Raw genomic sequence first — 70,213 nt, 5'->3', positions numbered from 1 at the left:
TTGGTTTTGTTTCTCTATTCCTGTTGTTACATTGAACTCATTCGACACCCATTGCTGATCATGTAACAACAATTTTGTCTTGTACTTGTATTGTATCCCCCTTTGTTGCTTTTCTCTGTGTTTTCTTTGTATTATTACTCCCTATGAACCTATTGCATTTGTTTTTTCTTTAATTGTTATTTAATTTTATTAACATAAGGAGCATGCATGCACTCTTTTTTTGTTTGTATGATAGTTGTTACGTTAGTATTTTCCCTTTGGATTCGAACCCTGGACCTTTGTTCCTAGTCAACTATGTCACTTAATATGGGACGGAGGGACCTTTGACAACAATCACACTTAACTTATGCATAGCAATGAAATTTCAATAACTGCACATGACATGACAACAATCAGACATAAAACGATTAAAGAAATTTCTATTCAATTGTTGCTCTTTTGTTCCTAAAATCATGATTCAGACATGTTTACAAATATCTTGTAAGATTGAGTATGAATACTGTCAATGAGTGCTTTAAATTTGTAGATAAATATTTTCCTTAAGATATCAATTGTGATCTTAAAATTGACTGTTTCGGTATTTTTATTAATGTTTACAATGAGTTTTTCTTTCCCATTTCAAAGGAGGATATTATTCACATTCAAGGAAAATGGGGCGTGCAATCAAGGTTAACCCAGTTGATTCTCATATGAGTGAGAATTTGGAAAGTCCTTATTCTGACGATAAAAGAATAAGGTTAGAAAGGCGATGGAGGAGACGGGAGGCAATGAATAATAGTTTGAAGCACAATTGTTTCACTACTGCTACAAAGACAACTGCGAAGACTTGTGGAAATACTGCTGTTTTAATTGATAAAAATGATCATTTGATAGATGAAGATGCAGATGAAGATTGGCTAATAGGTTTGAGTGCATACACAGGTGACAATGGTGGTGAAATGGATGAAGATTCCAGATCCTTTTTGCCTACACATGATCCTGATATTCAAACTGACTGTGCTAGTAACCATAGTGACGGTTCAAATGGCAACAAGAATGACATTGATGAAGTGGATGCAGATTACGCATCCTTTTTAGCTACTTATAATCATGACATTGAAACTGATTTTGCTAGTAACCATAGTGGTGATTCAAATATCAACAAGGACAGTGATGAAGTGGATTCAGATTACGCATCCTATTTGGCTGCTTATAATCATTATATTGAAACTGATTGTGCTAGTAATCATAGTGGTGATTCAAATATCGACAAGGACAGTGATGAAATGGATGCAGATTACGCATCCTATTTGGCTGCTTATAATCATGATATTGAAACTGATTGTGCTAGTAATCATAGTGGTGATTCAAATATCGACAAGGACAGTGATGAAGTGGATGCAGATTACGCATCCTTTTTGCGTACACATGATCCTGATATTGAAACTGGTTGTGTTAGTAATCACAGTGAAGGTTCAAATGGCAACAACAACGACAGTGATGAAATGGAAGCAGATTATGCATCTTATTTGGCTGCTTATAATCTTGATATTGAAACTGATTGTGCTAGTAATCATAGTGGTGGTTCAGATATCAACAAGGACAATGATGGAATGGATGCAGATTACGGATCCTTTTTGCCTACAAATGATCCTGATATTGAAACTTATTGTGCTAGTAATCATAGCAGCGGTTCATTAGTTTCTGATGTGGAATTTAATAAAGATTATGAACAGTTCCTTAATTCTGTGACTATTGTTGATGGCGATAAGGAGTATTTTCGTGATAAGAATGCCACTAACACATCCAATGTGGAGGATGATAGTAATTCCTCTGATTCAGATCTAATTATTTTGGATTCTTTTCCAATTTGTGGAAACACCTCTTTCGTTTCTTCAAAGACATATGATTCATCAGTAAGTGTCTTCAACTTTGCATAGTATATCTCTGTATCAGTCATATTTTGTAAATGATCCTTAAAAATGCTTGCTATTCAGTTTTTTTTAAAAGAAAAAAATTCTTAACTTCTTCCATAACACGTCTTTATGCTATCTGTTTTTAGTGTTTTGGAGAAGAAACGAACCCCGAAGACAACAAGCAAATAGCTGCTTATGATCATTCTCTATTTAGGAGAACACTTATGGAATGTCTTGAAAGGCCTTATGACCAAGAAGAGTATGATGACCTTCTGCTCAAAGTATCTAAGCGAACGAAAAAAGAACGCCATCTAGAAACACGGCAGGGGGTGGTTAAATTATATCACTGTGATGGTCTCAGCAAATCATATCTTGATATGCACCCTGGTAGGTCCATATTTTCTCAAGTATTCTTCTGACTTGGATTTTCTTCTTTTGTTTATAAAAATGGTAGCTTAAAGTTTGATCCTAAATATGCAATCAAGATTCATTTCTCTCGATTCAATCCTAACAGCTAGTGTTACAAAACTCTCACTTGATGTGTTGGGTGGACCAACCAAAACTTCGTTAAATTATATATATGATTTAAGGGAAGAGAAGGTTATACACTGCATCTTTCTTGTCATAAAACCCTAAAACTATTCCTGTTGACATATATTTTCTCCATATTGTGATGGCTGTTTGTGTAAAATTTTAATGTGAGGGGGTTGAGTTGTGAATGTTATTTCCAAAACAATGTGTCAAGAGTAATTTAGAGCCTCAAATAAATGTAATTTGCTTATGAACTTGTGAGTTAATTTATTACTGAACTAATATATAACAGTAGAGGATTCTTTGATTTCTCTGTAATCAAGGTACATCATGATGCCTTTTAATCTTGGGCTCATTCTGTGACTGACTAGTACTGATTTCTAATCATCAGTATGTGGTTTAGATTTTGTTGAAAGAACATCATTTGAGTCTATATTCTAATTTGTGATTGTTCAAGTTTTTTGGTACTTTATACTTCTTTTGGATTTTCAACTTCTATTCTCACTAAGGCTCAACTCTTTCTATGCTCAATCTAATTTCTGGCATCTATCAAATATTTGTTTCATAATTATGCAGATCTAGTAAAAGCTATTGCTGAGTTCAAGGAACAGCATAGGGTTTTGTTTCTCTTGCGTGGATTCTTTTTCTGGTTGCAAGTAAGTGTCAATAAATTTTATGTTCACATAATTTCCTGTATGTATAATTGTGAAGTTTTATTTAGTGTAGTGTTCATAATTCAATTTTTGATGTCTTTGATTCCAACATGGGTGAATATGTGAGTTTCGTGTATGCATCTGCTAACTGCTGTGAATTGCTTGCGATTGAAGCTATCCTGATGTACTTTTTTCTGTCCATTTTTGCAGAAAGTGAGCCTCGTGGGAAGATTTCAGCCTTGGCGTGACGAAACATGTTTGGAGATATTGCGGAAAATGTAAAAATGGAATCTTTTATTTCTAGGATTTGGAAGCAATGGTTTTTGAATCTATACAGGCAGCAGTTTGTATGTACAGTTAAACTTATCACTGAACTATGACAATGTATGCAGTAGCTGAATTGCTGAAAGTTAAAGTTACTTCCTTGACAGCTCTTTCCAATTCCTTGATTATCATATCTTTTTTTCGTCTCTTTTAATATACCAGTAAGAGTTAGAGGAAAATGGTTTATTCGAGCTTAACAATTAGAGTAAAGGTCTAAACTGAACCTTGTGAAAACAGAATATGAAACTATATTTGGTCTCTGAAATATACCTCTAAAAATAATTTTGAGAACAACTAGTTTTATCCCGGTCCATGCATATTTTTTTAAACAACTAGTATGTTTAATGTTAATTCGTTAGTATTTGTTGAACTTGAAGTGGAAATTGAACCGAAAACCATCTTTATCACTCCACTTCTTAACTCTCGCACTCTAGCCATGAAACCAATGGTATATCTCCCCCGTTCTTACAATGGAACCTAGGCTGTGACTTGATTGCTGTAACTAATATTGACTGAATCGCAATCTCTGTCATGAAAGTTGAGATGAACTTCTACTTTCAGAAGCACAATTATTAAATACTATGCATTATGATCAAAAAATAAAAGTGATTCAAAGTAGAATAAAAGGCATATTTGTTATAGCTTTATTTTAAAAATGATTTTTCAAATGTTTCATTTTTTGTTATGGTTAGAACCTATGTTCATCTAGCCACCAAAATTCAATTTAGTCCCTAAACTTTCATTATCTCACCAATTTAGTCCCAAAACTTTTAAAATCAACTAAAAGGCCCCAAACTTTGAGAAATACATCAATTTGGTCCGTCAGTTGACTGATCTAAGGACCAAATTGATGGACGAGAGTATAGTCTATGGATCACATTTCTCATAGTTTAAGGACCTTTTAGTTGATTGTAATAGTTTAGGTACAAAATTTGTGATATAATGATAGTTTAAGGACTAAATTGACTTTTATTTCTCATACATGCTTAGAAATATACACCGATATAGGGATGAGTAATTTTTTTGATATAAAATATGAATAATATATTAATCTTTAAAAAATAAACATAATATATATTCAATTAAAATTGAATCGATTTTAAAATTTTGATTCAGTAATAGTAATTTTATAAAAGCTTGATGTTATTTTGGTATTTATTTTGTATACTTTTAAAACTGTCATGTTTACTATTTTTAGAATTAGATACACAGTATAAATAATAAATTGCGTTGCCCATTGTTAGTTGACTTGTTGCTAATGCTACCAATTGAATTATCTGACCGACTGGATATCGTGGCACATATATCAAGGGTACTGAGATCGTCATATTTGGATGTTTGTACTTCTGATTTTATTATGAGCCACACATAATTTAGGTTGAGTTTCATTCCACTTGTGACAAAATAATATATTTATCATGTTTATCAAGTTTTTTTTTTCCCATATTCATTTCATGTGTCACTCTTACTCTTGGTATAAATCCCCCTCCTCACATTTTCATAAATAAAAGCAAACATAGGCTAAAGGGCCAATCCCATTAATTTAATTCCTCAACTCTTCTTCAGCTTCCTTCATCTCTCCTCTTCATTTTGGTAAGCATAAGCTGCTTCTGTTTTTTACCTTAGTTTGCATAATAATTTAAGCTAGCTTGGTTGTTTCAACCTGAATTTCAATCTTATGCTTTCATTATGTAGTTAATATTCAGAGCAACTAACTTCTTCATGTAAACAGGATTCTCTCCTGTGGAATTTTAACTAGAGAGTCCAGTTGAAATCCTTGCCATAGAATTTATCAAAATGACTTTAACTGTATACCATAAAAAAAATAAATGAATGGTTGAGATTTCACTGCACAAATTTCACGACAGAAGACTCTAAATTAAGCCTAGTTGATCCGTTGTAACTATAGGTAAAAGGTTCATTTACCTTTACAATAACAAGTATTGGAAAATTTAACTGCGTAAAGCAGTAATTAATGAGTGGTTGAGATTTCACCGCAGAAAATTTTCACGACACGGGGATTTACTATAACTATAAGTAAAGGTTCTTTTGCATGTGGTTGCAGGAGTAGTGTAATATGGATTCTCTACCAACAGCAGAGATATGTGACACAAACGCAACACATTTAACAAATGGTGACTTGAGGATACTTCATCCAGTGTTCCAGATGTATGGCCAGTCTCGGGCATTCTCGGGGCCTGTTGTTACCGTAAAAGTGTTTGAAGACAATGTGTTGGTAAGAGAACTTCTTGAAACAAAAGGAGAAGGAAGAGTTTTGGTTATTGATGGAGGAGGAAGCATGAGGTGTGCTCTTGTTGGAGGGAATTTGGTGCAGTTGGCACAAAACATGGGGTGGTCTGGGATTGTTGTGAATGGTTGTATTAGAGATGTGGATGAGATTAATTTGTGTCAAGTTGGTGTTAGAGCTTTGGCTTCTCATCCACTTAAATCCAATAAAAACGGTACTGGTGAAAAACATGTTGCTGTTTATGTTGGAGGAACTTTTATTCGTGATGGAGAATGGCTCTATGCAGATAATGATGGTATCATTGTATCCAAGTTTGAGTTGTCCATTTGAAATAGTAGTAGACTGTACTTTAGAGGTGTAATGTTTTTTCAATTGGATTTCAGGTTTGAGCCATTGTTGTAATGTCATGTCATGCTAAGTATTTCAGAATTTCATTGCCTAACACAACATATGTTTAAAGTAAACAAGTGCCATTCGTATTACTTACTCCTAAAAAGGTTTACTCTTTGTAACACGCAAAATGGCATTGCATATTTCCCTAACCAAACAAAGCTTGCTCACAAACTCCGAGTGGTAATTTCCATTAGTCTACAGTAGGTGATCATATAAGAGGCTTTCTCGTCCAAAACGTCATCATGAAGTAATAGTAGCAAATATTGTTGCTCATCAACCGGCCTCCGGTTGGGAATCACATGTTGTTACATTTAACTAATCCAAGGGCATGGACTTGTTATATTTTTTTATACTTCAATTAAGATCGTTTGTGCTTGAAATTTCTAATGAAAAAGGTCTTGATACTCTCCCGTGATAGTCATCAAAGAGTCTTAGTTCAAAAAGTCACCATTAAAGCAGGTTGACATTAAGACAACTGAGAAGAATAATTATTTGCTGAAACAAGTTTGAACCAACAATCCTCTCAAAAAAAAAAAAAGTTTGAACGAACAATACATTGGGAAAGTATAGGAGTCGTAGTAAGTTCTTCATAGTTGAACCACTTGAGCAAAAAACAAATGGATTACTTGAACCACTTGAGCAAAAAACAAATGGATTACTAGAGTGAAATAGCAATGTGAAATTCACTTTAGCCATTCACCATGAGGTGCTCTTAACAGTTTTTTTTTTTTTTTTTTGCATGTCGTAAGTTTAACAATTTCTACCATTTACTATACAGAGCAGGCTGACATTACTATACAGTGAAGGCTGACAGTGAAATAGAAATACTTAGATTAAAATATTTGAACAGTGCGCTGATGGGCAAGAAAAAATACCAGGACAATGCAATGTTTTTGTCTTTTGATGGGCAAGTATTAAAGCAATAATAAATTCAACGTAGTTTTGTCACTAAGATATCCTTATTTCCTTAATGGCTAAAAGGGTTCGTGAAGGAAGGGAAAGGACCAGTTGCCAGAACAATGTAGAGCAGTGTGCAAAATAAACTATAATACAGTATATAAGAACTCAACATTTAAAATAGCAAAGTTCACCAGCCGTAACAAAATTAATTCACCCGTTGATCAAAGCACTCCCTAAATAAAAATTTGGGAGTCTAGGACTAAGGTGAATGAAACAAAGAAAACACATCTGCTGCCAATTCTCATGGCACATTCTCATAACTTGATTGAAATTATAAAGTGAACCCTTCAAACTAGCCGTGGATTCGTTAGTGCATAATGATCATTATATTAGTTCAAAAAAACACAACCAACAGGAGTTCAGAACAGAACAAGTGCATGTTTTGAAATCCATTTCAGAGATCTCCCAATCTGTTTGAGCCGGTGCTTAAGCTCTCTCTAACCACATATGCAAACATACTAATGGAATATTGTGATCATCATAACAGATGTGCACAAGTGTGTTCAGCAAGAGAATATCCATCATAATTTCATACAGTCAGTAATCAAACAGCCCAAATTGCTAGTAAAGTCCGTGAAGGAATTAAGATGTCCATATTCCTTACTGTTTGATTGAAGTATTTGCTTGGATAAACCTGGCCTGGTGTTTCAAAATAGTGTGTTGGTAGTAAAGGGATTCATGAAGGAAGATAATTGACCTATTGCCACAATAACGGAGACCAGTGTACACGACCAAAACTATAATCTATAAGTGAACTGAACATATAAAATAGCAAAGCTTAGCTGCCATTACATAATGCATTCAGTCACTGATTAAAGCACTCTCTCAACGAAGGCGCACTTTGCTCAGCCATAAGATATAAGTTTTAACAGGTTAGACTTCAAAAGATTGGGAGTCGATGGCTAAGGTGGCAAAGAACACATTCTATTGTTGATTGAATGATCCATAATACTCATCATAATAGTTCAAAGAACACAATCAACAAAAGCTCAACAACCAGGAGCTTGTTCTGAAATCCATTTCAAAGAACTTACAGCCTAATTTCTAAACCATCAAAATTTCGTAAGTCAATAATTAAACAGCACAGTTGCTAAAAATAACAACCATGTGACAACCTCAAAATTAAGATATTAAGATATCCTTAATCCTTCATGTTTCAAAACAGTGTACTTGGGAAAGGGGTTCATGAGGGAAGAGAAAGGACCTATTTCCACAATAATATAGGCCATTGTGCAGGACTAGCTATAATCTACTATTAACTGAATTTCCTGAACTGAATATATGAAATAGCAAAGTTTAGCTGCCATAGCAAAATGCATTCACCCGTTGATCAAACTAAGCTCCCAATTAGGGTATTTTCCTCGGACACTAGAAACTTCAATGAACATTCAAAAACTGATTTACCAGGATAGAATGAGTAAAACTTCAAAAGATTGGGAATGATGGATAAGATGGAAAACAAACATATATGTAACACTGTCTCCATTCTTCATTGTATTCCATATCACATTCTGACAACTTCATTGGAATACAATGAAATCCTTCAAACTAGTAGATTCATTGATAAATAACAATCATCATAATAGTCCAACGAACAGGAGCAACAAAAATTCAACAACCAAGTGCTAGTTTTGAAATCCATTTCATAGATCTCTCAATCTGTTTGGGCCCGTGCTTAAGCTATCTATAACCGCATGCACAAACATATTGGTATAACAATACTACAATCATCAAAACAACACAATGAATATATGTTCAGCAAGAGAATATATGGAATTTCTAAACCACAATAATTTCATAGTCATCAGCAATCAAACAACACAATGTTATAAATCCAACAACAATAAGACAGCCTCAATCCCTACAGAAATAAACAGATAGCATATCCAAAACATGTATCACATTAGACACAAAACTATACCTAAAAAAGAGAACCCTATTTGCTTGATTTCTTCTTGAGTTCCTGCAATGCCAATCTAGTCTGCTCCCTAACCACCTCAGCGCGATTCAAAAACACTTCCATCTCGGCAGCCTGCAACTTCTTCCACCTCTCCTCCAACTCAACCCTATCTGACTCCCCCATCAATTCCAAACCGCTTTTTGCAGCATCCTTATCCAGCACAGCTATACCCGCAGCCTCATCAAATTTAACCAGTTCGCTCAAAATGAAACTCTTACCAACACCACTTTCCACTTTTCCACTTTCATTCTTAGTAACTATAGCTAATTCCTTCCTAGCAGAACCACCATTTTTAACAGGAGCTTCCTTCTTAGCACTCTTTGTGATTTTCTCGTTAGATTTTCCGTTTTCTTCAGCTTCCTTAGAAGCAATTTTGCTCCAAACCTTGAAAAGATCAAATGCTCTCTTATCATGAGCTTTGGTAAAATTGTCACTGCTTTCAAACTTCTTCTTCAAACCACGAACCTTTCTCTTCAATTGCTGAGCATTGGCCTCAGCTTTCATCGATTTCTTCACGAAACCGTGAAATGCAGCTGCTTCCTTCAGCGGATCCTTTCCAGTCTTCGCCACAAAATCCCCAAGTCCTTTGAGAATCACAAGCTCGTCTTCTTCACTAAACAATCTCTGAAAGTTCTTCTTCGAGTCTTCACCAGTCAATTTCACATCCTCCTCCGCCTCATTCTCATCATCAGAACCACCACCACCGGTGGTTTTCTTCTTGGAACGTTTTGAATCGTTTCCAGTGTTACTTTCGGCGGCACGCTTAGTTCCGGACTTGGTCGGCACCGGAGTTGATTGGGCTTGGGCTTGGACTTGGGTTTGGGTTTTCATGGGCTTTGAAGCAAGTGGTTTAACTTTAGGGTTAGGAGGAGGAGTGGGTTCCGATTTCTGTTCCGGTTCAGAATCAGATTCGGTTCCAGATTCAGAACCGGATTCTGAGCCGGATTCAGATTCAGCGGGTTTAGGGGTAGAGATAGGAGTAGAAGGAGGAGGGTTTTTGGAAGCGGGTTTTGAATCTTTTGAAGGAGTTTGTTGAGTTTGATTATCATCTTCTTCTTCAGATGAAGAACCTTCTTCTTCTCCATCTCCTTCTTCTTCTGAGGATGAATCTTCATGTTCTTCGTTGACTACTTTGTCGGCTGGTTTTTGGGTTGAAGGTGGTTGATCCTCGTCGGAGGAAGAGGCGGTGGGTGGGTCGTCGACGAGAGCGAGGCGTTTCTTTGGCTTTGGCGCCATCGAGAATTTGGGATGTGATTAGGGTTTCAGGGGTTTTTGGAAGGATAGTGACTGTGGCTAGTGAATGAAGCGAAGAATCAGATTTCACACCATTTAAACAAGGGAAATGTTAACGAGTGCCCCCGGGCACTCTTTAAGCACTTTAAATAGCAAGTTTTTAATGAAAAGTTGTGTATTGAATGCATTGGAAATTGTAACAATTGACTTTTCAAAAGAATAATTACTAATTTTAGGATGCTTAAAGAGTGCCCCGGAGACACTCGTTAACAAGACCCTTTAAACAAGGGTAGAGAATTAAATTAAGACGAGTAAATAAGAAAATAAAAAATAAAAAACCCTTTCAAGTGGTTAAAAAGTTGATCAATTTGATTTGATACTTGTTAAAAAAAAGGTTGGATCTTTTTAACATAACATTACAAGCAAATACCTCCTTAAATTTAACTTCTATGTACAAAACGTCTCTTGAAATTGATAATAATCAAGTAAATCGGTGTTTGTGACAACCAATTTTTTGCACTTTTTTTTTAGTGTTTTGACAAAATGAAGGTGGCGGTTAATTCAAAGCGGTGATTCGCTTTGGAAGGAGTTTCTTAAGGGAAAATATGAAAATCATATCTCCAAAGTGGTTGATGGAAGGAATGTGGTGTAGTGTGTTATGTCCTTACTACGCAGGTGGTGGAAGGATATAATTACATTACTTAGAGATCGGATCTCAACTAGAAGCAACCTTGCCTTACGTAAGATAATTAATCCAAATGTTTCCTCGTTGTTGTGGTTTTTGTGGGGGAGTAGTGGAGACTTTGAATCACCTTTTCTTGCATTGTCTTGTGGCGGTTAATGTTTGGCAAAAGATCACATGATGGTTGAGATCAATTTTCTCATTCCTTTCTAATGAAATTGACTGTTTTTAAAAAAATAAAATAAAAATTGTTTGTCATAGGGGCCAATTTGTTTGATTATTATCAATTTCAAGAAGCATTTTGCATATGAGTGTTAAATTTTAAGGGTGGTATTTGCTCATGATGTTATCGCTAAAAAATCTAATTTTTTTAAAATAAAATAAAAAAAACAAATATCCCATATGATGTGGCAGTGTCACATAGACGATCAACAATCATGTCATGTTGACTAACAGATGAAACTGACGAATGAGGCTAATTGACTAACGTTTTACAATTTCGTGAGATTTTTTTGTCTTTTCTCTAATCTAAGGATGTATTTGCGAGAATTTAAAACTTCGAATGTTTTTTTGCCTGCTTACTTGAATTGAGACTAACATCTTACGCTTTTTTAGATAAAACAAATAGTTGTAACCAAAAAAAAAGATAAAACAAATAGTTCAAAAAAAAATTTCATTTACTTAAAAATTAAATAAGTGAAGGGTAAAATGAGGAAAAAAAATGTTACATCAAAACTTAGTATCATTTTATATATAAAAATTATAAATATTTGATAATTTTAATTATTTAGTTAAATAAAAAAGAATTATACTATAAATAAAATAGTTTATATAAAGGGTAAACTTAGAAAGGACAAAATCACAACAAAAGTTTATATTCCTTTAGATCTAGGGGTGTACAATATCGGCTTAGTTGGGTAGCACTTTGGTGACATTGGGATGCCAATGTCATGTGACATTGACCAACCATAATGTCGCAAGTGTGCAAAAGGACAAAAAATGCTTGTTAGTGAAAGAGAAGAAAGTGTTACCCAAGTTGGGTAGCACTTTGGTGACATTGGGGTGTCAATGTCATGTGACATTGGCCAACCACAATGTCACTAACAAGCATTTTCTTCTCTTTCACTAACAAGTATTTTTTGTCATTTTACACACTTGTGACAATGTGGTTGACCAATGTCACATGACATTGACACCTCAATGTCACCAAAGTGCTACCCCACTTAGTTAGATTTAAGTCAGGTACAATGCAACCTGGCTTAACACATCATTTATACACCCTTGAATAAATTAAGTAACATTATTTATAGAAGTAATATCCTTTTAAAAATATATTTATATAAGTAATCTAGTTTTGGTTTGGATTTGGTATGTGATTGCATTAAAATTTGAAGCGATAGACTTGCATTAAAATGATATGATTTTGTTGTAAGGCTAATCAGAGGTTGTTCAATAATTGTGGTAATAGTTTGATTTTTTATAAAATAAATAATTGTGCTAATAGTTTTGGTTGTTCAAACATTATTATTTTTTGTATATTTATTCAAGAATTAATGTATTTTTTCATTTCGGGGAAAAAATAAATATTGTAATTTTTTTTACCGTTTAAATATCGTCATATTTTTTTAGATGGATAAAAAACAACTTATATAAAGGAGTGGGAATAGGAGTGGCAGACTTTTTTCTTAAATAGGAGTGAGAATAGGCTAGGCCGAGCTAGGCTTTGCAAAGCCTGAGCCTGGCCTGCCAAACTTTTTGAAGGCCTAAGCCTGACCTGCGGCCTGTCATAAGCTTACTTTTTAGGTCTGAGTCTGACCTTCTGAAAGCCTGGTATGGCCTACAAGCCTGTTTAAAGGTCTATCTCATATCAACATCTTTAAATAAACAATACGATCTAAGTTTAAATAGACTAGCGAACTAATATATCAATTAGATTAAACTCTCTTTTGATAAACATGAGTTTTCAGGGAATTTGACTATATATTGTATCATATTTCAATTCTAGTTTATAATAATACATTTAAATAATACAAAAAATTAATGTATACTAATAAGCTTAAAATACTAAAAAAGTTAACAAATTTTTATTTTAATTCAAAGTACAAAATATAATATAATATAATAATAAATAATATTATTCATATTTACTTAAATAGGCCGGCCTAATAGGCCTAAGAGTCTTTTTGAATGGTATGTGGCCTGACCTTTTAAGGTAAATAGGCTTTTAAAAAAGCCTAAGCCTTCTCTATTTTAGAAAAAAGTCTGTCAGGACCTGGCCTGTTGTAGGCTAGGTCGTAGGCCCCTGTAGGCCGACCGGGCCTATTCACATCCCTAGGTGTGGTACATGTTTTCAAAGGAAATTTGTGAGCGTTTGATATGGTTTGGTGTGGAAAAACACTGGTATACATAGAGAAAAATAAAAGGATATAAAAAAACGTAATGATTGTTGATGGTGTCAAGGGAGATACGTGTTTTTTTTTCTCAATCTAAAGGGGGTGTGAGTGTCTTTTAACAAAATCTCACAAGAGATGAATGCAATTTGCTCCTAAATAAATCACACACAATTGATTTTATGTGATTCTCATGAATCGAACATGACTTCTAGAGTCATGTATTTCAATTACAAACAACACTCTGACCTACATGCACGAACCACCAATATATATTGTAAATAATACATATTTATCTCATTTTTCATGAGTCATGTGTTTCAATTACAAACAATACTGTGAACTACATGCACAAACCACCAATATATATTGTAAATAATACATATTTATCTCATTTTTCATGTATTATATATGATTATTCGAGTCGTGCATTTTTTTTAGATGATTTATGAGTTTTGAGATGTTATCTGAGTCATGCATGTTATGTGAGAAATGATTGTAAATTTTAACCTCGTTTACACTTATGAGCTACTTCTAACGTGCACAAACCACACAGGTCTTGCACGCTCAACAACCAATTTTTAACCATCTCATGTAAAATCATATCAGATATGATATATATTTACTACACTGGTTTGTTCTTACCCATTCCCACTTGGTTCCGCTTTTAACACTTATAGTCTTGTTCATCTTCTTCACACACACACGCGCAACTTTATAACCATTAAAGCGCATAATAAAATAAAAGATCCCAACACTTTAAAATTACAGTAAGAACATAAAACATAAACAAAAAGAAAAAGAAAATAAAGCTATCATACTTAAGTATTGTCATCATGGATTCGGAAATAAAATTTCATTTTTATTGTTAATTACTGTTTCATATCCCCAACTTCTAATTCCACAGGTTTCTCACAATATACGATTAATTTTTATTATAGACTGATGCAAAAGGTATAGAACCTCGAAAAAGGATATCAATCGTTACCCCTATTTGTGACGACATGCGTTTGCTTTGAGATTATGCGTCCGATTTGATTTTTGAGATTTAAGGAATACCTACCAATCCATACAATAAAAGTTGAAACGATATCCATCTACCCCGACAAATATAGGGTATGTCTGCAGGAAAAGCTTTACCACGGCCCCATGATGGGCACAAATGTTATGACTTGAAAATATTTTAGCATAAAACATCATATTGGCAAATATTCAATGTTGGCATGCGCTTTAAATTGTTGATCAAGATGTAGATATCCTTTAAATTAGAGACTTGTTGAACCAAGCGTTCCAGCTCCTATCTTCCTTAGGGGGAAACCACTTAAGTCCCATTGTTAGCTTCATCGATGTCAGCCAACACATTGGTAGCTTTAGGACTAAACCTGCAAATTTATTGGATAAAACATGTTATAATTGATAATCAATTATCATTTACTTTACATATCATTTGTCTTGTTACAAGCTTATAATTGACTTGACCAACTCAAATGGTTAATGACCCTAACAAATGAACTAACAACTTATACCTTGTGTTATTACCATTTAATAATATTTACTATTTGATTTATGGGTTAATTATGTTTCTAGTCCCTATAAAATAGCGACCTTGTAAGTTTAGTCCTTACTTAATTTTAATAGCATTTTTAGTCCCTAATTTTGTTTTTTTTGCCCTGAGTATTAGTCCCTACTCAATTCAAATTTGTTTACTTTATGCTTAAACTCTTAAATTTTTGAACAATTTTTTGCAGACATGTTTAGAACATTACTAAAAGTTCCTCCGCAAAAAATTATCGCAAAATTTGATTTCTACATCCAGATTTTATTACTTTTTATCTTTAACTTTTGTCGTTTTAAAAAATTCATATTTAATTCATTTCATGTCTGAAAATTCTAAATTTTAGTAAACGAACCTTTCATAATGTTCTAATCTTGTCTCAAAAAAATTGTTCAAAAATTTAAGAGTTTAAGGATAATTAATCAAACTTTGTTTTAGCAGGGACTAAAATTATAAGTAAATTTTTTTTTATAGGGACTAAAAATGCTATTAAAATTAAGTAAGGACTAAACTTACAAGGTCGCTATTTTATAGGGATTAGAAACATAATTAACCCTTGATTTATTGGTTGCCACAAGACTATGACATATTAAAATAGATTGTCTTTGGCTTGAAAATGTTAAGATTGATTAAATAAGTTTTTTATCCTTACAAATATATTCAATTTAGTTTTTAGTCCCCCAAAAATTTATTCAAACAATAGTCCTTCAAATATTTTACATATTTGGTCCCTATTTTTACGTCAACTCATTTACACCCTTCAAAGTTTGAATTATTTTTTTGCACTCAACTTTAATACATTATAAGAATATCTCTCAGAAAAGTTTATAATTTTTTAACAAAAGATGAATTAGAATGAATTTTTAAGCTTTTGGTGTTTAAAAATTTATATTTAATTCAACCAAAATTCTAAATTTTTTGGGAGAAATCTTATAACATTCTAAACATGCTTGTAAAAACTAATTCAAAAATTTAAAGGACGCACACATGAGTTGACTTAACAACAGAGACAAAAAATATTGATAGAAAATATTTAAAGGATCATTATTTGAAGAAATTTTGTAGAAAGACTAAACATATAATTTGATATATTTATAGAGATTAATAACTTATTTAATACTTCTAGAATATATCCAATGGGTTTAAACCTCAACTAAAGTGTCCCCTGTGAGCTTAACTCAATTGGTAAGGACAATACATAATATATGCAATGTCTAGGGTTCGAACCCCAGACACCACCAAAAAACAAACCTCAACTAAATTAGCCCTAATTATTTTCCACGTTAAACTAAAAATTTAATCGAGATGCATTGATATTATAAGGTTTTTGATACAATTATTAATCATAACTGTCTGATTATTAAAAATATTTAACTTAGATCATATATTCATCTTTTTTTTTTTGAGCAAATATTCATCTTTATCTTAAAAATCATACAAATGATATGTTATGATTTTTTTTAACATCTTCCCTGTGCAAATATCTTAAAAATCATACAAAAAATATGTTATGATTTCCATGTGTGAACATCTTCCCTATGCAACTGCAGAGACAAGTCTTTCGAGCTAGACCATAATAAGTGATGAAAGTTGGAAAAAAAATCCTTTTACTTTCTCATCGAAGTGCTCTTAGATAAATGATATGTTATGATTGTTAGTATAAAATATTTTACATAATATTAGAATTAAGGTCTCCGGGACACTCTTTAAGTATTCTAAAATAAGCAATTATTATTTTAACAAATCAAGGGTTAAATATGTTTTTGGTCCTTATAAATATGCCAACTTTTCGTTTTAGTCCCTCTAAAAATTTTCTTCAATTTTTAGTCCCTACAAAATTTTTCATCTTCATTTTTGGTCCCTACTTTAAATAGTAAACTCGTATGTAAAATTCATATTTTTGAATAAAATTTTGCAGAAAAATTCATATAATAATCTGTTTAAAAAAAAAAATTAGAATTTTTTAACAAAACATGAATTTAATATGAATTTTTATATTTTTTTCGGTTGAAAATTCATATTTAATTTGTGTTTTGTTGAAATTTTTTTTTTTTTTTTTACAATATTCTCACATTTCTGCATAATTTCATTAAAAAGTACAAAAAATAACTTAAAAATAGGGACCAAAAGTAGTGATTGAAAAATTTATAAGGACTAAAAGTTGAAGGAAATTTTTAGAGGGACTAAAATGAAAAGTTGATATATTTATAGGGACTAAAAACATATTTAACCCAAAAATCAAATATTTCGATTTTCAATGCATTGATTACACATATTTTTATAAATAATTACTGCTTATGATCCTTAAAGAGTGTCATAGAGGTACTCGTTAACATGCTCCTTAGAATTGTTACTTTTTGTCACTAAGTATATTCAAACATTTAAGTGTAAAAAAACGAGAAATGCAGAGTTTGAACCATACTCCTGCAAATAAAAGCCATGATTAGTTTAGTACTTCCCCCGTCCCATTTTAAATGACTTAATTTAAAAATGTGTACTAATGTTCATATATCATACTTTGACCAATTTTTCTACTAAAATATAAAGACAAAATATAACATATAAGATGTTGTTAGATTCGTCTTGAAGAATATTTTCAAAAATATTAAATTTTCATATTTTTTTAATAGATTATTAAAGATATTTAAGATCAAAATTGTGCATTAGTGACTATATCATATAATATGAGACAGATGGAGCACAATCTCTCTCTCTCTCTCTCTCTCTCTCTATATATATATATATATATATATATATATATATATATCTCTAGTTTATGCTTAATCAAGATGTTCTATTTTCTTTTAAAAAACGAGATAATAATCATTTTGTTATCTGAATGTGCAATAACTAACCACAATAGTCCCTGAAAATATCAAAATTTTATAATAATCGCTGATCGTAAACTTCATTAATCAAAATAGTCATTGACATTAAAATAGTCGTCCCTCAATACCAACATCAACTCTTTTCATGTATGAATTGATATGACAAGTACTATAAAAACTGATATGATATTATGTAAGTATATCGAGAGATTAATATAACAATATCAACAAAATATTTTAATGTAAAAGACCATTTTGACTAATATATTGCACAATGAAAAACTAATTTGACCAACATATTAAGAGACTAGTACGAGTACGACTACTCATTACACATTCAGGATCAAATGACTTTTTCCCTATTAAAAAACAAATGCTAATGTCGGTCAATGGTTTCTCAATGTCAAACAAGACCGTTAACTTCAAAATCATAATTTGAAAAAAAAATCATGGCCCAACAAACCGGTTCAATCGGTCCAACAATAAAGCTAGAAGAAAACCGAGAGAGAGAGAGAGAGAGAGAGAGAGGAGAGCGCATTTGCTTTGTTTTTGAAAAAAACGCTCTCAAATTTCAAATTTCATTTCAACGTTCGTTCCTTCTTCTTCCCAACACAACACAACACAACACTCCAAACCCTAACATTTTCCCAAACGCGATTTCCCATAATCGATTCCTAACATAATCCATTCTACGAAGCACTTCATGTCTTCCCGGAATCAGAATCGGGCACCAAGCCCCTCCAACGTACGAATCCCCTTCATTCTCTCTCTTTCACATTCTTTTGTATTTTCTAGATTTTACTCAAGTAGGTTTCAATTCAACACTATTAGTTCTCGTTTTGCATTAATAGTGAAATTAGTGTTAAATTAGTGTGGAATTAGTGTTCAATTTGTTAAATGTTTAGATGCAGAAAAAAGGGGGTGGTGCTGAAGAAAATAAGCGTAGAAGGATTGGTGGTGAAAGAATGGTCGTACAAGGTAGAGGTAGGGCTCCATTAGGTTCCCTCAACAACAAATCAGACGCTAATGATGGTGCCGGTGCCGGTGCAACCGAGGGATCTGAGCCGAGCATCATTGAATTCACCAAAGAGGAAGTAGAAGCTTTATTGACTGAGAAGATGAAAAAGGGGAATCCCCTTGATACTAAGGTATCTTTCTCTCATTTTTACTGTCTCCCTGAGTTTTGGTGTTTGTAAAGCTTATATGGGGTTGATTTTTGATTTGCAGAAAAAAATGGAGCAGATGGTGGATCTTATCAAGCGACTTAAAAACTGTGTTAGATGGTTTAAGGTAGTTGAAGAAGGGTATATTAAAGAAAAAGAAAAGCTTCAGACAGATCTAGAATCTGCCGAGAAAAAATGCGTTGATACTGGTGAGCCTTTACTTATTTGTGTTTTGGGCATTGATGGTTTTAAGCATTGTTGTATGGCATTTGGTAGTAACAGTGAAGAAGGTAGTATAAGTAGATTACTTATGATTGGAATGTTTGAAGCATATCAAGTGATTTTACTGATTTTTATAGTTGCAAAAGGCTTCAATATATGACCAAATGAACGGAATGCTTGATTTTACTATTCGAACCTATGCATACAACGGTTAAAAATACTACTTTCGACTCAAATATAATCAGGGAATGGGTTTTTTCATACTTTAAAGAAATTGTTCTTTCTATCCAAAATACTTAGTAAATAGTTTTATCATCTTTCATTATTCCATCACTTAAACTTTAGGATAATTGATAGTCTTTGGTTTTTTAGGTTTATTATAATATGGCTTAATTTGATCCATCTAGCCAACCTAGTGGGAGAAGGCTTGTTTGTTGTTGTTAGTCTTCGGTTTTAAGTCAAGAACATTTACTCAATATTTTAACATGATCTATATTTGTGTTTTCCCAGAGAATGAGATGAACATGAAGATAGCAGAATTGAATGAGGCTATATCGAATTTGAGGATGACGATTTCCTCTTTAGAAGAGAAGATTGCAAAGGAAGAATCAGATAAATTGGTATGGTTATTTGCCACAACAATGTTGTGATTGGATATTTCTGGTGATGCTTTCTTTTGCTTTACGGCCTCATTTATCGTGTTTCTGGCTACTAGGAAGTGATGGAATGTTATAGGAAAGAAAAAGAAGCCAGAAATGAAGCTGAGCAGATGCAAGTTTCTCTTTCAACTGAACTTGAGAGAGTTTGCAATGAGAAATCAGCTGCTGTGCGGCAGGTAATGCTATGTTGTTATAGTTACTGTTTAATTATACAAGTCCACAATGTTGGTTTTTGATACCAGTAGGTTGCCTCAATTATTTTCCCCCCTTCCTTTCGTAATTGTTGATTTTTGCAGGCCACTGAAAATGAAAATTTGTACAATAGATCAAAAGAGTATAATATCAGTTTGCAGCAGTACAATAGTAGCCTTCAGGCAAATCTTGACGCAGCCAGTGCGGCCCAAAAACGACTGGAAACAGAGAAATCAAGTATTGTTGAGAACCTTAGCAATGTCAGAGGCCACAACAAGGCATTGCAAGAGCAGTTGGCATCTCATAAAGTAAGTTATTTAATGTTGGTTAGTGCTATCGAGTCTTATCATATATGATGTGTATTGTCAATATATGGTTTTAGTTCTTAATTTTTCCTGTCGATACTCAAAATGTTTAAAATTACGTGAAGTTCCTGTTGTGGACAAGTTGGAATTTTTTTTCTTCTTTGAATGATTTCTTGGAAATGAAATCGAAAATGAGTACATTGGATAATAATATGGACTTGAATGAAGAGCAGTGAAATGAAAATATTATGAACTTAAAAACCTTGTGCATTTTGCTGATATTTATATTTATTTTGACTTGCTGCTTGATGTATCTTAACAATGTTTTTCTCATTGGATCCATTGCTTTCTTATTATCTTAGGCTTCACAAGAAGAGGCTACAAAGGCAAAAGACATGTTAGCTAATGAACTCAAATGCCTCCGAGATGAACTAAAACAAATTAGAGACGACCGTGATCGCCAATTGGGACAAGTACAAGCTTTAACTGGAGAGGTAGCAAAATACAAAGAGTATACAGGGAAATCAAGTGAACAATTGGGTACATTGACAGCTAAAACAAATGCTCTCGAGGTATGTTTATTGTTTCTCAACCATTTTACTGATTAAGTATTATGCACTCCCGTGTTCATTATATTTCTGACTTTACTTGTAGGAGGTATGTACTTCACAAAGGCAACAAATAGATATGTTGCAGCAGCAGTTGAATGCCGAAAAGGAGAAGTTAAAGGTACAAACTTGTACTGATGTCTGCATGCGTGTGTGCTTTGCTTTTCCTATATTATCAGTTTCTTTGGAAAATCTACTTTCTTATATTAAAATTTGGATGGATTTTGATCATCTTGCTCATAAAATAGAATATGATTTTGGAGATTTTTTTTTTCAAGTTTAACTATTGGACCTTATTACCAATTGTGGTTGTTCTTTGCTTGTTAATGTTTTTCTTCAACTCTTGAATAATATATATCCAGCTATTCATCAATAAGATAAATCCAAATATTTTTAACAGGGGGGATGATTAATATGAATGGTATTAGTTGAATTTTGCTTGAAGCAGTCAACACATATGTGACAATTACAACTAAAAATAACTTTATTTTTTTGTTAGATGGCCGATTTGTCCTTTTCGGAAACACAAACGGTGTTTGAAGACCAGAAAAGAACTATAGGTCAACTACGAGAGAGACTGGCTGAAAAAGAGCTCCAAGTAATTGAAGGAGAGACATTACGTAAAAAATTGCACAACACTATTCTGGTAAATGGTTTCTGCTTAAAATTTATTTTTACTTCTTCTTAACTGTTTGGTATAATAAATCAATAGTATATAATCATTTATCAATATACGTATATCTGTGTATATAGGAATTAAAAGGAAATATCCGTGTGTTCTGCCGCGTTCGACCTTTGCTACCAGACGATGGTCCTGCAGCAGACATGGTAGTTTCTTTCCCTTCATCAACAGAAGCTCTTGGTCGAGGTGTTGAATTGGCACAGAGCGGTATATACACAAATTCTTTTCTCTCTCTCTCTCTCTTGCCACCATCTTGAATAAGTTTCATGTAGTTTATGAGCCTTTACGATTATAAGAATTTCATCACTTACAAATCACTTAAAAATATGCAGGCCAGAAGTATTCTTTTACATTTGATAAAGTATTTAATCAGGAGGCTTCACAGCAGGATGTTTTCACCGAGATTTCTCAGCTAGTACAAAGCGCGCTTGATGGGTACAAGGTGATTTCTACTGTCTTTTTTTTATTCACTATAAGCACCAGACTGGTTATGCATAAAAATAGGTAAAACAGAATATAAATTGGAAACTATAGGAATGTTACAACTTGCAAGATGGAAAAACACTTACTCTTGGCTTTGGAGACTTGCACAATTCTGTTGGATGCAGTTTGACTTGTAGCAAAATTAAAGTTGTGTAGCCATTTCGGCTATTTACAGTTTTTAGGGGATTTATTTTTTGATGTGCAATGTTTTGGTTGCTGTTACCATTCCTCTGTTGCTTGCTGGTAGATTCTGATTGTTTTGGTTGCTGTAACCATTACTCTGTTGTTTGCTGGTACATTCTGATTTTTTCTTTAAAAAGGTAAAATAACTTAAAATTGAAGTTCTGCTAGTTTTTGTTCTCTAAAATGCATAGTCTGGCACATTATTTTGGTCAAATGGAATTTTGTCTGGCTATATCTGAGTAGTACCTTGTGCTTGATGCCTTGTCGTCTGTTGTTAATGGAATAAGTCCTAAGAATTTAGTTGTTTCTTAAAAAAAGTGGTTTTTTTCCTTCACGAAGCAGCACTGAAATGGATTATGACATTTTGGTAAAATCTTTCTAGGGCCTTTTTCTGTTATATTTTCTCGTTATTATTTGTGTTGTTTTGGCCTTTACTAGATAAACTATGCCTTGGTTGGCTGACAAAGGTTTCATGGTTTATTGGGGTAGGTTTGCATTTTTGCTTATGGACAAACAGGTTCTGGAAAAACCTATACGATGATTGGCAGGCCTGGCCCCCCGGAGCTCAAAGGCTTGATACCACGTTCACTTGAACAGATATTCCTCGTTAGTCAGTCTCTGAAAGATCAAGGGTGGAGGTACACAATGCAGGTGAATAGACTAATGTACCTTCTCATTATTTTGATTTGCATTAGGTACAAATGTTGGTGGAAACTTTACAATTCGTGTGAATATTTATTTGCAGGCTTCAGTACTTGAAATATACAACGAGACCATAAGGGATTTGTTATCACCAACAGAAAATCCTGGAAAGAAGTACAATATTATACACGATGCCAATGGAAAAAACACATATGTTCCGGACCTGACTATTGTGGATGTTTGCGGTGCAGATGAGATTTCCGCCCTTCTAAAACAGGCTGCACAAAGCAGGTAAAGTAATAACTGAAATCTGCAAATGTTAATTTAGAGATTGTGTTGTGAAGTTATGTTGGGGCGAGCTTTCCAGACAAATATGTGCCACAGTGCAATAATGCGTCTGCTAATATTTTTGGATGACCAATATCATTCATTTTCAACTAATATTTTATTGTAGCTATCAAGTTTCCTGGTACTGTATAATTGTTTCATAATAAATTTTTGTTTTTCATCATATTCTATAGTTTGATCATTTTAACTTGCTAATAAGAAGATGCAAGATTCTTGAAGTGAACTATTGTGATAAAGTGATGACATAATGAAAACAATTCTTTTAGCATTTTCATTGTTTCCGAAAAACACACAATTGTTCACTTGAAGTGTCTATTGCCTCCTTGTTAATAAGAAGATGCAAGATTCTTGAAGTGAACTATTGTGATAAAGTGATGACATAATGAAAACAATTCTTTTAGCATTTTCATTGTTTCCGAAAAACACACAATTGTTCACTTGAAGTGTCTATTGCCTCCTTGTTAACAAGTAAAATTAACAACAAATTTAGAAAATGAAAATAGAAAATGTTTTCATATAGTAAACATGGCCTTAATTCTTCAATGTACAAGATACAATGTGATTGTGTTCTTTCTGGCCTTTGATTTTTAAACGTTAATGCTCTTTACATTTTTCCAGGTCAGTAGGAAGAACACAGATGAATGAACAATCGTCTCGAAGTCACTTTGTCTTTACTCTGCGAATTAGTGGTGTTAATGAGGTACTGCTCTTTGATATAATGCTATATTTTCTGTTCTTTTGTCTACTGTCTCCTGATTTACTTTTGTCTGGTTTGTAGAACACTGAACAGCAGGTTCAAGGTGTGCTAAACCTGATAGATCTTGCTGGAAGTGAAAGGCTGTCGAAAAGTGGAGCAACTGGGGACCGCCTGAATGAAACTAAGGTGTCCTTGATTTTCATTGTTATTACTTGAGTTCTATGCTCATAAAATAGTTCCATTAATCAACTAGTAATAAATGTTTGCCATATATGTCTGTCAGGCGATAAACAAAAGTCTCTCCTGTTTGAGTGATGTCATTTTTGCCTTGGCAAAGAAAGAGGATCATGTCCCCTTCAGGAATTCTAAACTGACAACCCTTCTCCAGGTTTGCTAAGCTTTAATATTTGCATGTTTTTGTTGCCTTTTATTTTATTTTCATTACTATACCTTTAAATTTTAACATCATGTGAGTGCAGAGAACTTGAGGATTCCTAAAAAAATAGAGTCAAATGGCAGTTCTTAAATTCTTTGAAAATTTAAATACAAAGCTGATTTACACATGAGAGAACATGAGGGGCAACCCCATTTAACTAACATGTATCTGAATATGCTCATATTCTGCTTTAACTTTCTGTTTTTTCCTTTGGCATTTGAGTGATTATATTTTCAGTAGAGTGAACCAAACTTATTATTGGCTTTTGTTCATGAGTATATTTTCTTTTCCTTTGGTTAATAGTTACTCATTTAACTTTCTGTTTTTTTCCTTTGGCAGCCATGTCTTGGCGGAGATTCTAAGACTTTGATGTTTGTAAATATTTCACCCGATCCATCTTCGACTGGAGAGTCACTTTGCTCTCTTCGTTTTGCCGCGAGAGTAAATAGTTGTGAGATTGGTATTCCTCGGCGCCAGACATCCATGAAGGCTTCTGATTCTCGTTTAAGCTATGGCTAAGCAAGGTCTGCTAGCAAAATGGCATAGCTCAGACCATAACCAAAATACTATTATTTGTACTGCTTCTACAGTGATAGAAGAAGTGTTGTGTTGTTCTAAGTATGGTAAATGTAATTGTGTTAAGTTTTAGAGAATTGAGCTTGTAGTGGCTTGGCTATCACTATAGCCTCAGTGGTGTTATTGATGCCCTGTATCATTTAGCTGTGATATGACAAAATTTATTTTATTTGAGCAGCTTGTTGATTGTAATCTCTATGTAATATCACATCATCATTTGATTAATTCTTGCAACTTCACAAGGTTGATTGGATGGCACGTCAACAGTTGTTAACAACAACATGGTTTGGGTCATGTAGAATGTTGTTGATTTAATTGCCAATAATGCATGCATTAAGTTCGACTCTGACATTCTTCAATTTTAACAGTCATTTTATTTGCATTAAATAGTACTTATAGATGAGGATTTACAATTACAATAGATAGGCAATTAATTTGTGTTTTTCTCTAAATAGTAATAGGATGATAATAATTGAATTAAGATCAACATTAAGCAAAACAATGTGAGTATGTGAGACGTGGTTGCTTTTCACCTTGGTTAATTATAAATTTAATGTGGACCAAAGATAAAGTAGGCATGGCAATGGGGCGGGGTGGAGACGGGTTTTACATTCCCCATCCCCATACCCGATTCTCATATACTTACCCGTTACCCTACCCATACCCAACGGGGATGAAAAATTGAACCCCATCCCCGTCCCCGACGGGTTCGGGTATCCCCGCCCCATCCCTGTCCCCACATTGAATAATTTTTTTTTAATAAAAAATAGAATTTTTTTTGCAACCCCTAGAGAAATATTGCAATGCATTATCCAACAATGTGTCACTTTAACATTTGTTAGACCGATTGATTTAGTTGCTCCTTTAAACATCAATGGTAGTTTTTGTAACACGACAATTATCAAACAAAATAACATGGCATATCAACATTAAGTAATTTTCTTCATTCGGGACGGGTTTGGGTATGGGTTCGGGGTGGGTACCTATATACCCGTTACCTGTCCCATACCCGTGTTTTGAAATCGGGGAAAACCCAAACCCATACCCAAACCCAGTCAAAACGGGAAAAACCCGTCAAATTGGATTTGATTCGGGTGGGTAACCACGAGTATGAGTTTTGTTGCCATGCCTAAGATAAAGGGAAGGAGTACTAATAATATTTATTTGTCTGCAACCTTTTGGTGGAGAATCTTCCAGACGCAGAGGTGACTGAGAGTCAGTGGGCGCCCGTTGAGTCCAATGGTAGGACTAGGACAGCTAGAACCACAAATTTGGATGAAGATGGACGGTGGATATTCAATGATTTGAATTTTTTTGGTTGAATATTTTAAGATGAAAAATGATATTTGTACAACCATTTTATGACAATTTTTTGACAACATTCTCTCTCATACTCACATTATTCTCTTATTCTCTCTCTTTCTTTTTCTCTCTACATTGTTTTTGACCAATGAAAAGAGAGAGAAAAGAAGTTGTCACAAGAGTTGTCTCAAATGGATGTTCAAATATCACTGCTCTTTTAAGATACCCCATATCTTTTTCTTTTATCTCCTTGATTGCTTTTCCACTTGTACAAACTACACAACAAATTATTATTGTTATTACTAAGTCTTGTTAAGTAAATGCCATAATAATTCAAATTAAAAAGGTTAAATACTTTAAAAACATACTCACACCAGTCCTATTTATAAGAAATATTTGACTTTTTTGATTCACTGTATAAATAAATGATGTATTTGATCTATATTCTATACCAAGTACATTAATTATTCAATGAATTTAAAAAGTCATTTTTTTCTTCTTATAAATAGGAGCGGAAGGGGTATTATTTAAGGTTATTAACGAGTATCTTAGGACCCTCAGCATTTCAATTAATGTATTAGCAAGAGTGCGATATACATTTGATTTATTTCAGTTTTGTAATTTTTTTTTTGAGGGAGTTTTGTAATATTTATATAAACTAAAGGTAAATTCATATAGAATAATGTTCGATAAAAATTGGTAGTTACTTTTGTGATCTCTTTGTTACAATGTTGATTTAACTTAAAAAAATTAAATTGTTAAATGTAAATTTGTCTAAACGAAAATCAGCAATTATTCTTATTTTAATAGTAAAAACTTGTCGTGTGATTAACTTGAAGTAATTTTTTTCCATATAATGTCTGCACTAAAGTTAGCGGGGTGTATTGGATTAGGATTTTAAAAGACTATTTTAATAAAAAAAGTCTTTAAGATTTTAAAAGACTGTGTGAGATTGTATTGATTCTGTGAGATTTTAAAAGACTTTTTATGTAAAAGACTTTATACACTCAAGATTTTAATGGATTTATCACACTGACTTTTAAGGATTTCAAAGGATTTTATGGGATTTTAAAATTTTAAAGGATTCAATGAATTTTAGGGGAAAAAAGAACAAACTTACAAGCGTGAATGATAAAAATAATGAACAAATAAATTCTAGCGTTTGAATAAAGAAAAATAAAACCAATAAAAAATTCTTTTACTATTGATTTTAAAATTTTAAGGATTTTATGGATTTTATAAGATTTTAAGGGACTAAAAAACACTCTTTAAGACATTATTCTCCATACACATTTTTTATTTGTTAAAAATGTTATTCCCACAAAATTCAATTCTACATATTTAAAATTATGACAGCCCTTACAAATCTTTCAAAAAAAAAATTGTGTCAGCCCTCATTTTGTGTTTGAAATTAGAGAAGTCGTTTGAGTTTTTCTAAGAGAGGTGAGAGAGAGAGAGAGAGAGAGAAGAGAGGAGGAAGAGGGAGAGAGAGAGAGAGAGAATGGAGAGATAGAGAGACGAAGAGAGAAAGGAGAGAGGGGGGGAGGGGAGAGAGAGAGAGAAGGGAGAGAGAAGAAGAGAGAAAGGAGAGAGGGGGGAGGGGAGAGAGAGAGAAGGGAGAAGAAAGAGATAGTAACTTTTAAATGAAAAACAATCCCAAGAAATCTCATCTTTTCATGAAAGACTTTTTCTTGTTAAAATTACACTACAAAATCCCACAAAATCCATCAAAATCCAATTTATTAAACAATCCTTCGAAATTTGAATGATTTTGAATACCATGAGACTTTTTTTAAGTGATGAAAAGTCTTGATTGAATACCTCAAGACTTTTTTAAAATGACAAAGAGTCTTGATTGAATACCACAAGACTTTTTTTAAGTTGCAAAAAGTCTTGATTGAATACCACAAGACTTTTTCATAATTAAAAAGTCTTTTAAAATCCCATAGAATCCTAATCCAATACACCCCCCTTAATTTTATTTGAGGTGTGTTAAACTCAAAATATGTAGCGAAATTTGAACATTGCTTTTGCCATGTCGTGAAAGTCTAACACCCTTAGGTAAGACTTAGACCAACTCATACGGTGAGTTAGCCAACAGTTTTATTTAGTTTGAATTAAATAATTAATACTTTGTTCTGTAGCAAGTTAAGATGAGATCCTTGTTTAGGGGGTTGTCCTTATCCGTTGATGAAAATAATGTAACGATTCTTGTCTGCTATCATCTTATTTAGTATCCAATTTTGTTTAAGGAAAACAGTGAAAAATATATTCTCTTTTTGTTGTTTTTTTCTTCAGAATTCGTCAAGTAAAAGTTGAAGGAAGGTTCAAATGGAAACCATAGAGCAAAACAAGTCCAAGGTAGTGGTGATTGATTCTTTGCAATCATGGGAGTTTCATGTCAACCAAGCTTCTAATCAGAATTCTCCTGTAAGTCAAAGTTTCAATGTTTTTAAAACTTACTCGATCCTTTAATTCTTTATAAACAGTCTTCAAATTGATTTGCTGGTTGTGTACTGTTGATCTTAGATTGTTGTTCACTTTACTGCTTCATGGTGCATGCCATCAGTGGCTATGATTCCATTTTTCGAAGAATTCGCATCAGATTACCCAGATTTTCTGTTTCTCTCTGTTGATGTTGATGAAGTCAAGGTAATTTCTTTTTCCCATCTGTTTTCAATTCTTGTAGATGCACTTTTTAGATCATGCATATACATGCGCTTGTTACTTAATAACCTCGTACCATTACATATCTAAATAAACACATCATCATTAATACTTACAATCTGTCAACTTTTTGTTTGAGTGGAAGTCAAAACCTTTTTGTGGATATAGATATGATATATGAGAACATCATTGGAATCCAAACCTTTTACTGTTATGAGAACATTATGGTGTCGTTTAATACATGTAGCCCACCACACTTAGTGGGACAAGGCTTCATTTTTGTTCGATCAAAACCTTTTACTACAAGTTGCAACTGTGCGACCAACAAAATTCAGTCATATAATTGACATGTAGTGTCCATTGTAGAGTATTCGGATGGAAATCCGACATCATTATGGTGATTAGAGTTTTTTTTTGAGAGAATCTGCTTGTATGGCGAAGGTTTGCTTATGGTGCCAATTGGAAATTGGAACTTGAATTTTAGAGAGAGGTCCGTCTCGTTTTAAATATTCCTCATGAACAACTAAATGGTTGTGAAGTCCTTCAAAATAAAAACAGCAATCTCTGGTTTGGATTGAGACAGTAAATTCCCTAAATTCTGTACTGATACCATAAAGAACAGTATCCCAAGTGACATGATCAATGACAGAGAATTCCTCAGCTACTCTTTTGACATCGAATCCATGTTATGCAAATAGACCCAGTCTTCACGGCTCCACTGAAATTGATTCTCTACAGATATAACCTGGGAGCATGATGGATTTGAAATCTGGCTTAAAGGGGCTTTCATAACTTATGAGACGTCTTGCAGGTACAAAAAACCAATGGGATCCGTACCATTGATTTTGACTCGACATAGTTAGAAAGCTCTGATACCATCTAAAGAACGGATGGAAAGGATGATTGCATTCACTTAGTTGACATTACAAGATGTAGTTATACATATATATAGGTTTCATATGTAACAGATAAATACATTAGAATTGAAGTCAACAAATGTTTTGAACTATTCCCTAATGCTCAGAAACAGATTGCTGGCGAGATACCTGTGAATTGAGCTTTTCCTTTTAGCGACCGTCTTGTCAAATGTTTACTGAATACTGTTACTTCTATAACATTTATTCTAAAATGTTTACCGTTTCTACGCGGATAACTAATATGGTTCAATACTTTATATTGTTATTAAGCAATATACAATCTTGACATGCTTTGCCTGTCTTATTTTCATGCTGGAGGCATTGAAACAGAAAAGTTTTTGTTGGTGTGATTAATGGTTTAATATTGTGTACTGATGGAAATTAAATGCATTGAAATTTTTTTGGGGCGGTTCAGGAGGTGGCCACCAGGAATGATATAAAGGCAATGCCAACATTTTTGTTGCTGAAGGATGGTGCTCCATTGGACAAGATAGTTGGTGCTAATCCAGAGGAGATTAAGAAAAGGATAGAAGGGTTTGTTCAGTCCACTCGTGAATCAATTGCCTAGTACAAGCTTCTGTATGATATTTTTCTCTCTTTGCAAGTTGTAAGAAATGTGTTTGCGGTCCTGTACTATAGCATCTTGGTCAATTCCTTTTCATTTGTGATGTTTTATGTCAATTCTTCATGCTTTGTTTCCTAGTTCCATTAGCTAAATACTTAAGTTAATGGTAACTTTTGTCTACAGTTTTTGTCTCAGCCAAAATTGTATATTTGATTTGTTTTTTATGTTGTGGATTTATATTACTCTACTGATTTAAAGTCATGTTTATTGGCCTTGATTAACTTATAGATATTATTTTATGATTTATTTTAATATTTTTTTTATTTTTTATTTTTTATGAATGATTAACTTATTGATATTCTTTTTGGTAACTCTGCGTACAATACACCAAATGGTGGGACGCCTTCTCGGATTTTGCGATGTGGGAGCTTTAGTGCACCCAGCTGACCTTTAGAAGCAACTACTCAACTTTCGGTTATAGGTTCAGCCAAATTGAGTTTGCTTTTTATATAATTTATGTGAACAAACAACATTTTTTTCAAATATACCATACCACTTGTTAATACTACAAATTTGTTTTTGGAGATGAAAAATTAGAGTTGAACACATCTACACACAAAAGAGTATTTTGGTAACGTTTATTCACAAAACAGACACATTAAATGCACTATCTACTTTTCTTAATATATGCGAAAATAACAAAAACTACTTATAAAAAAAGAGAAAGGTATACAAACAAAAACTTATGTAACACAAGTGTTTTAACAGGGTAGTTTGAACCCCATGTATTTTCCTGATTTGTAGTCTTCCCAAACCTTTAGGGTCCCAAAGCTAGTCATTAGAACAATACTTAAAGACATTACTATACTAACTGAGAAGACTATTATAGAGGGTCTTCCATATTTCCTAATTGCTTTCTGTACTACTAATAATCCAAGAAGTGATGCAACAAAACACATTATGGCCAATATTAAGGCAGTCTCTACATGTTCCATTCCCAACAGCAAATATTGCAATGCTGACATGGTAGAAGAGAAGAAAACCATGAAAGAACATGTTGCTGCTGTTACCTATAAATTAAGAAAATATGATTACTTTACTGCAATAATCAACAATCAGATGATAGATTACAATAATGGTCCTTGAAACTGTAAGCATAGGTCAAAGTAGTCTCTGATTTTTGCAAATATATGTCTTTTTTTCCGGTAGATTGACAAATATATCTGAAATTGTAAAATATACCTCTCCACGTTGATCCACATCAATGACATCACACTAAGGAAGGACTAACTTGCCTATGAAATTCAGGTTTTTTCATAAACTAATTTTCTAGTAATTAGTCTATTTACAATTAAAATTATTGATGAATTTGTCCTTGAGATGACCCAAATTTCATAGGCAAATTAGTCCAAGGTTAAATAGTATGATGTAGGAACATCGTGCAATATGACATGTTCAATTAATATGTCACGTCATAGATTCAGACAATAGAAGTTAATGGATAAGACCATTTTGAACGATATTTTACAGTTTCAGATAAAAATTTGCCAATTTACAAAAATGAGGGATTATTTTTGCTGATGCTTACAATTTTGAGGATCAATTTGTCTATTCAATCATGACATCGATAAAGCTTATAACATCTGAGCTTACCTCAGGAGCTATTCCAACCTGAAGAAGAAGTGGACTTATCAGCATTCCACCACCAATTCCAAAAACACCACCTAACATTCCTGCTAGTAGTGCCATCAATGGAAAAACAAGCTTATTTGATGGACAGTTTCTGTTCTGACACTGTACCTGCATATCAGTTTAATAGAAGTTAGCTGCGAGTAGATTGAAAGAGGTTACAAGTAACAAAAAACTTTCTTTGAATCTATGTTGTTTATGAACCTGTGGTATGAGAGTCTGGTCTTGAGTACTTTCTTTCCTGAATATCATCCAAGCAGTGAAAACCACAGCTAGTGGTACTTGAACTGATGAGATAATCCAATATCCTACACCACATGGTTCCATTGGAATGATCTGCAGAGTTTGACCAATATTGCATCAGAGAATCGTTCATCAAATGTATGCAATATATGGAAAGACGATATATAAGAATCAAAAGTAGAAGACTAACACGGATAGGATAACTCAAATGGTTCGAATTAAGTGTTAAAAGAAGCTGAAGAAGTTAAAAGGTCAGAGTTTAAACCCCAGTGAAGTAGAAAATACTAATATAAACAAATAATATACGAGTACCAAGTTGGTTGACAGAAGCATAGTTGAGGGACTAAAATGTAAGGAATATTAGTTACAAGACTAAAATAAAATCAGAAAATTAGTGAAGGGGCTAAATATGTAATTTAGCCAAAAAAATAAAAATAAAGTACAAGATCAAAGTGCCTTACGCAATGCAGTACAATAGTACAGGATCAACACTAGTCATTTATTAAAAAAGACACAGTTTCCAAATCTAGCAAAGCTTTGGATTCTGTACTATACTCTCTATTGATCTTTTGGATCTGCCTCTTCATGAAAAGAAGCATATTTTTATTTTTCCCTCCTTATTTGTGATGGATTAGTAATCAATCACTAATCAGCATGGCTTGTCTCTATCTGATTATTTTAGTAAAACAATAATCTAATGCCCACTTTTCCACCATAAGAATGAGATTTAGGATTCAAACTCCGAAAACTAACATAACTATTAATTTACTAACAGCTGTATAAAAAAACATATATCATTGCTAGTATTTGTTCAATTCCAATTCTAGTATGTCAACTAAATCATGCACCTAATTTAATAAATTTTAGGAGATTTAATAATAACAAGTAGCCTCAAAGTATTGGACCATGAAGGTTGAAGAAAAAAGAGACCTCACCTGTCCATATCCATTGCCACGAATAAGATAAATGGAAAAGAAAGAGAACCAAATCAAGAGTAACACCCCTAATTTCAACCAAGGGATACACAACTTGCTAGAATTTTCTTGAGGGATCATAAAAAGATTCTCTTCACCAGTTTTTGACCTATCATTATCCTTGTGCATTCTCACTACCAACCCTTTAGTAGTAGCAATCTCATTTTCTAGCAACCCTTTTTCAATTTCCTCAACTCCAATATTTTTCCTTATCTCTTCTGATTCAATATTCCAAAACATCACTCCACTTTTACAAGTTTTTGAGGTAGACCAAGCAAGAAAAACAGCAAACATTAAGGTTATCAACCATTCTGGAAAAACAAGGTTACAAATAACTCCAATACTCACTCCTAACAACATACATGGTTCAGATGAAAGTGCTATATCATAATCAATCAATGACTTGCCACCAAATTTAGTACTTGTTGTGAACATATAGCATATAACATTTGCAATGGATCCTCCTGTGACCATAAAAGCTGAAATACTTGAAGCTACTTTCAAGTCTAAACCAGCTACAATTGTTAGTATAGGTATGAAAATTCCACCACCACCTATTCCACCAGCACTTGATATTGATGAAGCTATGAAGCAAAGAATTCCAGCTACCACCAAAGGGACTGAAATTTGCAACTGTGATTCATGGAATCCTTGTGTAACATTTTTTAGCTGAGAAATTTTGTCTAGAACATGGTTAATATTGAGTATAGTTGAAAAGGGCTTTGTTTGTTTTGCATTTGAAGGATTGAAAGCAAAGAAGGTGATGAAAAATAAAAATATAATACTTTTAGTTCTCATTTTGCTTTTGAGAGAATTTTAGCAATGATAAAGAGTGTGGTTAGGTGAGTATATGCTGATTGGCACACTATAATGGCTTTATATATAGGGACATAGAAGAAGTGATAACAGTACAACTTGGTGGTGTAAAACAAAATGAATTGCAATTCATTTTTGTTGTTTTGTATACTATATGATAATTTTAGTGTCTTTACACTTTCTTAATTAATGGTGAAGAAAAGAGAGAAAATAATGCTTTCTTTATGATTTTTTTTTTTTTTTTTTTTATAGAAAAAAGTTGATATATAATAGTAAAATAAAAATGGTGGATATATATCATTTAAAATTCGGTAACATGAACAAGGTAGACAATGCAATGGAACCACATGTGATGTCAGTATAAAGCAGTTCTAATGTGACAAAAATTAACAGGTCTTTGAAGGAAAAAAACAATACTACGCCGTTGATTTTGATACCTATAGATTAGACATAGTGTGATAAACTTCCCTACGTCCCATACTGTTTCATTTTGGACACATAATTAAGACTCTCTACAACATAAGAAAAATGACTTAGAACGTAGGAAAATTTAGCACTGTGTCTAATCTTTAAAAGGAGAATTTTGGGAGAGGTTTTGGAGGACTTATGTTTATATTTTAATACATATTTAAAAATTTTAAATTCTGCAAAATTGTTTTAAATTCGATTACACCTAAAACGTTATATCCGATTGAATACAAATTTCATACCTAAAAAGGTAAAATAACATGATTGTACGTGTTAACACACGATTTTGGCAACCTTGGCTGAGGAGGGGTTTTCGAAGGGAAGCAGTGGCGGAGCCAGAAATTTTATAGAGCCTGGGCGAAAATTTTATCGCAAATTCATATGTGACATAATATATATAAATAATCATAAATCAATATAAAAGAGGTTCGTCATTTTTTCAACAAGAGAGATGATATATAACATGTCAATACCGTGCTAAATAAAATTAGGAGGTAAATGTTGTAACAACCCAAATTATAATTAATGATGAGAAGACATTTAATCACAGTTAGAGATGGTTTAACCAAGACTAATTGGAAGAAGATATATTATTCATTCCAAATGGAAAAGAAGGATATAGGGGTCAATTCACTATTAATGGCAGTTTTGTAATTAGTATTAAGAGGAGTGGCATTTTCATAACTAAATGACAGAATTTTTGAGAGAAAGCCGGCCATTCTTCTTTCCTTCTTCTTCCTCGCGTTCTCTTTCTTCTTTGAACTCATCACCACTGGCCCCCATCTCCGGCTTCATTCCGGCCGCCACATTCACCAAAATAAAAAAGTAGCACCATTTTCTTCATCCTCTCGACGAGATCTTTCCATTGGTCTAATTATTTTCACGAAAGGAGCAACTTCGCCGTCGACCCTTTTCTTCCTCCGCCGTTGTAAGGGCCTTTCCGGCCAGAAGCTGAGCCTGGGCTAGTGCCCAGGCTAGCTGGGGGTGGCTCCGCCACTGAAGGGAAGGACTTTAGATAGTTAAGTGAATATTTTAAAATATATTTGATATTTAAAAAAATTCCAATACGTACATGATAAATGATCATAAAATATTTCAATGACACTCTTCTTCAAAAAATAAAATAATACTTCAATTACACTTTAATTGATTTTAAAAATATATTCTAGGGTCTGTAATTGAAAAGAGATCAACAAATTCTCCTCCCCCTTCTAAAACCCTTAATCCAGACATACGCTAAGATAAATGAGCTTTAAAGTTAAAATTTAGATGGATAGTAAATAAAGTCTAGTTAATTATTATTTACTTTTAAATTATACTCCCTCCGGTCCTATTTACAAGAGACAATTTACTTTTTAGATACATTAAATAATTTATGTATTTGGTTTAGGTTCTTGACTACATACATACATTATTCAATGTATCTAAAAAGTCAACTTTCTCTTGTAAATAGGACCGGAGGGAGTACTATTTTATATATGTATATATTTGATAAAAATTTATATTGATAAAATATATAGTATCGGTGTATAAATTCGGTCTCTAGGACAAGTAAAACCTAGCTCAATCTACAAAGCCAAAATTATTAGATTGAATAAATTCATTTGAATCTAAATCTAAAATTTCACAGTTGTATGCTTGAATTTCGTAAGTGCGAACACCCTTACATTTCACAGTTGTATGCTTGAATTTCGTAACACCCTTACACATATTGTCATTTGTTTTCATCAGGATATTCTAGATATATAGCTTCAATTTCAAAAGAAATTTAAAAATATTGATTTGGATATATAAATGTGATTCGTGAAGAAGCTTGCATGCAGATGTGTGTTGATCATGTATTGGATCCTGAATGAGTCAAAACTAGGTTACTTGTTAGTGGGTGTGTGAAAAGGCACCTGCACTTAAGGGACATGTATATAGTGGCACGATGACTCATAATGCATGATTAGTTTTTCACAAGAAAAAAGGTACTGTCACGTTTTTTATAGTAGATTCTGGATATATATCCGAAAATTACCTTACACATTGTTAAGTCTAGAAGAGTTATTTCATCAACAAAAAAATCCAGAGAAGTTAGGTCACTGGTCACATGAATCTACACAAAAAGACAAAGATCTCTGATTACACTTTTTTATCATTCACTAACACACTTTAACTGGTTTATTTTTTCATTAACAATTTAATACCTTTTTAAAAAGGGTATGAAATTTTGGGAAATAACCAATCATATGTAGTGCAGTTCCTAATGTTTCATGAAACTCTCACATAATTGGTTAGGTAAAAGTTCGTTGTTTTTGTTTTCCTTTCTAAAAGTTTTGTTTAAATTATAGGTAATGCCATACTGGAGATGTGAATGTAATGAAAGAGTGTGCAAAGGAAATAGTAGGCACAAAATTAATTTGATAAAAAATGTAAGTAGAAAGAAACTCAGGTGCAGGGGCGGATCCAGACTTTAGGTACATGTGGAGCTAAAATTTCAAAGAAACAATAATGCAAACTATATTAAAAAGGGTTAATTATGTTTCTAGTCCCTATAAAATAGCGACCTTGTAAGTTTAGTCCTTACTTAATTTTAATAGCATTTTTAGTTCCTAATTTTGTTTTTTTGTCCTGAGTATTAATCCCTACTCAATTCAATTTTGTTTAATTTATGCTTAAACTCTTAAATTTTTGAACAATTTTTTGCAGACATGTTTAGAACATTACTAAAAGTTCCTCCGCAAAAAATTATCGCAAAATTTGATTTCTACATCCAGATTTTATTACTTTTTATCTTTAACTTTTGTCGTTTTAAAAAATTCATATTTAATTCATTTCATGTCTGAAAATTCTAAATTTTAGTAAACGAACCTTTCATAGTGTTCTAATCTTGTCTCAAAAAAATCGTTCAAAAATTTAAGAGTTTAAGGATAATTAATCAAACTTTGTTTTAGCAGGGACTAAAATTATAAGTAATTTTTTTTATAGGGACTAAAAATGCTATTAAAATTAAGTAAGGACTAAACTTACAAGGTCGCTATTTTATAGGGACTAGAAACATAATTAACCCTATTAAAAATAAGAAATAATATTGTTTGATACAATACATTACAATGAAAATCGTCTTATATCCATTTGTTGAAAATGAGCTAAAATGACATTATTGCTAACTGTTAAAAGAACATCTCTTTCTATATATAAGTTACAAGACGGTCATTTAACCACTGATCACCCATTTTGTTACATAGGTTACTCTTCACAACTTTCATATCTGAAAAACACGTTCAACACTTGCAGTTGCTACCGGCAAGAGCAAAGCCAACTTCAAAAGTTTATAAATCATAGCAAATGTGTTGCACTTATTTGTTTCCACAAGTTTTGCACAAAGATCTGAAAGTCCTTTCAACTTAGCAAATTTTGGGTCAGATCGAACATCTGTAACATAATTCTTAAGTTGAGTGCGTAACGCCACTTTCGGCACATCTATAAAATCATTTGAATAAAACTCAATCATCCTCAATAATTTGTTCACATCAAAAATTGCAAATGACTTTGCGAGACTCAAGCATGAAACACACTGTAAAAGTTCAGTATTCTGCTACTACGTTTTATCTATTATAAAAAAAATTAAAAAAAAAAAAAGGAAAAAGCATGTGGAGCTATAGCTCCACATTGCACCAACATGGATCCGCCCCTGCTCAGGTGTTAACATAATCATTATGTAGCAGATGAACTACTGGGTTTAATTATTTTCCTTTCATTTTTGCATACAAATTCTAATTTCTTTAATACTCTTATGTTCTTGTTTAATTATTTTCCTAAAATATACTAACTCATCATACATATGAAAAAGCCATGTCATAAAAAATTGAGTGAAAGTCAATATCTCTCACAGTTTCTTATGATCCAATTTAATAAAATAAATAAATAAATTAGCATTGTCATTTTTATAATGACACATGAGCCCCCGGCTTATTATAATAGAGATACTAATTTGCCCTAGCACAAAAATGCCAGAGGCAAGTATGGGTATATTAATTTTTTTTATTTTTTGTAGAAAACATTTTTTCATTTTAAAAAATATTGAGGATTTGGCAGGTTTTGGAGGCTTGGCTAGGTCAAATAACTTCATTTTGGCATTTATGGTAGCTAGTGTGGAGTGGTCCAATATTCTTCATGCTAAAATTTAAACTTTCTAGTAGGGATCAATCAATGTCATACAAAATGGGTTCTTGTAACCTAGTTTGCTATTCGGACTCCAAACATGTGGTTCAGTTAGTTCAAAATGACTAAGTGAGAATAAGCATTTTCATCAATACACTAATTTGTTGAACTTTACTAAGGGCATTTAGATTTGGATTGAAACATATATCTCTTTGGAAATTGCTCTTCTCCCTTTTGTTTTTGCTCATTCACATGCCTACACGAGTTAACTCGCGTTGAAAAATGTTCACCATGAGTTAACCCACGTTAAAAAAGATAAACGTAAGTTAACTCACGTTGGACATAATTAAGGAAATGAACAATTTTAAAAAGGAGAAGAGCAATTTCCGCTCTCTTCACCATATTCTTATGATTCATGAAGCCCAACCAAACTGTTCTTAGGTTTTTAGGTGAATGCTTTAGATGTTTCTTTTAGTAGGAAGTAATTTTTCTTTGTTTTTTGTTTTGTTTTTGTTTTTCATTTATTCATGTAACTAAAGAAACCATATTGAACTAATATTAGAGAGATAAAAAATACTAGCTAGCAACCCTAATAACATTGGAGTTTAATTAGTATGCTTTCTCATTCTACATTACTTTACACTGAGAGAGCATACTAAGTAATTGATAATAGGCAAAATTACACAATTAGTCTCATAACTTAATTTTAGGTAACACTTTCGTCCTTTATTTTTTTTTTTGTCACGATGTAGTCCTTTATGTTATAAAATAGGCTTAATTACACTTTTGGCCCCCTAAGTATCCAAAAGTTGCGATTCAGGCCCCCTAAAAAAAATAACTCTTTTCAGGCCCCTTAAGTTCACTTTTGGTTGCAATTTTGGCCCCCTAGCCCAATTTTGACCCAGTCAACAGACACGTCAGCGCCACGTGTGTAATTTTTTTTATTTTATTTTTTTAATTTATAAAAAATAAAAAAAAATATTTTTGTAATTAAAAAAATGTTTTTTTATTACAGAAATAAAAATGATTTTTTTAATTACAAAAAAAATTGAAAAAAAAATCTGAAAATTAATAAAAAAATTGAAAAAAAATATTATAAAATTCTGGAAATTTGAAAAATAAATAAAAAAATTTAAAAAAAATAAAAAAATTCTGGAAAATTGAAAAATTAATAAAAAATGATTAAAAAAAAATAAAATAATCTAAAAAATTCTGAAAAAAAAAATTTCGAAATTTTCCGAAAAAAATTAAAATTCTGGAAAAATGAAATTTTCGAAATTTTAATTAAAATTCTAGAAAAATTCTAATTAAAATTTTAATGAAAAATAAAAATTCTGGAAAATATTTAAAAAAAATTCAAAATTTTCGAAAAAATTAAAAAAATTAATCATTTTTAAAAAAATGAAATTTTTGAAATTTTCATTAGTATTTCTCGAAATTTCGAAATTTTCATTAGTATATATGTCGAGCTTAGGATTTTTCAGTGTATTTTTCGAAACTTCTAAATTTTCATTAGTATTTTTTCCTGAAAAATTTTCATTAGTATTTTTTCCGGGAAATTTTCATTATGTGTATTCCGGTTTACAAAAAATTATGTGTATTCCGGTTTATAAATACACAAAAATTCCCGGAAAAAATACTAATGAAAATTCCGAAAATTTTTAAATATTTTCCGTATTTTCCAGAATTTTCAATTTTTTCAATTTTCCAGAATTTCGTTTTTTTAAGAATTCCGTTTTCAAATTTTCCAGATATTTTCGAAATTTTTAAATTTTTTTAATTTTTTTCAATTTTTAAATTTTTTTAATACTAATGAATTTTCAATTTTTTTAATCATTTTTTATTTTTATTAATTTTTCCTGAATTTTTAAATTTTTCCGTATTTTTTCAATTATTTTTCATTTTTATTAATTTTTCAATTTTCCAGAATTTTTTAATATTTTTTTTCAATTTATTTATTAATTTTTCAATTTTCCAGAATTGTTTTCAATTTTTGTATTAATTTTTCAGAATTTTTTAATATTTTTTTTCCAATTTTTTATTAATTTTTCAATTTTTCAGAATTTTTAAAAAAATTTCAATTTTTTTATTAATTTTTCATTTTTCCAGAATTTTTATTTATTTTTTAATTACAAAATTAAAAAAAAATATTAAAAAATTCAAATATGCGTCCACGTCAGCGTTGACTGGGTCAAAATTGGACTATGGGGCCAAAATTGCAACCAAAAGTGAACTTAAGGGGCCTGAAAAGAGTTATTTTTTTTAGGGGGCCTGAATCGCAACTTTTGGATACTTAGGGGGCCAAAAGTGTAATTAAGCCTATAAAATAACAACATAGTTATCATTTTTTATGAAAAATAATAATCAAAAACTTCAAAAAAAATTCATCAACTCATAGACAAACGCAAATCTTCATCATACAAGCATAGAAAATCAAATTTTATTGAAAAAAATCTCATAAAAAATGATAAGATATTGTCTCAGCTATTCGATATCGAAATAAACAAAATTCACTCATTTAACTTGCATGAATTTGTTCAGATTTTACCGAACTTTTAACATCATATTACTTTGAGCTGAACTCATTAATATGTTTCATTTGTTCCTTCTAAAATATTTTAACGGCAAAACAATCTTCGTAGCTGAACTAGACTTTACTTACCTTCCAAACTCCAATTACTAGAGCCCATTGCCTTTAAAAACCAGAAGGTTAACATTTGCAAATATCATTTGCAAGTACTAAACCTTCTTCAATCACGTCATTCATATAGAACTTAATAGAACTTAATGATATTAGTTATAGCTTATAGGCGACACCAGTCAAATTTGAAAACACATTTAAAGACCTACAATTCGAATTTCAAATATTTACGGAACTTAATGATATGCAATTGTGAGTAAAAGATAAATTAATTATTGCAGAGGTCAAATTATTTCAATCAGTAGATAGTTCATTAATGCTATCCAATGGCCACGCCAAATGTCAACTATTGGTATTTATGATTGACACTAACAACTTTTGGAATTGGAAACGTCATAATGCATTACAAAGCATTTGACAGTAATTGCTTTTATGGCTGCAATGAATAGGAATTATTAATGCAAGAAGTGAATGGTCATTCACATGTAATACTTTCTATATATTGATGTCGTCTCCTTATAATTTAGTTGCAGATTTTCAAATATCATTTGCAGGTTTAAACCTTCTTCAATCACGTCTTTCATATGGAACTTAATGGAACTTAATGATATTAGTTATAGCTTATAGGCGACAGCAGTCGAATTTGAAAACACATTTATAGACCTACAATTCGAATTTCAAATATTTATGGAACTTAATTGTACTTGCAGAAAAGTACGGTAAGGAATACTAGGATTCTAGGGTTTAGACTGATTATTCGATGCCTTGAGAATGCTCTCAAGAGTAGTATTTATAGCCTGTCATGGGCTTGGGTTTCGGTTGCTTGGTTCCCAAGCAACAGGGGTATTTATGTATTTTAGGCGGTTTCTAGAGGTTTCTAGAAGCCTAGAAGGGCGGTGCCTCAAGGCGAGCGCGCCAGAGTCTCAAGAGCCCTTCTGGAGGGCGCCTGAGCCTTTCTGAAGGTCTTAGAGCCTTTTTGGAGGGCTTCTAAGCCTTTAGGAATATTATGACGGTTCACAGCCCCCCAAGCACGAGTCTTGGGACAAGGCGAAGTGATGACAACATGGGACTGGACCTTCTAGAGGTCATTAAGTCCTTAGGAAGGTTTTGGTGGTTCACAGCCCCCCAAGCACGAGTCTTGGGACAAGGCGAAGTGTTTGAATTTCTTAATGCTTTTTCCTTTGGGCGTTGTCGTCCGAACTTGGAGAAACCCCCTAGGGTGATTTTATGTTTTCTTTATAGACCTCCATGGAGTATCTATTCGAATTGTTTTTATAGGTTGATCACTCACAGCCCCCCAAACACGAGTCTTGGAACAAGGCGAAGTGGTTTGTATCGTTGTGACGAGTTTACTTTTTTATGGCGTCTCCTCATTAAATTTGCGTCGGTTTTGTTTGCTGAATTCGTTTTTGGAGATTTACATAAACGATTTTATTACTTTTGATGCTTCGGCGATTTGCAACAATTTGAATTTTGTCGTGCTTATTTTCTCGTATGCTCCGGTGACTGTGTGAGCTCAGATTCTCAACATTTGGCGTGATGTCCTGGCGACTTTTGTCGGTTGATCTTCATTTGTTTGGTGTTTGTGACTTTGAATATTTATTCAAGCTATGTTTGATGCGGTATCCCTTTCTTCTGTGGCTTGATTTTCCACGAACGTTAAGTAATTTTATGATTTTATACGTTGCTTTGATTTCATTCTGCATGTTGGTGCTTTTTGGTTGATTGTTGATGGGATGCGGGAGTCGTTTCTTTAAAAGTGAGCGTTTCAGCGACTACGTCTCTTTTGTAGATCCGATTAAATCTTTATCAATCAACTGGTACCTTTCGGCGTCCTAAAATGTTGACATAAGCACTTCGGCGATCATGTCGAGACGCCTGGCGTTTATTCTTTCGGCGTTTATTTTTTGTTTTCAAGAGAAACCCTGATGGCGGGCTGTCCGATTTATTAGTTTACACTTCCAACTCTGATGGAAGGCGCTTCCCACTCTGAGGGAAGACTTTTGCTTCCCACTCTGAGGGAAGACTTTTTATTTTACACTTCCAACTCTGATGGAATGCGCCTCCTACTCTGAAGGAAGACTTTTGCTTCCCGTTCTGAGGGAAGACTTTTTTATTTTACACTTCCAACTCTGATGGAAGGCGCCTCCTACTCTGAAGGAGGACTTTTGCTCCCCGCTCTGAGGGAAGACTTTTTATTTTACACTTCCAACTCTGATGGAAGGCGCCTCCTACTCTGAAGGAGGACTTTTGCTTCCCACTCTGAGGGAAGACTTTTTATTTTACACTTCCAACTCTGATGGAAGGCGCCTCCTACTCTGAAGGAGGACTTTTGCTTCCCACTCTGAGGGAAGACTTTTTATTTTACACTTCCAACTCTGATGGAAGGCGCCTCCTACTCTGAAGGAGGACTTTTGCTTCCCACTCTGAGGGAAGACTTTTTATTTTACACTTCCAACTCTGATGGAAGGCGCCTCCTACTCTGAAGGAGGACTTTTGCTTCCCACTCTGAGGGAAGACTTTTTATTTTACACTTCCAACTCTGATGGAAGGCGCCTCCTACTCTGAAGGAGGACTTTTGCTTCCCACTCTGAGGGAAGACTTTTATTTTACACTTCCAACTCTGATGGAAGGTGCTTCCCACTCTGAGGGAAGGCTTCACTCTGAGAAGGCTTTTATCCTCGTTAAAAACCTGCAAAACAAATCTCAAAGTTTGATAAAGGTTAGGATAACTTAGAGTTTCATGTTCCTGTTATTAATGGCGGGACAATCGCTTCCATATGCATTATGGCGTGCTGTTTGGCGAGTACTCTCCTTTCGTTAATCTTGCCTTTGGCGGGCTTGTTTTGCCTCCCAAGCCTTATTTATCTGAAATATAACAATTATTCCATACTTTCAAGAAATCAATATCATAAATAAAGGAGCCTTTAATCATATTCAATCATACTTAATGAGAACTAACTATTTAACTCGCCCATATGCAATCATACTTAATGAGAACTAACTATTCTTCTCTTATTAACTCGCCCACATTTCTTACTCCTCTTCCTATTCTTTTTCGCTTTTCTCACTCCACAACTTTCTTAATTATCTTGTGATATTTTTCTTTCTTTTTGGAATTAATTCTTCAATTCAACTTTTGTCGCTTCTCTTAAATCGAAACTCACTCATTCCTTTCTAAATCTGACGTAACTCGCCACTTCATCCTTCTTCTTTTATACTTCTCCTCTTAAATTGGACTTGGCTCGATTGATATCTTATCTTCTACTCTTCTTTATGATCCTATTATATTTGAATTAACTCGGCTCATATTTTAATTTTTACACACTCTCCTTATTAAATCGAAACTAATTCTTTTATTCAACTCTATCCCCGTACTTCTTGCTCGCCCGAACTTGGGACTAATTCTTCGTTAAAGTCCTTTTATTCTTTCCCCTAACTCGCCCAATATGTATATCATACTCCCCTAACTTGAAATGAATCCTCCATCTTCTACTAAATTGAAACTAACTACCCTTCTTGTTATCTTATTCTTTTGCTCCTCATACACTCACTTGCCCACCAGAATAAATATTTTTGCTAAAACAATGTGTTAGTGAAGGATAACAGCATGTCAGTTGACAGTCCACATATCATGTATATGCACCAAAAAATAATTACAAAATAAACAAAAATCGATAAGAGCCTTCAAAATATATTTTCTCAAAATATATTGGGCAAGACACTTTCTTCAAAAACAAAAAGTGGAAATATAGTCTCCAAATATAAAAATTTTCTTCAAATCAAAAAGTTTAGTTATATTTTCTCGAAGTATGTCGAGCATAAAATTTTCTTCAAAGCAAAAAGCGTAGATGTATTTTCTCAAAAGACATTGGAAACATAGAACCTGGTATTTTTTCGAAAAAGAATTCTTTCGAAAGAGAATTGCTTCCGGGTGGGAGAATCACTTCGAGAAAGTACGTGTGGGAGAATCACTTCGAGAAAGTACGTCGTCGCCAAGATTTTGAGACTTGAATTTGGTTTGGTCTTCGCCGGCCATCATCTCCTCGTCTTTGAGGTCGCCGCTAGGTCCAAGGGCGTCATGTGCAGCTCCAAATTCTTTGATGTCACATGCAACACTATAACTTGCAAACTTCGTTGTGAAGCTCGCGCTGATATTCGCCTCATCTTTCTCGGTCTTCCTTCTGTATGCACTCCCCAACATAGAATTGGTGCAATAACTCAACAAACACAAAAAGAATAGTTATCTTTAATGATGAAGTATAGCCACCGATTAATTTGACAAAAGACTAGCCATCAATTAAGCTTTAATAATATATTCACATGAACAAAGTAGTCATTGAAAACCCAATAGCATAAAAATAAATAGATATTATTGGGCGTTTAGGCAAGCAAGGCATTATCGATGAAAATAAACTATAAGGTATAGCATCGGTTATTCACAAATAATTAAAGTCATCCATGAAAAAGTAAAAAGGATAGGAAATTGAAGCCGCCGATGACAAATTCATTCATATAGTTGGTTTCGATAGAAAAAACAAAGTCATCATCGCTGAATAATTGGTTGTAAATATATTAAGCATTGATGAAAACATAAGTAACATAGCAGTTGTCGAAAATTGTATATGATCTGTCACAAAAGAAAATAACATGGTTTGAATAACCTGATATGATCTCCGGTGACGAGTTGTCCGTGATGATTGGCCTTAGGATTCTTTTGAGATCGCCGGTATATTTTTAGGTCTTCTATTTCTTGGTCTCCGTCTTCTGTTAATTTGATGGATACTTTAAAGTAACCGGCAGCTTGTCGTTAATGATGCCACTTCGGTCCTTGCTGCTTTGAGCATTTATCCGGGTTCATTCCTCGTGACATGATTGTATATGATATCCGCTTGTTCATAAGGATGACTATGATGGTGACGAATTGAGCTCCACTGTCGGTCAGATCTTATTCACCGAAAACCGGGTTGATGAGAAATTGAGTTCGTTTGTTGAATCTTGAGGCCCTGAAAATTACTTAGAAAATACAACACCCTCGCTGTAGTATTAATAAAGTCAGGGATGAAGGTCCAACCTATTGTCTCCAGAATATCAATTATCATACTAGATCATTGCTAAGAGAAAAAAAACTATAAGCCAATTGCAGCACAAGGCATATATATATCCACCGAAAAACCAATGCAAATATGATAACTTGTAATAGATTAAATATTGGGCATTGTATATCACGTAAACAATAATCTTGCTTCAGTTGAGTGAGTTAAAAATTAGTAGCGTTCCTGATAAGTTAAACTTTATGACACATGTAGCAGTTAAAACCAAGCATGCGATGACTAATATACATCTTTTATATTGTCTATACGATAGTGATTGCACATAATAAAGTCAAATAGATGACAGATAATACTATGTTTGTCAACTAAGAAATTTACTCTAACAAAGGGATAAGAAAGTCTATTATGATATGGATACCGCAAAATCCATATGTTGGGATATATTTTAACAAATAGAGGTTAAAAACAAGTAATAGTATGGTTCCTACTGTTATGGATTTTAACAAGAATTAAATAACTGGACTCAAAACTCCAACCATGATAACACAAGCTGACGTGCTGATACCATGTTTGACGGCTATGGTGCGTATGAATATATCAAACCGAATCGCCTCACAGAAAACAATATTACGTCGGTTTGCTTTAGTTTGCCAAAACTGAATTCAATCGAACATATGATAAAATTGAAAACACATATATCGAAGCTAGCTGAATTATATACATGTCGTACAAACGACGGATAGAAAGTATAGTAATAGCATAAACTAGATTCCAATTCGCTTAATTTCACCAAGAGATACGCGACTCAAATTATATAGGTCAGAAGCCATTTTAAGGATTTCGACAAAAGGATCAATGGAGAATAATAGAGTTAGAAAGGTACAACCTGATAAAATATTACGATCTTTAGGCGGCTTGGCGACAAGGGCAGCCTTTCTTATCTACGGCGTCGACGGAGCAGGAAGGCCATGAAGCAGGAATGGTCTCATGATGGTAAACTTGAAAGGAGGCATGTTGAAACTTATGGCGATGAAGGAACAAAAACTTCATCGGAGAGATGGCGAGGTTGGGATCCTAAATCATGATGAGAGATGCGATTTAGGGGTCTGTAGTCGGAGGCTACGATTAGAGTTTTAGGTTTAGGGTTTTCCAAATCACGATTTTGCGATTTAGAAACGTGGTCAAGGTCAGTTTTACCTTTTCCCACAGACGGCGCCAACTGTACTTGCAGAAAAGTACGGTAAGGAATACTAGGATTCTAGGGTTTAGACTGATTATTCGATGCCTTGAGAATGCTCTCAAGAGTAGTATTTATAGCCTGTCATGGGCTTGGGTTTCGGTTGCTTGGTTCCCAAGCAACAGGGGTATTTATGTATTTTAGGCGGTTTCTAGAGGTTTCTAGAAGCCTAGAAGGGCGGTGCCTCAAGGCGAGCGCGCCAGAGTCTCAGGAGCCCTTCTGGAGGGCGCCTGAGCCTTTCTGAAGGTCTTAGAGCCTTTTTGGAGGGCTTCTAAGCCTTTAGGAATATTATGACGGTTCATTAATGATATGCAATTGTGAATAAAAGATAAATTAATACTTATTATCGCAGAGGTCAAATTATTTCAATCAATAGATAGTTCATTAATGCTATCCAATGGCAACGCCAAATGTCAACTATTGGTATTTATGATTGACACTAACAACTTTTGGAATTGGAAACATCATAATGCATTACACAGCATTTGACAGAATTGGTTTTATGGCTGCAATGAATAGGAATTATTACTGTAAGAAGTGAATGGTCATTCACATGTAATACTTTCTATATATTGGTGTCATCTCCTTATAATTTAGTTGCAGATTTTCAAATCAAAATACTAAACAGCCAGAAGATCCTGTAAATCAATCATGTTAGATCTTAAGTCAACTATTATAGTTTAGACTATTGCGACTAAACTTCTATCTTATTAATGCAAGCCATTATTCTTCCTTTTTTTTAACACAATCAACATGCCTACAAAATGTTTTTTTAAGCTTCATAGAATGGTGTCCTTAATATAGTGACAATACATCAACAACTAGATTTTTGACCCGTGCTCCGCTCGGGTTTATTGTAAAGGGATTGACATACGAATAATAAAATGCAATATATAATAGGTAACGGTGAAAAAATAACACGTGATAAGCCATAGTAGACAAAATAAAACACTTCATAAAATGTATGACATCTGAAAATATTATAAAAGAAAATTCGGTAATCCTATCAATAATTCAGGTATATATAACCAAGTTTACATGGAAATTAGGGTAGCCGAAAAAAAAAGTATAAAATAGAAGGCATTACGTGATCATTGATATGCTCATAGTTTCTAGAACAAACGTGCAACATCAAATAAGTGTAGAAAATATTTTCTTCAAAAAAAAGGGCAAGAGGATAGGAGTGAAATTGGTGTGCAATGCATTTTTTTAGATGAAATTTGTTAGGTTAAATAATTGCAAACCTAATAAAGCAAATGAGCGGGAAAATATTAGGTTAAGTTGCTTCAGACGTAACAAAATTAATAAATAAGTATTTTTTTAGATGGAAACTCTTAGGTTAAATAATTGCAAACCTAATAAAGCAAATGAGCGGGAAAAAATTAGGTTAAGTTGCTGCAGACGTAACAAAATTAATAAATAAGAATAAGAAAAGTCATAATATTGCTACCTTATTGATGCAACTTATTATTCTACCCTTTTTTTAACACAAAGTTTATGCCTACAATTTTTTTTTTAAATTCTAAGAATGGTTTCCTTAATATAGTGAGAATGCAACCGCAATAACAAAAGTTGTAATATATTTCAAGGTGTTATCCTTTTTTTTCTTCCCGATATTCACCTGAATTTCAAAAAGTGATGTTGCGTTGCCAATTATAATGTACGGGTCTATTTGAGCACGAGTCTTTTAAATATTTATAAAACTTCTATTAACTATATATGGTTACATTGTTGCGACTTATTCGATTAACTTCTAAGCGGTAGGACCCGTGCGGTAGCACGGGTCAAGAGTCTAGTATGATTCAAATCTCGACCCCTATATATATATATATATAATATGGGATTTGCTAGAACACACCCACTAGTTTTTATGTGGGAGTGTTTTAGCAAGCTACACCTTAAGGTGTATTTAACTACTTTTTAGTTATAACTTGCTAAAACACACCTTCTAAAAAATAAGTGGGTGTATCCTAGCAAATGCCTATAGGAGTTGCTAACATACACCCACTTATTTTTTTAGAAGGTGTGTTTTAGCAACATTCACCTTAAGGTGTATTTAACAACTTTTTAGTTATATCTTTGCTAAAACACACCTTAATAAAAACTAGTGGGTGTATCCTAGCAAACCCCTATATATATTATGCAATGTCTTTTTCAACCAAACTAAGCTCACGAATATTGACGTTCTAATAAATTTTGCTGATAAAAAACAGAATGTGAACTTGGGAAACATGCACCACTCTTAATCATATTATTTGCTCTCTTAATTCACTTAAATATTCAAGCTTGCTAATAGTTTTTTTAATGACTTTACACTCTAAAATTAAGAGTATGCTTACTTGGCAGAATTAATATGAAGACACGAGTTATTGAATCATTTTTGTGAGAAATAAAATTTCTCATTTGTCCCAAATTTTCCATATGAATTAGGTTTTCAAGGTATTATAGGAAGATGCTCTTTTGAAAGTTGGAGGTCATGCTCTCTCTATCCTAAAAGTGCCTATTAATACTGTATTATGTGATAATTTTAGTGTAATCTTTAATATCCCAACTGGTTCTGCCTCTTGCTTGGAAAGCATGGGTGAAGAAAGCTACTTAATCATTTAAATAAAAGCTACTTTACAATTTGATGCTTTTCTAATAACGTATTCTAGATAATGTATAGGAGATTCAATGTCTCCAGAAGAGAATGATATACATGGATAAGATTTAAAATGTCTCTTAGACTAGATTTCCGGTTTCCCTATAGTTTTTTTTTCAAGCGTGAAATTTATACACACATATATATTTTTTATTTCATTTTTAGATAAATTTTCACTGAGTTCTTAATAAATAAATTAGTGAAATTTTTTAGATTAATAATAAAATATAAAATTCATCTCGAACACGTCTTAGATTTAGTGATACGTTTAATTTTTTTTTCATCTTTAAATTTGGTTTTTAATTTCTTTTTCCAGTAGTATATTATTATAAATTTCATCTTTGTCCTCCCTTATTATAATAAATTAAATATAACACTGTAAAGTTATTATCAAATTAGCTAAATACAAGAAATAAACTAAGTAAAAATAAGAGTCATATTGCACCCAAAAAAGTGTCATATATACACTAGTGACTGAAAAATATAGTTATTTTATTTTTAATTCTATGCGACACTGATTTCTATTTAATCCTTATACTTAATGGTACTACTTATGACTCCATCGAATACTATTATAACAACAACTAACAATGAAAACTAAATTAAACCTAGTTTTTAATTTTTCCCTCTGAATGGTATTATATAAATCTATTTGCACCACTTTCAATTTAAACCTATTTTAATTAGCTTCGTATTTGATACTTCGCAAGCAGATATTTATAGGTTTGTTTATTTTTTGTTCTAAGCTTTTCAAGGTAGATATCGATCTTTAATTATATAAAATACTATGAAGCATCTGTCACCAATGAAAACAAAAGCCAACTAAAATATATGAGTAAGTTTATATTTTCCACTTGGCATAAAGATGCACGTAAAATTTATAAAAATGTGCAAATGAAATGTTACATATATCCACTTGAACATGTTATTTATGTCATAAATGTATGTTAGTGGAAAACCTGTATGTGATTTGCATGAAAATGATGGAGCTAGTGTAACACAATTTAAATACAATTATTGAAAAGGATCTTAGGGTGGAAATCGACTGCTCAAATAAAGGAAGGTACAAAAGTTAGATTTAAAAATTATATTTTTCAAATAAAAGGAAGGTACAAAAGTTACATTTAAAAATTATATTTTTTTCGAAAAACAAATGCTACTTTCTTTATTATATTTGTGTAAAAGACATGAGATGCTGTAATTTTGCTAGAAACCAAGAAACACATCTTTATAACTGAAAGCAGTTTTTTTGGAAGTTATCTACCATAGCATAGCAGTAGTAATAAAAGAAAGCAATATGAGTCTAAGATAGTATTAATAAGATTTTGGGGATCAGAAGCAACATTAAAAAAAAAATGTAAATTTAGTTTTCTATAAGCGATTAAAAAAGATAATTTTTTGTACACATATTCGATGATATCTTTTTAGTTACATATATGTCACTCAATATTCTTCATTGAAAAAAAAAGTCACAATGTTCTTAGATTTATGATAGACGTTTGGCAAGTGTACCAAATACTATCGAAGTAGTAAAAATATCGTTCCCACAAGGACTGGTTTTAATCTCAATAATTCAATTACGTTGCAAAATAGGATGTATAAAAGTTCTTTTGTTTTGCCACTAGGTAGTTGATTTGTTTGATTGCATAAAAGTAACGACAGAAAATAAAGTTGGTTTTTAAGAATAAGAGAGAGATGAGTTTAGGTCTTTCGAATCATCGATGTTCCTCTAGTTGGTATACTACACCTATTCTTATGAATGATTCTCTAGTTCCACGATAGTTAACAAAATAGCCCTAATCATTCCCTTGAGTTAGGACCCTTTTCTAGGATCACAGCCCCTAATTCCTTAGGTGGTCTAAAAATATTTGAAGGTTTAAGCACGTTAACCTAATAGCACTAATAAAGGATATTATCCATTCCTAGACTAACCATGTTTATTAGAACAATTCAATTAGGTCTAAGTCGAAAGTTAGGGTCAATAGTCATTCGTTCACACTAAATCATGTTTATATTTGATTAGGATATAAAAAGCATTAAGAACAATTGAATTGAATAAAAACTATATAGTCATTCACAATAAATAGAGTTTCACAGCAACATGTTTCAATTAGGGTTACAAAGAATCATCTCAGACCTAACCTCTACTGGATTTAGCTACACATAATGGTGTTTACAAATAACATAATCATTAGATGAATCAATACATACATGAACCGGTAAAAGAGTGAAGAAATCGCCCTCATAGCCGTCTTGTAGTCTCAAAATCGCACTTTGCTCTCTCCAAATCGTAACCCATGTCTTTGGAATAGACTCTAGCTTAAATAGGCACAGAAATTCGCCTAAAATCGTGTCACGTTTTAAGTAAATCGCGACACGTTTTCCTTTGAATCGCAAACAGCTGATTTAGGGTTTCCACCAATCGTGTCATGTTTTTGCCATCGTGACACGTTTTCCTCAATGTCGAAAGCATGTTTTGGCCTTGTCAAATCGTGTCATGTTTTTACCAAATCGTGACACGTTTTCATTCTTTGTATTTTCTTCAGTTTTTCTGCTTTTCTTGCTGCATAAGTTGCCTTGTGAACTCCAAAATGTGATCAAAATCACATAAAAATTACGTAACGACGAGATGTCATCAATTTACAAAATTAATCTATGGAAGTAGTAGACACTATGACTAGGAGGAGGATCAATTTCATGTGCCTACAAGAAACTAAATGGTGGAGAAAAAGGCGAAAGAATTAGATAGTTTAGGATTTAAGCTGTGGTACACTGGTGAAGTTAGATCAAGGAATGTGGTAGGCATCATTGTGGATAAGGAGTGGAAGAAAGATATTGTGGATGTTAAAAGAATTGGAGATCGGATTACATCCCCAAAGTTTGTAGCGGAACAAGACACCTTTAATGTAATTAGCGTTTATGCATCTCAGGTAGGGTTAGAAGAACACCTTAAAGTAAAATTTTGGGAGGAGCTAGAAGGCTTAATTCAGGATATCTAGTTAGGAGAAAAGATTTTTCTAGGAGGGGATTTAAATGGGCATGTAGGGAGGGTTTCAAGAGGTTTCAAAGGCTTGCATGGGGGGTATGGTCTCAGGGAGGCAAATGCGGAGGGTAAATCCATCTTAGATTTTTCATCGGCTTTTGATCTTACTATAGCTAATACATGTTTTAGGAAAATAGAGGAGCATCTTATCACTTACAAGAGTGGGATCTCATGTTCTTAGATAGATTTCTTTCTTATTAGAAAATCAAACAGGAAGATTTGTTTGGACTGTAAAGTCATACCTGGAGAGAGCTTAACTTCCCAACATAAAGTAATGGTGATGGATGTAAGGGTTAAGAGGAGTGCAAAGAGAAGGGCGCTCATAATATGATGGAATACACGGTAGAACCATTTGATGCACCCTATTGCATACTTCCACACATCATCCTCCGGGACCAGATGACCCCTCTCCTTTTGGCTAAGGACATCAACAACAAAATCCGTGAAGGCGATAACCACATTCTCTAGCTCACGATCCCCAATTGTCATATGAGATATGAGAATGGTCTGGATATAGCCCTACTGCCTCAGCACCCGCTCTGACAAGTGATGGCACATCCCGTCTTTGCCGGCCATGATCCATCTGGAGTACCAGCATATGTCTCGAAAAGACGTGAGGTCTTGCCGAGTCTCATAAGGCCTCAGAACCCGCTCCGAAAAGTGAATGGTTATGTTTCTGAGTTGCTATTGTATAACAACATGCAGTGTGAGTTAAGTCACGCTGAGTTTACAACCTGTGTGAATTAACTCACATTGAAAGTATCGAGCGTGACTTAAGTCACGCAGGGGTACTTTGGTCCCTTCAGCTGGGCATGAGTGTTTTTTGATGGGAGAAGAGCAATTTTCTATTTATATCCGTCAAAAGTTATCTTCCTAGACGATCGGTTCGAAACTTTCGGCAGTTTAAAACAAAGGCATTTTGGAGGCCTGTGAACAATTGAGAGGGCCTATAAAGCCCTTTTTAAATCATAGTTTTACTTTGGCCCACCTCTAGTTTGGCTAGTTTCTAGGAATTTAGTGGATTTGAAGGCTGATATATTCTATTAACACCCTCCTTGCTTCTCCCGCACCCTTAAAAATTTCAAAAATGTCCTTGAATTTTAGTCTTTTATAATAAAAAATGAGTTTTTTTTTTCTTTCTATTTTTCAAGTGCAAAAAATTAGACGCTGCCGTTTTAGTCACAATTTAACTGTGGCTAATTGCTTTTTTCACCATTTCGGATTATAAAATCGGAAAAGACAAGCACTTCAGAATTTATAATCCGAACACCTCCATACATGCTTTGAACCCCTCTTGTGCAAAAAAAAAAAAAAATTCATGAGAGAAATGTGTAATTTAATTTTGATAAATGTTTGCCAACACAAGACTAGAATATATACCAAAAAAAAAAAAACTCATGGAAATTCATTTCTTATTCGTCATCAAAAGGTCAATTAGAATACTACTTTTAATTTTATTTTATATTATAAACCATATACAAACATCGTTTCTAACCTACGTGGAGAGCTCCTCTTTGCAATGTTTATCTTAATGGTAACGTTAGTCATAATTCCAAGTAAAATTTTTAGTCTATGACAATATTTATATATGCATTATCTAGCTAGGATGAATGATTAATTTATCTTCCCACGCAGAGATGATGTATGCATAAGATTTTATTTGAAATATAAAAAAACGATTTGATCTATATATTTAATCTGCAAATAACCCTTGTTGTTTTCAGTTTGTTTTAATTATTGATCCACGCCACAAATTTCTTCATAGATTGTTCAAGAAGTAAGCCAGAGATATTGGTGCAGTATATATCTTCTTCTGACTCATTTGATGCTTCCCTAATCTGAATTAAAATAATAAAATCCTGGAAGTCAGAGATAAACTCAACATTAAACAAAGTGTTAAATGGACTTGGAAGTTAGATCTCACTTGGACACTCTCTAAGGTTAGCTCAAACGATGATTAAAAAATTAGCTCGATGCCCATTTTTCAAGCACATGTTCACCTTGCACATTGTCGAAACATTGGCAATCTGAAATACACAAACAACTTTAATATCCACACTCACACGCAACACGGCCTAGGTACATTTCTCACGGCATGCCTGCCAAATCGATGTTAAATAGGTACGGATATTCTCATTTTTTGAACTTGCTATTCGGAGTGTGATCCAAGTCTTTTTAACACGACAGATTGAAAAATTTCTCTGACTTATATAAACAATATGAATTATGAAAGATACTCCTAAACAATAATTATTGTACATATCATTTGGTCATCACCCAATTGACTTTGCACATAAAATATAGCAGTACTAATTATAAGTAATGTCATTATTTGACCAACTGATAAATGTTCAAGATTTGTAAGGTAGGTGACAAACTCATTGCTTTTGATCTTCCTCTTCTCTTTTGCTACCAAAGAGACTATGCAGACATTTTATTTTGTTATGCTATGTGTTATCAGCTTCTTTGTCTTGGTCTTTCCAAATGACTTTTTCTGCCTTGCTGATGATACTAATAGAGAAACAGGTACCCTATGTGATAAAGCTGATAACAATCATGTCGATGAAGATACATTTCAAACCAATTTGAAAACCTTATTGGATTCTCTTGCTTCAAACGTCGTTGATAGCCATGGATTTTACCAAACCATTGTAGGAAAAAATCCGAACAGGCTTTATGGTACAATATTATGTAGAGGGGACATATCTGCTACCAATTGTTCTAATTGTGTCCTTAACTCTACAAGAGTACCCTCAAATGATTGTCCTAAGAGTAGAGATGTTACTATTTGGTTTAGATGGTGTTTCCTACACTATTCAAACGAGAGCTTCTTCAGAGAGATGCAAGGAACAGCAACTGCAATCACAAATGACAGTGATATTGACGACCCTTCGTTGGTTTCACGAGGGTTATCCTTCATGAGCGGAGTAGCAGCTGCAGCATCAGAGAAATCATTCATGTTCCACACAGAAGTACTAAACTTTAATCAAAGTGAGAAGAGGTATGGTATGGCTCAGTGCACAAGAGATATCAGTAGAGAGGACTGCAGAAGGTGTTTGGATGCTCAATTGGTCAATTTCGAAACTTTTATTGGAAATAAAAGAAGATGGGAAGTTCATGGATTAAATTGTTTCATGATCAATTTTATTCTAATGTTTCCACTCTTCTAAGTGGTGAGTCCTTTGACTTTTGGTTAGTTCTTTTTCAAGTTAAACTATTTCTCAATTATAATTGTCTATCCTACCAATTTGAGACTCACTAGGACACAATGTTGTCCATCTTCAACTGAAATATGTACTCCTCTCGACTTAATTATAAGCAAATAGTAAATGTATCTAGTCCACACGTTTGGACCAATACATGTACGTTTTGCTTATATTTAAGTTTGGAGTATTCTGTGTTTGACTTAGAAGAAAGTCTTTATAGCATTATAGGTATTTATAGAAAATTTAAACGCGGAAGTTTAAAAGTTAAGATGTTAACTTATATGACAAGCTATTGTTTTAAAAAGACTTGAATATTATTGGAAAAACTTTATAACTTTTCTAATTGTAGATGCTTGTTGAAAATTAGCTTTGAGATTTATTAATCATATGGCTAGACTCAGTTTCCTTGTGATATCTTATAAGGAAGACAATCTAATATAGTAAGCTTTTTCTTTGTGGTACAGCTGCTTGGAGGATTTCTTCCTGCAGAAGTTTACTAAGTGGCATAACTGTTGCGGTTTCAGCTGCCTTGTTGATAGTTTTCTAATTCTAGCTTCTATTTTATAATTTCTGCTAGAATGCCGCGCATATGTTTAAATTGATTATTTATTTTTTTACTTTGTCAAAGGGATTTGGTTTCTTGACAGATGATATTGGAGATGTACATGTGCACTTGTAAATTTTCATGGTCTATTTTAAACAACAATCATACTCCTCAATCCAACGGGACGTTTTTTTTTAACAAATGACGAAACTTTGAGGTCATATTTTTTTAAAATAAATGGAGTGCATATGAATCTGCGACACCCTATATAGATTAAAAAGAACATAGTACAAGAATGGGGAGACATAAAAGCCTTATCCGGTGGAAACAAAATACAACTAGACCAGATGCTTAAAATGAAAAACAAACAACATAACAAATAACCCTAAAGGGTATAGTATAGTAACCACAAATTACAATTCAGAGTAAAAAATCTACGCACCAATGTACAATCAAGCGAGCCCGCGCACGAGCTCGAAACCAAATTGCAAAATAAGAAAGGTATGTGAAAGTTCAGAACCTGAATCGAGATCTTCACAAAGGTGAGAGATTCCACCGTCAACACAGATACAAAACCCAACACGTGCAACCCAATGCGTTGCGACGCTAAGCATGCACACAACCATTTCCAGCAAAATCAACACTAAACCAACCCAAAGCCAATTGATATCTAGATTGACAGATGATCAATCAACAGGGCTGAGCACCACAAATACACTAACAGACCCTAACATGTTTTGAACATAACGAAAGCAACCCAGAACCAATCAAAAGTAGCACCAATCGAAGCCCAAATCAATTGGTGCTAGCACCAAACTAGCATCAACCAAACCGTGAGGGGTTACACAAAAACCTAAAATTGACAATGCCTCTTGATAGATCCTTTTGCCAATGTTTATCTTAATGGTTACGTTTGTTACAACTCCAAGTCAATTTTTTATATCTATTTTTCTACAATATTTCTGCCATTTTTTGGTCAAATATTTCTGCCTTTCTTAAGTTGAATGATTAATTTTTTTTTTTGGGTACAAAGCAAAGTATTTTATTTCATATAAAAATGATTTGATCTAAAATACCATCGTTATTTTCAGCTGTTTTGACTATTGATTCGTTCATCGATTATTTAGTACTTTATTAATGCAAAATTCAAGAAGTTGTCCACTCAACAAAATTCTACATAGACTGTTCAACAAGTAAGCCAGAATATTGTTGGAGCATTTTCTCCTGACTCATTTGAGGCTTCCCTAATCTTAATTATAATAACCAAGTCCTCGAAGTTAGAGATAAACTCAACATTAAACAAAGTGTTAAATGGACTTAAACATTAGTTCTCATTTTCAAAAGTTAAATAAAATGATGAGATGGCCAAATTTAAAGCACAAATACATACACATCACACATTCTCAAAACGTTGGCGATGTCAAATACAATTACAACTTAAATATATCATTTAAACTAATTTTTCAGAGTGAGATTCAAGTTCATTTAGCACGATAGATTAAATAAAATTTCTTACTTTTTTTTTTGAGAGGAAAATTTCTCTTACTTGTACTAAACAATCTGAAAGACAGTCATATGTATAAATTGTTATACATATTGTATGGTCGTCACCCAAGAGTTGATTTTGCACACTTGCACATAAAATAAAATAGTGCTAATTAAAAAAAAGTCATTATTTGACCAACTGATAATAAAAGTTCAAAATTTGTAACGTAGGTGACACATTCATTGCTTTTGATCTTCATCTTCTCTTCTGCTATACCAAAGAGACAATGAAGACATTTTATTTTGTTATGCTATGTGTTATTAGCTTCTTTGTTCTGGTCTTTCCAAATGGCTTTTTTGGCCTTGCAGATGATACTAATAGAGAATTAGGTTCCACATGTAAGAATGAAGAAAATACTACTGTCAATGAAAACATATTGCAAACCTTATTGAATTCTCTTGCTTCAAACGTGGTTGATCACCAAGGATTTTACCAAACCATTGCAGGAGAAAACTCCAGCAGGATTTATGGTTCAATATTATGTAGAGGAGACATATCTGCTAACAATTGTTCTGATTGTGTCCTTAACTCCACAAGAGTTGCTTCAAATGTTTTTCCTAAGTGTAGAGATGTTAGAGTTTTGTTTAGATGGTGTTTCCTACGCTATTCAAACGAGAGCTTCTTTGGAGACATGCAGGAAACAACAACTGCATATGACTTTGATGATATTGATGATCCTTCTGTGGTTTCACAAGGGTTACCTTTCATGAGTGGAGTAGCAGCTACAGCTTCAGAGAAATCATTAATGTTCCACACAGACGTACTGAACTTTAATCAAAGTGAGAAGAGGTATGGAATGGCTCAGTGCACAAGAGATATCAGTAGAAAGGACTGCAAAAGGTGTCTGGATTCTCAGCTGATTAATCACAGAACAATTAGAAATAATACAAGATGGGAAATTTATGGATCCAGTTGTTTCATGTGGTATGATGACTATCAGTTTTATGCTAATGTATCCTTTCTTCCAAGTGGTGAGTCCTTTGACTTTTGTTTAGTTCTTTTTAAATATAAGCTATTATAATTGTTCACAAGGACACATGTTGTCTATCCTCAACTGAAATATGCACTCCTCTCGACTTAAATATAAGCAAAAAATACATTTATCTGGATCACATATAGACAAGTTAACTACTTGCGGAACAAGATACTTGTACGTTTTGCTTTTATTTAGGTAGAGAGGAGTATGTATTTAACTTATAAGAATATCTTTATTGGATAATATGTATTTATATAGGAGTTAAATGCAGAATCTTACAGTTAAGATGTTAACTTACGTGAGAAGCTATTATTAAAAGACTTGAAATTACTGGAAGATCATTTTAACTTTTTTTCTAACTGTAGATGCTTGTTGAAAAGTAGCTCTAAGATATTTTAATATGGCTAGATTTACTCTCCTTAAGCCAAGCTAATATAAGTTTTGCTCTGTGGTACAGCTGCATGGAGGCCTTCTTCTTGCAGAAGCTTAGCAGCGATTGCGGTCTCGGCAGCCTTGTTGATAGTTTTCTAATTCTAGTTTTCTAATCTTGTATATGTGCACTTGCAAATTTGTCATGGTCTATTTTATAATTTATTACTTTGTAATTTCTTGATTTGGTGGCTTTGTAAATAATATGGGAATGTTACATTACATGTGTCTTTGCGGTAAAAATGGAGAAAATTCCTCTGTAGCATAAAGAGTAAAATTTGCAGCTGTCTTTCAATTAGCATAAGTAAATAGAAGCTGGTTATTTTACACATGACTGAAGGAAGAGTGAAAATATGGAAATGCATTACATAAAAAAATTTGAGATGATTGAAAAAAAATGTAAGATTCTTTTGTTAATAAGCTATCACAGTTAGTGACTGTCAACTTTACATGAGCGGTAACTTTTCTTAAGTTATTTCCATAAATTTAACAATATAAAGAATTATGTACTCCATAAACCAAAAGGTTCAGCATTAGGTAAGACATCTCATTGCGACCTAATTGGGTTAAAAATAAAAATGTGTCCATAAACCAAAAGGTTCAGCATTGCTTGAGATTTAAGGTCAATGCCCGTTTATAAAAAACAATTATACTCTTCAAGTCAACGAGACGTCTTTTAACAAATGTAAAAACGAGAGGGTTTACATACAAACCCACAGCGGACAAAACCTCCCGACAACTTCTTTTGTCATATCTTAATGGTTTCGTTTGTTAAAATTCCAAGTCAATTTTCTTTGTTTTTATAATATTTCTTCCATTTCTTTTTTGGTCAAATATTTCTGCCTTTCTTAAGTTGAATGACTAACTTATTTTCCCACGCAAAAATATATCATGTATGCAAAACATTTTATTTCAAATAAAAAATGATTTGATTTATATATATTATCTACAAATAATAGCAGTGTTTTTTTTTTTCTTCGGTTGTTTGACTATTGATTCGTTCATCGATCGTTTGGTACTTTATTAATGCTAAATTTAAGAAGTTATCCACTCCACATAATTTTACATAGATTGTTCAAGAAGTAAGCCAGAACTTTGGTCATTTGAGCCTTCCCTAATTTTAGTTATAATAGTCAAGTCCTAGAAGTTAGAGATAAACTCAACATTAAACAAAATGTTAAATGGGTTTAGAAGTTTAATCTCACTTTCTAAAGTTAACTCAAAGGATGAAAATGTCCATTTTTCAAGCACATATACAATTTCACATTCTCTAAACGTTGACAATGTAAAATGGCCTTGAAGATCCTTATCATTCGAACTAGCTTTTCGAAGTGAAATTCAAGTTTATTTAACACGATAGATTGGAAAATTTCTCTTACTTGTACTAAACAATCTGAGACATAGTCATATATATAAATTATTGTACATATTGTACCCAAGAGTTGACTTTGCTCATAAAAAATAATAGTGCTAATTAAAAAGAAATGTCACCGTTTGATCAATTGATATAAATTCAAAATTTGTAATGTAGGGTGACACACTCATTGCTTTTGATCTTCCTCTTCTCTTCTGCTATTCTGCTATACCAAAGAGACTATGAAGTCATTTTATTTTGTTATGCTATGTCTTATTAGCTTCTTTGTTGTAGTCTTCCCAAATGGCTTTTTTGGCGTTGCTGATGACACCAATAGAGAAATAGGTTCGATATGTAATAAAGCTGATAATACGGTCAATGAAGACATATTCCATACCTTATTGGATTCTCTTGCTTCAAATGTGGTTGATCACCAAGGATTTTACCAAACCATTGCAGGAGAAAACTCCAGCATGGTTTATGGTTCGATATTATGCAGAGGAGACATATCTGCTAACAATTGTTCTGTTTGTGCTCTTAATTCTACAAGAGTAGCTTCAAATGATTGTCCTAAGAATAGAGATGTTATAGTTTGGTTTAGTTGGTGTTTCCTACGCTATTCGGACGAGAGTTTCTTCGGAGACATGCATGGAATAACAAATGCATTCTCAAATGTCACTGATATTGATGACCCTTCTTTAGTTTCACAAGGGTTACCTTTCATGAGTGGAGTAGCAGCTGCAGCTTCAGAGAACTCATTCATGTTCCACACAGAAGTACTGAACTTCAATCAAAGTGAGAAGAGATATGGAATGGCTCAGTGCACAAGAGATATCAATAGACAGGACTGCAGAAGGTGCCTTGATGATCAACTGGATACTTTCAGAGCTACAATTGGAAATAAAAGAAGATGGGAAATTTATGGACCCAATTGTTTCATGTGGTATAATGACTATCAATTTTATGCTAATGTATCTACTCTTCAAAGTGATGAGTCCTTTAACTTTTGATTAGTTCTTTTTCAAAATATGCTATTTATCAATTATTATCGCCTATCCTATACCGATTTGACATTCACTAAGACACAGTATTGTCTATTCTCAACTGAAATATGTACTCTTTTCTACTTGAATATAAGCCAAAAATACATGTATTCTAATAAATCGTGGTTGGGCCTAACACAACCCTACAAAACCGGCTTGTGAGGTGAGGATTGCCCCCACTTATAAACACATTGTCAGGCCATGTCCTATCCGATGTGGGACTCTTAACACACCCCCTCATGACCAGCACTATTGGGCTTGGTTCGTGGACATATATGGTGGGTGGCCCGATAACGAAAACCTGATAGCAGGTGGCCCAATGGATCTTGGAGAGGCTCTGATAGCATCTTATAAATCGTGGTTGGGCCTAACACAACCTCACAAAACCGGCTTGTGAGGTGAGGATTGCCCCCACTTATTAGAGATACATAGTTTTAGTTACAAGTAGTATTAATCCTATTAGTATATATAGGTGTAACCTCCCCATAAGTGGGATAACTTTCAATCATTGTAACATTTTCATATTCATCAATACAAAGTTAGTTAAGCTTTTCTCTCCTTCATCAATGGATGCCATGTTTCCTAACATGGTATCAGAGCATCAAATCTGGTATCCACCTTGAAGGAAATTTTCCGCTGCATTTTCTCGAGAAAATAAAATTTTCTCACGTTCAATTTTTTTCTCGTATTTCACTTCCCTTTGTTTTTCTTTTCCTCTTTTTTGACTCTGTTACAATCTCAAATTGAGATTCAGTTTTTCTTTCCTATGATCTTAGTCCAGTACTTCGAATCAGTTTGTGTTCTTGATTTGTTCGATCAATTTCTCTTTTGATCTGCATCTCAATTTCATATTCACGAGCAATTCGAAAGTCTTGTTCGGATTCTTCATTCCAGTTTCTGAATCCTTTCGTGATTGAGTTTGTCCTGTTGCTATTCTTGATTCGAATCTTGCCTTTTTGTTTCGTTTTTTGTTCGATTTTACTCTTGTCATTTTCCCCAAATCTTAGGGTTCCGAGAGTCAAATTCGATTCCTCTTGTTTTTGCGTTTAATCCAACTTCTGATTCACATTTCTTACCATCTCGGGACAATGTATCTGTTCCAAGCTCCAACGAGTTTTTCTCAGATGAAGATACCATCAGTGATGCTTCAGACGTCACCGATGCAAATGACATTCCCATTGGAAAAAGTTTGGTTCAAGATGCTTTGGACTATGGTTTGTTTTTTGTGTGAGGCAATATTGTGCTCTCAAGGTGTTTGTGAAAAGTCTTCACTGAAGCAATTTGTGAATTTCTGCCTGGATTTGAAGCATTGTTCTTGATTCAATTAATTCTTGCTCCCGATTTTGCTGTGAGATTTTATTGTGATTATTCATTCTTGCAATTCTGCTGGAAGTTCAGTTTGTTTGGCTTTGAATTTGGAGTTATCAGTTTTGTGTTATCTGCTTCGGCCTCATCATTTTTTAGCCTCCGATTGGATTCTTGTCCTATCTGATTCTGTTGAAAATGGTGAATGTTTTTGATCAATGAGAATGGTGCTTTTGTCTTCTGGATTATGTGTTCTATTACTCATTTGCATTACAGATTTTCTCCTGTGCGTATTTGGATTCATCTCCAATAACATTGACCGCTAAATCAGTTTTACTTGAAGAATAGTTTTGAGATTGAACAGTGTGGGATTGGAAACATATTCATCTCTTGTGATTCCTAACTTCATCTCTGCATTTTGAATGGCCTTCTATGGTGCTTGGAGTTCTTATTTCCTCCCTGTTAGTGGTGTGAATTCTTCGGTTAATTTTGTAACTTGGATTGTAGTTTGGAGGTTTCTTGGTTTGGTGATATATGTCTTTATACATATGGTTTTGCTGTTTGTTGCTTGGAGTATATGGGTAGAAGACTTCCAGCAACATTATTTTCTCTTGGTGTACTACACGCTTCTGCCTACAAGGTTATCATTTCACTCCTCTTTTGAAGACCATTTTCTCCACTCATGGTGTCTCATGGCTTTCCTAGATTGGAGTGGTTTTCTTTTTGAAGCTTGTGATTTGGCCTATTGTTTGTTTCTGGTTTGCTTATTACTGTGACAAATGAAGACTATTTTTTGGATTTGGTTTAGCTTCATTATTGGAAGCATTGGTTTTGGCCTATGGTTTGAATGCATCAACATGGATTTGTTTTCTATGGTTTGAAGACACATCACATGGCTATGCATCTCTATTGGTTTGCTTTTGGTTTTTCTTGTCTCGGCTCGGCATAGGAGGGCATCACTTTTATCTTTGGAAGCTTGGTCTTGTTGCTTCATGGTACTTTTGATGTGAAGTTTGTTCAACATATGACCTCCTTCCATTGTTGACTATGGCTCTTCCTTGCATTTGGTTTTTTCTTGTCTCGGCTCGGCATTGGGGGGCATCACTTTTTATCTTTGGAACCTTGGTCTTGTATATGACCTCCTTCCATTGTAGACTATGGCTCTTCCTTGCACTTTTTTTTTGGATATCATCATTGATTTTGGATATCCTTGTTCTTCTTGTCTTGTGCTTCTATCTTGAGTGATTGAACACTCTTGATGGTTAAGCGTTGTGCCTTAATTGGCTTTGTTGATATTGGCTTCTACCGGATGGTGGTTAAGCGTTGCTTTGATGCTCCTTCCTTCAATTGGTTCAACCTTGAGTTGTGGTTGCTTCTTGTTGGATGAGCACTTGTTTGATATTTTCTTAGCCGATGTATTTCCGACATCTTTCCTTGTATCTTCTCATTTCAAGTTGGATGTGTTTTTGAACACCTTCCAACTTGAGGGGGACTATTAGAGATACATAGTTTTAGTTACAAGTAGTATTAATCCTATTAGTATATATAGGTGTAACCTCCCCATAAGTGGGATAACTTTCAATCATTGTAACATTTTCATATTCATCAATACAAAGTTAGTTAAGCTTTTCTCTCCTTCATCAATGGATGCCATGTTTCCTAACATGTATCTTCTCCATGTTTAGACAAGTTACATGGTAAACCAGATACACGTACTTTATGCGTTTATTTAAGTCGAGAGGAGTATGTATTTAACTTAGGCTTAATAGCACTTTTGGCCCCCTATGTTTGCAAAAGTTGCGATTTTGGCCCCTTATGTTTAAAAACTACAAAACCGCCCCTTATGTTTTGGTTTCTTTGCACTTTTGGCCCCCATGGTCAATTTTGACCTGGTCCACGCTGACATGGCACCCACATCACTTATGTGAGGGGCCAAAATCGCAACTTTTGCAAACATAGGGGGCCAAAAGTGCTATTAAGAGTATTTTTTTTAATTCATTTTCTTTTTTTTTGTTTTGAAAAATTTTTTAAAAAAAGAGGGAAAATTAATAAAAATTGAAAATAATGAAAAAAATACTGAAAAAATTTAAAAAAATTGGAAAAATTAATAAGAATGAAAACAAAAATCTGCAAAAAAAAATTTTCGCATGACATGTGTGTATATACATACCACATCATTAAATCATTTTAATAATAAAAAAACATTAAAAACTGAAAATCTTTTAAAAATAGCAAAAAATCAGATTATTTTTAAAAAAAAATAAAAGATTGATATTTTTAAAATTTTAAAAATAACAAAAAATCAGATTATTTTTTTCGAAAAATAAAAGAAAAAAGCAGAAAAGACATTTAGATTTTTTTTTTCGAAATTTCAAAAATTAGAAAAAGTTCGGATTTTTTTTCGAAATTTAGAAGATATTTAAAAATACTCTAATTTAATTTTCAAAATAAAAAAGTTTAGATTTTTTTGCGAAACAAAAAACTGGAAAATATTTAAAATTTTAAAAATTTGGATATATATTTTTTAAAATCCAATTACAATATGAAAATTAAATTTTAAAAATCATATAATCTGAAGAAAAAAAATCAATTTTAGTTCCCAAGAGATTGGAAGAGTAACTCTAGGTACTCACTTTTTAAATTTTAATGTCTCTTAAATAAGACCCTTTTTAAAATTTTACATGCATTAATAATTCTTTTTACAAAAATATTCCTACGTAATTCAAGCTTCTCAGATTTTTTTCCTAAATTTTTAATTAAACTAAAATCAATTTTTTTTCTTCAGATTATATGATTTTTAAAATTTAATTTTTCTATTATAATTGGATTTTTAAAAAAATATATCCAGATTTTTAAAATTTTAAATATTTTCCAGTTTTTTTGTTTCGCAAAAAAATTTAAACTTTTTTTATTTTGAAAATTAAATTCTAGTATTTTTAAATATCTTTTCGAAAAAAATTCCGATTTTTTTTCTAATTTTTTAAATTTCAAAAAAAATATAAATGTCTTTTCTGCTTTTTTATTTTATTTTTTGAAAAAAATAATCTGATTTTTTGTTATTTTTAAAATTTTAAAAAATCTATCTTTTTTTTTTTTAAAAAATAATCTGATTTTTTGTTATTTTTAAAAGATTTTCAGTTTTTAATGTTTTTTTATTATTAAAATGATTTAATGATGTGGTATGTATATACACACATGTCATGCGAATTTTTTTTTTTTTGCAGATTTTTGTTTTCATTCTTTTTAATTTTTCCAATTTTTTTAAATTTTTTCAGTATTTTTTTCATTATTTTCAATTTTTATTAATTTTCCCTCTTTTTTTTAAAATTTTTTCAAAACAAAAAAATAAAAAGAATTAAAAAAAATAAAAAATACTCTTAATAGCACTTTTGGCCCCCTATGTTTGCAAAAGTTGCGATTTTGGCCCCTCACATAAGTGATGTGGGTGCCATGTCAGCGTGGACCAGGTCAAAATTGACCATGGGGGCCAAAAGTGCAAAGAAACCAAAACATAAGGGACGGTTTTGTAGTTTTTAAACATAGGGGGCCAAAATCGCAACTTTTGCAAACATAGAGGGCCAAAAGTGCTATTAAGCCTTTAACTTATAAGAAAGTCTTTATTGGAGAATATGTATTTATTGAGAAGTTAAACACGGAGGTTTAAGAGATAAAATGTTAACTTATATAACAAGCTATTGTTTAAAGACATGAAATATTATTGTATGATCATTTTTTTTTCTTCTATCTATAGATTCATGTTGAAGGGTAGCTAAGATATAGTAATATTGCTAGACTTAGTTTTCTTGTGATTATGTAATAAGGAAGACAATCTAATATAAGATTTGCTTTGTGGTACAGTTGCTTGGACTTGGAAGCCTTCTTCTTGCAGAAGCTTAGTAGCAGTTGCGGTTTCGGTAGTCTTGTTGATAATTATCTAATAATTATAAGTTAATGGTTTCTGATAGAATGCCATGAAAAATAAGTTAATATATTATTTTTTTTTACTTTGTCAATGGGATTTGGTTTTTGACAAAAGTTTCAGGAATGGAGATGTATTTGTGCACTTGTAAATTTTCATTTTTCATGGTCTTGTAATTTCTTGATTCGGTAGCTTTGTAATTAATATTGGGATCTTACATGCATCTTTGTGGTAAATATGGAGGAAATTCCAATCCCTAGCAGAAAGAGTAAAATTTGCAGCTGTTTTTCAATTATCATAAGTAAATATAAGCTGGCTATTAGGCACATAAGTGGAGAAAGAGTAAAAATATGGAAATGAATTATCTAAAAAAATGTTTGTGGGCAAGTATTGTTATATATTTTGCTATGCTGTGTGTTATCAACTTCTTTGTTTTGGTCTTTTCAAATGGCTTGTTTTGATACTAAGGAACACATTTATTCCTACTGCGGATTAGTTGATTATGAAGACAAAATCCAGAACAATGTGAGAATATTATTGGATTCTCCTGCTTCAAACGTTGGGGATCACCGCGGGTTTTACCAAACCGATGTAGGAGACAAGGCCGGCAAGCTTTATAGTACAATATTTTGTAGAGGGGCGTATCTGCTAAAAATTGTTTTGATTGTGCTCTTAATTCTACCAGATGCCTCAAGTAATTGTTCTATCAAGTACTATGTTTCAATCTGGTTTAAATGGTGTTTCCTACACTATTTAAATGATAGCTTCTCTGGTACATTACCTTCTGGAGTTAGCTTTACAGCCTATATAGGAGTTTATTTCAATTGTAAAACTTTTATCTAAAAGACTCAAGTTCACTGCAAGATCATTTTTACTTTTCTCTAACCATACATTCTTTGTTGAAAATTTTATTTGAACTAGCTCTGAGATGTTGTAAAACTAATATTGAGAATCTATGCAACGAGGAAAAATTTGTTAAAAATTAATCTACTTTAATTTACAATTTATTTTGTTAATTATTGAGCAACAACGACGTTTAACAATAAATCATGTTACTACAATAAACACTTTGAAACTTTACATGATATTTAGAAAGAATCAATTTTAACCTATTTGTAATTAATTTTGCATGGATTTCTCCGTCACAAAATGTAAGAATAAATTGGTCAACAAAAGTTAATGTATTTGGTTCAAAATTTGTACTAGATATATCAACTTATGTTAACCCCTTTTTGCTTACATTTTGGGACGGAGGGAGTAAAAAATAACATTGGAAAATGAAATAAGTAGAAAATCACTTGAAATTTTGGGATTTCTCGTTTTTGGCATGAGACAAATATCTATATTTATAATATGTATAAAGAAAATAACATGTTTCGACTCTTTTGGGCTGACTTTTTATCTTTTCAAAATTACCATCAACTTTCAATATAAATAACACATATAACAAAATGAATATATATGTGTTCAGTTTTTTTTTTCCTTTATCCTTCAAAATGTCCAGTTTAGTGAAGCAAATTAAAGTCAATTTAAAGTTTCAATGTAACGAATACATAATTACTAAGATAAAGCTTTCTCATTACATAAGTGTCGTTAAGTGCCCTAAGGACACTTTTCCTTTATAAAATACCACAACTTATAACACTGATCAACAGTATTAGTTTGCAAATTAAATATAAGATGAACTCAAATGAACATTATTTTGAAATTTGAAAACATTAAAAACTATATAATTATCAGGAACTCATTTCATACATTTTCCCTGATATTATTAATTCTCCATCTAAATCAGTTAGTACGGTAATTGGCCAGGAATGTTACCAGGGGGATAATAATTGCAAGTAACAAATGTGCCACCATTATCACATTTCACTTTGCCACATCCAAGACGAAGTGATTTTTCCCAAACCACCTGAGTATAATGGTGGCATTCATGACCATCGATACATGAGTTAGCATAGTGATTAAAGTATGGTTCTTCATCCGCCCACAACTTCACTGCTTGTGTGCCACTTATGTAGCCGGTGCTCACCGCAATATTCTCCCCATAACGGCCACCATTATTGGACGGGATCGGTTTACAATCTTTGCGTTGATTAGCATAGTTCTGTGCAAATGCAGCAATATCGTTGTCCCAAACAATGTTTGGAATTTTAATGGTGGTAATGGGTGATCTTGCTTTGTTGTGGGCGTTCACGTAGTCTGCTGGTGAGTCTTGGGCATGTGCAACGTGACTACCCATAATGAGTGTTAAACCTAACCTGCACAATAGAGAAAATGAAGACATTTTGGTTCTTAGTAGTAATTACTTTAGAATGCTAAATGGTTTTGTTGGTGTTTGATTGTTGGATTAATTATATAATTAATCAATTATGGATTGACAATAATCAATTATTATAAGTTAATCTTATAACATAAATTATGGTATATTGTGTTGAGCACTAATTAGTTGATGAATATGTCTGATTGGACTATTGTTTCTAAATGGACCGTGATGGGTTGGACCATTTAGCTAAGCCCAATGAGAGGTCCCTGCCCTCAGCCGTTTAGCTATTTAAACGGCATCCCATCAGACAGTTAATTATTCTGAACAACATTGTGAAAACCTAAAGCTAGACGGAATGAGGGTAGTCATCCCTC

The 70,213-nt window shown here is 32.9% G+C and overlaps 9 protein-coding genes and 3 pseudogenes across 16 annotated transcripts in view; 8 read left to right on the top strand and 4 right to left on the bottom strand.

Moving 5' to 3' along the window:
• The window catches only part of LOC146943738 (uncharacterized), a 3,683-nt gene extending 174 nt beyond the window's left edge, over positions 1 to 3,509 (top strand). The window contains exons 2-5 of one of the 2 annotated variants that reach the window (XM_085742005.1): positions 625 to 1,895; positions 2,042 to 2,282; positions 3,003 to 3,082; positions 3,290 to 3,509. In XM_085742005.1, the coding sequence (XP_085598131.1) occupies positions 651 to 1,895; positions 2,042 to 2,282; positions 3,003 to 3,082; positions 3,290 to 3,361 (1,638 nt within the window). In that variant the 5' untranslated portion in view covers positions 625 to 650 and the 3' untranslated portion in view covers positions 3,362 to 3,509. Of the gene's footprint in view, positions 1,896 to 2,041; positions 2,283 to 3,002; positions 3,083 to 3,289 lie in introns of both variants that reach the window. The other variant, XM_085742006.1, reaches the window with a different exon arrangement.
• A 1,337-nt stretch (positions 3,510 to 4,846) lies between these two features.
• Positions 4,847 to 6,053, top strand: LOC146943737 (putative 4-hydroxy-4-methyl-2-oxoglutarate aldolase 3). 2 transcript variants are annotated; one of them, XM_085742008.1, is made up of 2 exons: positions 4,847 to 4,996; positions 5,469 to 6,053. In XM_085742008.1, exon 2 carries the CDS (start codon positions 5,481 to 5,483, stop codon positions 5,979 to 5,981), a length of 501 nt encoding a protein of 166 aa, XP_085598134.1. In that variant the 5' UTR covers positions 4,847 to 4,996; positions 5,469 to 5,480; the 3' UTR covers positions 5,982 to 6,053. The 2 variants fall into 2 exon arrangements, with proteins under 2 accessions (XP_085598134.1, XP_085598135.1); XM_085742009.1 differs by having other exon boundaries at positions 4,867 to 4,996; positions 5,447 to 6,053.
• A 2,701-nt stretch (positions 6,054 to 8,754) lies between these two features.
• LOC146943736 (putative transcription factor At1g61730) lies at positions 8,755 to 10,269 on the bottom strand. The gene has a single exon (XM_085742007.1). The coding sequence runs from the start codon at positions 10,198 to 10,200 to the stop codon at positions 8,941 to 8,943; it is 1,260 nt and encodes a 419-aa protein (XP_085598133.1). The 5' UTR covers positions 10,201 to 10,269; the 3' UTR covers positions 8,755 to 8,940.
• A 7,912-nt stretch (positions 10,270 to 18,181) lies between these two features.
• On the top strand, positions 18,182 to 25,142 carry LOC146943735 (kinesin-like protein KIN-14C). 2 transcript variants are annotated; one of them, XM_085742004.1, is made up of 17 exons: positions 18,182 to 18,397; positions 18,564 to 18,800; positions 18,880 to 19,024; positions 19,548 to 19,657; positions 19,753 to 19,872; positions 19,993 to 20,196; positions 20,556 to 20,765; positions 20,848 to 20,922; positions 21,301 to 21,447; positions 21,555 to 21,690; positions 21,816 to 21,925; positions 22,639 to 22,800; positions 22,895 to 23,082; positions 23,758 to 23,839; positions 23,918 to 24,022; positions 24,120 to 24,224; positions 24,612 to 25,142. In XM_085742004.1, exons 1-17 carry the CDS (start codon positions 18,356 to 18,358, stop codon positions 24,789 to 24,791), a joined length of 2,358 nt encoding a protein of 785 aa, XP_085598130.1. In that variant the 5' UTR covers positions 18,182 to 18,355; the 3' UTR covers positions 24,792 to 25,142. The 2 variants fall into 2 exon arrangements, with proteins under 2 accessions (XP_085598130.1, XP_085598129.1); XM_085742003.1 differs by having other exon boundaries at positions 18,558 to 18,800.
• Positions 25,143 to 28,139: 2,997 nt separating this feature from the next.
• On the top strand, positions 28,140 to 30,580 carry LOC146943734 (thioredoxin-like protein CXXS1). Of its 4 annotated transcripts, none has more exons than XM_085742001.1 (4): positions 28,140 to 28,211; positions 28,449 to 28,580; positions 28,680 to 28,802; positions 30,150 to 30,580. In XM_085742001.1, the coding sequence occupies exons 2-4, from the start codon at positions 28,482 to 28,484 to the stop codon at positions 30,300 to 30,302; spliced, it is 375 nt and encodes a 124-aa protein (XP_085598127.1). In that variant the 5' UTR covers positions 28,140 to 28,211; positions 28,449 to 28,481; the 3' UTR covers positions 30,303 to 30,580. The 4 variants fall into 4 exon arrangements, with proteins under 4 accessions (XP_085598127.1, XP_085598128.1, XP_085598126.1 ...); XM_085742002.1 differs by having other exon boundaries at positions 28,182 to 28,235; XM_085742000.1 differs by lacking the exon at positions 28,140 to 28,211 and adding an exon at positions 28,241 to 28,351.
• Positions 30,581 to 30,959: 379 nt separating this feature from the next.
• On the bottom strand, positions 30,960 to 34,060 carry LOC146943733 (sulfite exporter TauE/SafE family protein 2-like). Its single transcript, XM_085741998.1, has 4 exons — positions 33,167 to 34,060; positions 32,193 to 32,324; positions 31,953 to 32,099; positions 30,960 to 31,369 (listed from the first exon to the last, which is right to left on the bottom strand). Exons 1-4 carry the CDS (start codon positions 34,001 to 34,003, stop codon positions 31,061 to 31,063), a joined length of 1,425 nt encoding a protein of 474 aa, XP_085598124.1. The 5' UTR covers positions 34,004 to 34,060; the 3' UTR covers positions 30,960 to 31,060.
• A 3,483-nt stretch (positions 34,061 to 37,543) lies between these two features.
• LOC146943732 (uncharacterized) lies at positions 37,544 to 45,480 on the bottom strand (annotated as a pseudogene).
• Positions 45,481 to 52,863: 7,383 nt separating this feature from the next.
• On the top strand, positions 52,864 to 53,582 carry LOC146943731 (uncharacterized; annotated as a pseudogene).
• A 1,611-nt stretch (positions 53,583 to 55,193) lies between these two features.
• On the top strand, positions 55,194 to 57,157 carry LOC146943730 (antimicrobial ginkbilobin-2-like protein; annotated as a pseudogene). The gene is made up of 2 exons (XR_015025692.1): positions 55,194 to 56,424; positions 56,922 to 57,157. The product of XR_015025692.1 is annotated as an antimicrobial ginkbilobin-2-like protein (transcript).
• A 239-nt stretch (positions 57,158 to 57,396) lies between these two features.
• Positions 57,397 to 60,221, top strand: LOC146943729 (antimicrobial ginkbilobin-2-like protein). Its single transcript, XM_085741997.1, has 2 exons — positions 57,397 to 59,518; positions 59,981 to 60,221. The coding sequence occupies exons 1-2, from the start codon at positions 58,774 to 58,776 to the stop codon at positions 60,052 to 60,054; spliced, it is 819 nt and encodes a 272-aa protein (XP_085598123.1). The 5' UTR covers positions 57,397 to 58,773; the 3' UTR covers positions 60,055 to 60,221.
• Positions 60,222 to 61,344: 1,123 nt separating this feature from the next.
• On the top strand, positions 61,345 to 62,912 carry LOC146943728 (antimicrobial ginkbilobin-2-like protein). The gene has a single exon (XM_085741996.1). It carries the CDS (start codon positions 61,549 to 61,551, stop codon positions 62,314 to 62,316), a length of 768 nt encoding a protein of 255 aa, XP_085598122.1. The 5' UTR covers positions 61,345 to 61,548; the 3' UTR covers positions 62,317 to 62,912.
• A 6,448-nt stretch (positions 62,913 to 69,360) lies between these two features.
• Positions 69,361 to 69,900, bottom strand: LOC146943727 (pathogenesis-related protein 1B-like). The gene has a single exon (XM_085748771.1). The coding sequence runs from the start codon at positions 69,858 to 69,860 to the stop codon at positions 69,366 to 69,368; it is 495 nt and encodes a 164-aa protein (XP_085604897.1). The 5' UTR covers positions 69,861 to 69,900; the 3' UTR covers positions 69,361 to 69,365.
• Between the last annotated feature and the right edge of the window lie 313 nt (positions 69,901 to 70,213).

Source organism: Medicago sativa, chromosome 2 (genome assembly GCF_051527215.1).
Source record: "Medicago sativa cultivar Bolivia chromosome 2, Bolivia_mono, whole genome shotgun sequence".
Classification (NCBI taxonomy): domain Eukaryota; kingdom Viridiplantae; phylum Streptophyta; class Magnoliopsida; order Fabales; family Fabaceae; genus Medicago; species Medicago sativa.
Note: the sequence above shows the minus strand (reverse complement) of the source record. Positions and strands in the feature narration are given on the sequence as shown.

Bases quoted from the DNA above. Each gene is read 5' to 3' on its own strand.
- LOC146943727 (XM_085748771.1), bottom strand. From the start codon at position 69,860: ATGTCTTCATTTTCTCTATTGTGCAGGTTAGGTTTAACACTCATTATG.
- LOC146943735 (XM_085742003.1), top strand. From the start codon at position 18,356: ATGTCTTCCCGGAATCAGAATCGGGCACCAAGCCCCTCCAAC. The intron at 19,025-19,547 runs GTGAGCCTTTAC...GTGTTTTCCCAG, and splicing joins GAAAAAATGCGTTGATACTG to AGAATGAGATGAACATGAAG. The intron at 20,766-20,847 runs GTATGTTTATTG...CTTTACTTGTAG, and splicing joins CTAAAACAAATGCTCTCGAG to GAGGTATGTACTTCACAAAG.
- LOC146943728 (XM_085741996.1), top strand. From the start codon at position 61,549: ATGAAGTCATTTTATTTTGTTATGCTATGTCTTATTAGCTTCTTTGTT.
- LOC146943736 (XM_085742007.1), bottom strand. From the start codon at position 10,200: ATGGCGCCAAAGCCAAAGAAACGCCTCGCTCTCGTCGACGACCCACCC.
- LOC146943737 (XM_085742008.1), top strand. From the start codon at position 5,481: ATGGATTCTCTACCAACAGCAGAGATATGTGACACAAACGCAACACAT.
- LOC146943729 (XM_085741997.1), top strand. From the start codon at position 58,774: ATGAAGACATTTTATTTTGTTATGCTATGTGTTATTAGCTTCTTTGTT. The intron at 59,519-59,980 runs GTGAGTCCTTTG...TCTGTGGTACAG, and splicing joins TGTATCCTTTCTTCCAAGTG to CTGCATGGAGGCCTTCTTCT.
- LOC146943734 (XM_085742001.1), top strand. From the start codon at position 28,482: ATGGAAACCATAGAGCAAAACAAGTCCAAGGTAGTGGTGATTGATTCT. The intron at 28,581-28,679 runs GTAAGTCAAAGT...TGTTGATCTTAG, and splicing joins CTTCTAATCAGAATTCTCCT to ATTGTTGTTCACTTTACTGC. The intron at 28,803-30,149 runs GTAATTTCTTTT...GGGGCGGTTCAG, and splicing joins TTGATGTTGATGAAGTCAAG to GAGGTGGCCACCAGGAATGA.
- LOC146943733 (XM_085741998.1), bottom strand. From the start codon at position 34,003: ATGAGAACTAAAAGTATTATATTTTTATTTTTCATCACCTTCTTTGCT. The intron at 32,325-33,166 runs GTGAGGTCTCTT...CAAACTCTGCAG, and splicing joins GTGGCAATGGATATGGACAG to ATCATTCCAATGGAACCATG. The intron at 31,370-31,952 runs GTAAGCTCAGAT...CTTAATTTATAG, and splicing joins AGGTTGGAATAGCTCCTGAG to GTAACAGCAGCAACATGTTC.